The following is a 72089-nucleotide window of genomic DNA, read 5'->3' on the forward strand; positions in this document are numbered from 1 at the left end:
AATGGTGAAAAAAAACCAACACATCATATTCTGAAGAGTGAGCTGGCACCCTTTCAAAGGGGTGAACAACCTTCAAAAGAGATGATGTTGTGGATGGAAACTGAGTGCGTCTCACAGGACAGAACTAAAGAGTTCAACAGAGATTGATATGAAAAATTGATAGTCCTGTTAGATTTGATAGTTCTGTTAGCTGCTCCACACCGAATGCCCTGGATGGCAAGTAGAACCACAGAAAGTTAAGTGGTTTCTGTAACCTTAATTAGTTCTTCTAATGCAACTCCTTCTACCTCCAGGCAGGAGTGAGCCTGTACTCAGGAAGCAACTTGTACATGGGTTTGAGCTATACATTATTTAGTTAAGAATATTTTTCTCCTGAGAAAAATCTCTCCTCAAAATCACTGAGTAACATCAGATCAGTAGTGATAGAAGCAATAGCCATTGTTCCATTGAACTTAATGGCAAAATTCCCAGAAATTTTAATGAGACCAGGACTTGTCCATAGTGACTAAACTTGATTTTGACCTTCATCCAACTTTCAAACTGAACCTTGATGCCACTATTCTGTAGTTTTGTAAAATTTTGTAATTTTTCATAGTGTCTTCTCTCTGTACTTTTTTGTCCCTGACAGGACTGGAGACATAAGTGACATCATATCACAGGAAAGGACGTTTTCATAGAATATCCGTCCATTGCTGAAATAGCAATGTGAAATTTCATATGTGAAATCTCACAACAAAGCTTGTCATGAGAAGATCTGCAGCACACAGGCTCACAAGAATTGCATAAGCACCTGAATACAGTCACTTACCCAAACAAAACAAAACCACCAACCATCTCTATCAATGGGGAAACTTTTCAAAGCTGAAGGGCTAAGAGGAGGATTTTTATAGTGGAATTATTTGAGCAAAACTTTGAGTTCTGAGCTGCCAGAACAAGGGTTGCCCTGTTTTCACTCACCCTGATCTTCTTCTCAGCGGAGGTATTGGGGCTCTTTTCAAAACTTCTGGGTCTCATTCATTTAGTGTGAGATCTTGCCACATGAGTTACTAAAGGCTCCTTCTTGAATTACTGTCATCCTTCCCTGATGGAACCTGGTCTAATCCAACATTGCTTATCACGCTGATTTAGAGTTAAGCATATAGCTGGCCCTTGCATGTGTGTGCAAGAGTGGAGCAAGAAGATGAAAAAAGCCAGGGGCAAGCCACAATATGTGTAGTTTAATCATAGCTCCTTTTGCAATTCGGACCCATGTCAGGTGACCGGTGACAGGAAATAAAGATCAAGCTCTGTGACACTATCTGATTAAAATATGACCACATACATCATCGTTGCAACTACTGTATAAGTAGGGGCATAGCGAGCAGATCGAGGGACGTGATCATCCCCCTCCATTCAACACTGGTGGGGCCTCATCTGGAGTACTGTGTCCAGTTTTGGGCCTCACACTACAAGAAGGATGTGGATAAATTGGAAAGAGTCCAGCAAAGGGCAACAAAAATGATTAGGGGTCTGGAACACATGATTTATGAGGAGAGGCTGAGGGAACTGGGATTGTTTAGTCTGCAGAAGAGAAGAATGAGGGGGGATTTGATAGCTGCTTTCAACTACCTGAGAGGTGGTTCCAGAGCGGATGGTTCTAGACTATTCTCAGTGGTAGCGGATGACAGGACAAGGAGTAATGGTCTCAAGTTGCAGTGGGGGAGGTTTAGGTTGGATATTAGGAAAAACTTTTTCACTAGGAGGGTGGTGAAACACTGGAATGCGTTGCCTAGGGAGGTGGTGGAATCTCCTTCCTTAAAAGTTTTTAAGGTCAGGCTTGACAAAGCCCTGGCTGGGATGATTTAATTGGGGATTGGTTCTGCTTTTGAGCAGGGGGTTGGACTAGATGACCTCCTGAGGTCCCTTCCAACCCTGATATTCTATGATTCTATGATTCTATATATTTGCAACAAGTCTTGTGCAAAGGTTGTCGAGTGAGCTGTCTATGAAAAGGTTATGATTTGCTGGTTATGATTGTGCTATCTGTATGAATGTATCATTTTCATATGCGAAGTTATAAGTATTGTCCCTATACCTGGATTTCAAATGTTTGCTCCTGGAGTAACACCAATGAAGTAATTAGCCAGCACATCTTGGATGGACTATTCAAATTGAGTGGCCCATCAAAAGAACATTTAAACTAACAGTGGACTATGGGAGACTACACTTAATGAAATTTCCTGCTGTAACTAGACAAAATGTATGCCCATGTGACTCCAAACTCCATCTTGTTGCTGTAATTTTCCACAGTCAGAACAATGGCATGCCCTCCACATGGCAAAAACTATAAAAGGCCCTGGAAACACCTCCATTTTGTCTTCAGTCCTGCTTCTTAGCTCTGGAGGAACTTTGCTACAAACTGAAGCTCTGAACAATGGACTGAATGACCCATAGAAGCTGTGGATGTACTCCAGAGACTTGCCAGCAGTTTATTCCATCACTGCTACAAGCCTGAACCAAGAATGTTGCCATAACAGTATGTAATTGATTCCTTTAACCAATTTTAATTCTCACTTTTTTCTTTCTTTCTTTTTATAAATAAACGTTTAGATTTTAGATACTAAAGGATTGGCATCAGTGTGATTGTTGGGTAAGATCTAAGTTATATATTGACCTGGGTGTCAGGGCCAGCTCTAGGTTTTTTGCCGCCCCCAAGCAAAAAAATTCCCCCCCCCCCTCCAAGAGCTCAGGTGGGGCTGGGGCTTGCAGGCGATGCTGGAAGCGAAGGGAGTGATGTCACCTTCTCCCAGTGCCTGCAGGGGCTTTACCCCCTCCCCTGCCCGGCTGTGCAGAGAATCCCTGATATAAGGGGTGGCACAAGGCAGTGCAGCAGACAGTGCGCAGATGAGGCGGCGCAGTCCCCGCTCCCCGGCAGGCCTCGCCCTCTCCTCCCCAGGTAGCGGCTGGGCCCTGGCAGCTCAGCATCCTGGGGCTGGGGCTTCCCCTTCCCGCTGCAGCTGGGGGTGCGGCGCCCTCGCCCCATTTAAGTGGCGCAGCTCCGAGACCCCAACTTCCCCAGAAAAAAAAGGAGGGCTGGAATGCCATCCCTGAAAATGTGCAGCCCCAAGCACGTGCTTGCTTTTCTGGTGCCTAGAGCCGGTCCTGCTGGGTGTGTGGCTGATCCTTTGCAATCAGAAGAACCTATTATTTGATGAGACAGGTTGTAAAGAACCACTTATCTCTGAATCCAGTGTTTTTGATGGTGATATAAGAACTAGAATGCCTGAGGAAACTGCCTTTATGTTTTCTTCTTAGCCAGTGTGGTGAAACAGGAGTTTATTTTTGTGGCTCATTTGGTATCTTTTATAAAAGAATAATCACCAATTTTGGGCTGTGTTTACCCTATTTCTCAGCAGTTTGTCCTGAATTTGGCATTCTCAGTTATAACCCACTAAGGCCCAGCTACGAGCTCTTACTAGCACTCCTGTGTGTCACACCTTTATTACAGAAGGAGGGTGAAGCAGGTGACTCACAGGTATGAACTACTTGAAGTAGGCATAGAAGGGTGGGATGAACTGTGATCTGTGGGCAACCCAAAAGAATCTGCAGATATTAGCTGCTACCTTGTCACTTGACAACCCTACTGCTTGCAAAGGGTAAGATCTAGCCCTTAGTTTATTGTCATTATCAGCACGGCTATACCTCATTTATGATTTCCTTCATGCAAATGTAAGTCAAACTCCTGGTAAAAGATGAGCATATTGTTAAGTGCTCCATTGCTTTTTCCCCACTCTACCCTCTAATCTTCTTCCACAGGGATTGCTTTGGGCCACACTGTCACAAATTGTGGGAGACAAGGGATCCCAAGGTCACCGAGGTGTTTCCCAATTAACACTTCAGATTACAGTTGTGAGGCCTGAGCATCTCTGCTCTCCACTCAGCTGTCAGAATTGCTGGAAAAAAAAGACTGTCAAGGAGCAGCCTACAGAGAGTTGTCTGACCTTGGGTGTCATTGAAGACATAAATGCATGCAAAAGTCTTTAGAAAGAAAGAGACAGAATTATTTCTCAAACTGTGTTCGTGGCTGATACCAATTAATCAGAATTAGTGTTTTTTGGTGGGGTTTTGTGTGTGTGTGTGTGTGTATGTGTGTGTTGGGGGGGAGGGTTGGTTGGTTGTTGTTTTGTTGCTGTTGTTTTTAGCTGCAAGGGATAGAAGCTGGGCTCAAAGGACATAATAGAAGGTGTCATCTGTCAACAATACCACCACCACATGACAGTATGCAGCAAAGCTAGCAGCCACTTCCAATTCCTGGTGTGAGGTATGTGGAGTTTTAGTTTATCAGTGAAATAAACTCATTCCAGACAGTGTGGATAGTGTTTTGTGTTTAAAAAAGGGAATGCTAAGGTACCCTGAGTGGCAGTGAAATTCAATGTTAAAATGGACTGTGTTGGTGGGATGTCAGGACACCACAAATATGAGACCCATGTTTTGGTCATTTCATTTGTTTGCCAGTTGAGAAGATCAACAGTTAAAGGGAGACTGGGCAAAGCACTGAGAAATGCACAGGAAACAATTCTGTTCTTGCTGAAAGATGGACTAGAAGGTCCAATAATTTTCCGCCCCTCCATTTCTGTAATTCTGTATTCAGTAGTTCCATACCATTGTGTGCTTTGAATTATATCCTTGAAAGGCATGTGCTGAATCCTTTGTTTATATCAGAAGCCTTGCTGCAAGGCAGAGCCCACTGGAATACACACATGTTTGAGAGCCAGGGGTTCTGTTCCAACTCAATCACTAACTTGCTCTGTGACCTTGTGCAAGTCACTTTATTTCTGTGCTTTAGTTACACTATCACTGTCAGTAAAAATGGGTATCATAATGCTCACCCAGCTTTGTAAAGCATTCTGAGATTTATGGAAGAAAGAGAAGTGTGGCAGATGCATGCAATGTATTATTAAATGTCTGGAGCTCAGGCACATTACTCTCTGAGAATTTTGGTTCCTCAAATGTAACTCATAATATGACAGAAGAAGCCTTCAACTTGGTGTGGGTAGATGGATCAAGATAGGATGCATAGTCTATTTTTGCGGATGTTTTGTGTGTTTTTTTTTTCTTTTCCATTGTGGGTGGCTTTTTTTCTCTCCTTGTTCAGTTTGTAGAGGGAGGTGGGGGTAGTGTACTGTGATAGAAACAGAGCCCTGACTGCTCCCAGACTGCTGCGCTGGACATCACAACATGGGGAATAGATGGCCAGCCCTCTGTGGAGAAAGAGGTGGTTAGGGACTATTTAGAAAAGCTGCAGGTACACAAGTCCATGGGGCCGGACAAGTTGCATCCGAGAGTGCTAAAGGAATTGGCGGCTGTGATTGCAGAGCCATTGGCCATTATCTTTGAAAACTCATGGTGAACGGGGGAAGTCCCGGATGACTGGAAAAAGGCTAATGTAGTGCCAATCTTTAAAAAAGGGAAGAAGGAGGATCCTGGGAACTACAGGCCAGTCAGCCTCACCTCAGTCCCCGAAAAAATCATGGAGCAGGCCCTCAAAGAATCAATCCTGAAGCACTTACATGAGAGGAAAGTGATCAGGAACAGTCAGCATGGATTCACCAAGGGAAGGTCATGCCTGACTAATCTAATCGCCTTCTATGATGAGATTACTGGTTCTGTGGATGAAGGGAAAGCAGTGCATGTATTGTTTCTTGACTTTTGCAAAGCTTTTGACACGGTCTCCCACAGTATTCTTGTCAGCAAGTTAAGGAAGTATGGGCTGGATGAATGCACTATAAGGTGGGTAGAAAGCTGGCTAGATTGTCGGGCTCAATGGGTAGTGATCAATGGCTCCATGTCTAGTTGGCAGCCGGTGTCAAGTGGAGTGCCCCAGGGGTCGGTCCTGGGGCCGGTTTTGTTCAATATCTTCATAAATGATCTGGAGGATGATGTGGATTGCACTCTCAGCAAATTTGCGGATGATACTAAACTGGGAGGAGTGGTAGATAAGCTGGAGGGCAGGGATAGGATACAGAGGGACCTAGACAAATTGGAGGATTGGGCCAAAAGAAATCTGATGAGGTTCAATAAGGATAAGTGCAGGGTCCTGCACTTAGGAAAGAAGAACCCAATGCACAGCTACAGACTAGGGACCTAATGGCTAGGCAGCAGTTCTGCGGAAAAGGACCTAGGGGTGACAGTGGACGAGAAGCTGGATATGAGTCAGCAGTGTGCCCTTGTTGCCAAGAAGGCCAATGGCATTTTGGGATGTATAAGTAGGGGCATAGCGAGCAGATCGAGGGACGTGATCGTCCCCCTCTATTCGACATTGGTGAGGCCTCATCTGGAGTACTGTGTCCAGTTTTGGGCCCCACACTACAAGAAGGATGTGGATAAATTGGAGAGAGTCCAGCGAAGGGCAACAAAAATGATTAGGGGTCTGGAACACATGACTTATGAGGAGAGGCTGAGGGAACTGGGATTGTTTAGTCTGCAGAAGAGAAGAATGAGGGGGGATTTGATAGCTGCTTTCAATTACCTGAGAGGTGGTTCCAGAGAGGATGGTTCTAGAGTATTCTCAGTGGTAGAAGAGCACAGGACAAGAAGTAATGGTCTCAAGTTGCAGTGGGGGAGGTTTAGGTTGGATATTAAGAAAAACTTTTTCACTAGGAGGGTGGTGAAACACTGGAATGTGTTACCTAGGGAGGTGGTAGAATCTCCTTCCTTAGAAGTTTTTAAAGTCAGGTTTGACAAAGCCCTGGCTGGGATGATTTAATTGGGGATTGGTCCTGCTTTGAGCAGGGGGTTGGACTAGATGACCTCCTGAGGTCCCTTCCAATCCTGATATTCTATGATTCTATGAAGGAGGGAGGGCAAGAAAGAAGAGAAGAGCAGCTAGTTCTGTAAGAAGAGGGGAAGAGCCAATGGAGATACCCATAGTTCAGAGCCCCAGGAGGATACAAAATGACTTGCAGAAGATTGTAAGGGAGAATAAAGGACATGAGTTATGACAGTCAGAAAGAACAGAAGATAGGCTGGAGGATCACACCATCACTAGAAAAAGGCTGGTCTATGTGACTGGGGACTCCCTACTAAGAACAACAGATAGGCCTGGCACCAGAGCTGATCTGGAGAACATAAAGGTGTGCTGTCTGCCAGGAGCTAAGATATGGGATGTGGACTTGAGGCTGAAGAGGATCCTAATGGGAGCAGGAAATAATCCATTAATTGTCCTCCATGTGGGAACAAATGACACAGCTAGATTCTCACTGGAACATATCAAGGGAGACTATGCCAGGCTGGGGAAGATGCTTCAAGAAATGGACGTTCAGGTATCCCTAGAGGAGGAGAACAAAGGTGAGGCAAGATTATGATGATCAATAGATAGCTCAGGCAGTGGTGCTATAAGGGAGGCTTTAGGATGTTTGGCTACTGGGAGGAATTCATGGACAAAGGACAGTTCTCATGGGATGGACTCCACCTGAGTAGAGAGGGAAATAGACTTCTGGGAAGGAGGTTGGAACAACTCATTAAAAGAACTTTAAACTAGGAACTCAGATGAGACTGTTGGGAGAGGCTCATGTAATTGCCAAGCCTGATTTTAACACTGAGAGGGAGGAAATCAAATAAGAATGAATACAGCAATGGAGAATGGACATTAAGAGGAAGGATAATGCTGATACCATTCAGATAGGCAATGCCGGCAGTAGAATGACTTTACCGAATCAGGCGAGGAATATGAGCGAAGCCAATCAGCAATAGGTAAGATGTTTGTACATATATGCAAGGAGCCTGTGTAACAAAATGGAAGAACTAGAACTACTGGTGCAGGAAGTGAAACCAGATATTATAGGGATAACAGAAACATGGTGGAATAGTCGTCACGACTAGAGTACAGGTTCTGAAGGGTATGTGCTGTTCAGGAAAGACAGAAATAAAGGCAAAGGTGGTGGAGTAGCATAGTATATTAATTATGAGGTAGACTGTAATTATATTAGTAGTGATGGAATAGATAAAACGGAGTCTGTTTGATCCAAAATCACTTTGGGGAAGAAAGCTACTAGAGGTTCCCCTGATATAGTGCTTGAGGTGTGTTACAGACCACCAGGATCCAATCTGGATATGGATAGAGACCTCTGTCATTTTTTAATGAAATAAATACTACAGGGAATTGTGTGATTATGGGAGACTTTAACTTCCCAGATATAGATTGGAGGACAAGTGCTACTAATAAAAGTAGGCTCCAGACTTTCCTGGATGTGATAGCTGACAGATTTATTCACCAAATAGCTGCTGAATCAACAGGAGGTGATGCCATTTTAGATTTGGTATTGGTGAGCAGTGAAAACCTCATAAAAGAACTGGTTGTAGGGGGCAACCTTGGTTCAAGTGCTCATGAGCTAATTCAGTCAAAACTAAATGGAAGGATAAACAAAAACAGATCTGTGACTAGGGTCCTTGATTTCAAAAGAGCTAACTTAAAAAAAATTAAGGGAATTACTTAGGGACATGGACTGAACCAAAGAACTTGAGGATCTGAATGCGGAGGATACTTGGAATTACTTTAAGTCACAGTTGCAGAAATTATCTGAAGCCGGCATCCCAACCAAGGGGAAAAATATCATAGGGAAGGGTTGCAAACCAAGCTGGATGATCAAGCAACTCAACCAGGCAATGAAAGAAAGCAGAATGCTTATAAGCAATGGAAGCTGGGAGGGATCAGCAAGGAAAGCTACCTCCTGAAGGTCAGAAAGTGTAGGGATAAAGTGAGAACTGCCAAAAGCCAAGCAGAGTTGGACCTTGCGAAGAGAATTAAAACCAATAATAAAAGGTTCTATAGCCATATAAATAGGAAGAAAACAAGGAAAGAAGAAGACGGGACCTCTAAGCATTGAGAATTGGGTAGAGATTATGGATTATCTAGGCATGGCCCAACAACTAAACAAATACTTTGCCTCAGTTTTTAATGAGGCTAATGAAGATCTTTGGGGTAGTGGCAGGGTGGCTAATGGATCTGAAGGTAGAAATTACCACATCCGAGGTGGAAGTCAAACTCAAACAGTTTAATGGGACTAAATCAGCAGACCCGGATAATCGCCATCCTAGAATAATAAAGGATCTGGCACATGAAATTGCAAGCCCAATAGCAAGGATTTTTAATAAATTGGAAACTCAGGAGTTGTACCCTATGACTGGAGAATTGTTAATATAGTTCCTATTTTTAAGAATGGGAAAAAAGTGATATAGGAAGCTACAGGCTTGTTAATTTGACCTCAGTTGTATGCAAGGTCTTGGAACAAATTTTGAAAGAAAAAGAATTAAGGAAATAGATGTGTACAGTAATTGGGATAAAATACCACATGGTTTTACAAAAGGTATATCATGCCAGACCAACCTGATCTCCTCCTTTGAGAAGATAAATGGTTTTTTAGACAAAGGAAATGCAGTAGATCTAATCTACCTGGATTTCAGTAAAGCATTAGATACCGTCCCACATGGAATATTATTAGTTAAATTGGATAAGATGGGGATTAATATGAGAATTGAAAGGTAGATAAGGAATTGGTTAAAGGGGCGACTACATTGGGTCATACTGAAAGGTGAACTATCGGGTTGGAGGAAGATTACTAGTGGAGTTCCTCAGGGATCAGTTTTGGGACCAATCTTATTTAACATTTTTATTTACTGATCTTGGTTGGTTTAAACTAGTGTAAATGGTGAATTCTCTGTAACTTGAAGTCTTTAAACTATGATTCAAGGATTCCAGTAACTCAGTCAGAGGTAAGGGGTCTATTTCAGGACTGGGTGAGGTCAGACTAGATGATCACAATGGTCCCTTCTGACCTTAGACTCAGACTTTATTGAGAATTTTTTTTCTTTGATAGTTCTGTCAGGGGCTGTGTTGTCAGAGACAGATCACCAGGGGTTATAATCCTGAATCTGGCATTCACTCGTGGTGTGACCTTGGGGAACTCACACAACTTTGTGTCTCAGTTTAAACATAGAATCATACAGGTTAAATCACCCAGCACAACTCCCATTACAACTCACTGAAACCCCCAAATCATGTCATTTGTGTTACAAACTAATAACTCAGACCAGGATTGTCTAAAGATTCAATAAGGGTTCATATGAACATGGCATTGTTCATGGTTAGCAGAGAAATCATGTGAAATACCTGGTTTAAACTGAACAAATGTCTGCACGAATCTCTGGTAGTGAAACCACCATGTTTTGCACAGCTCTAGTAACTGAGCTACGGAACCTCACAGAGTTATTGTGAGGCTCAGCTTCTCAATGTATGTAGATTACTTTGTAATCCACAGATGGAAGGTGATGTATAAAGTGCAAAAGGTTAGCTGACCTGAAAATTAAACCTTCAGATGCTATGACAGGGCACAGGGTAATGTGACAATAGTGCATATGCTTTGAAAGTAGCAACATTTAAGACCTACCATGTTTACTGCCCATTGGCTGAGGTCAGATTGGACTTGGAATTTGTAGTATTCTTTGCGCAGCAATCTGCAGAGGTAAAATTTCAGTGCTACCAGTTTCATTAATCTCACAAGATTTTTAGCCATTAGATTCCTTTGTGTCATCTGCCTTTCTTTAACTTAGTATCTCATTGTTCAAGCTTCCAGGGAAAGACGGAAAGACCAAAGAGAAACTGTTTTCTTTTATGCTGCTCTACTTTTCTAGGTGAGTCTGAAGGTGTTATAATTTATCTTTATGTGGGTCTTATTACAGGTCTAACCAAAAGACCTGAAAGGTGGGGGGATGATACAAACCACATCTGGCTTCAGTTTGATGCTATTTATTAGAGCTGGTTGGAAATTTCCAACAGCACATTTTTCTGTTGGAAAATGCAGATTACTCAAAATTGAAATGTTCTGTGATAATGTGTCAATGCTGACAAAACTCCAGTGGAAATCAGGCAGGTTTCCATCTGAAACCTACCTGGTTTCCTGCCAGCTTGCTCACCCATATCCTCTGCAACTTGCCTGATGGCCTGACAGGCAGCTGACATCCTGGTAGCCGGCTCCTGGCTCCTCAGCAGTCTATGCTCCCAGGTGAGCTGCCTGGGAGTCCTGGATCCCAAGCTCCCAGGCTCACGGCTACCCAGTAAACTAGAGTCCCCAGTCTTCCAGGTCAGCTTGCCAGGAAGACTGTCCCAGAGTTTGAGCTCTCTGAGTTTCCAAGCACCTGGCTTCCCAGCAGTCCTAGGACTCCAGGCTTCCCAAAGTGCACAGATCCTTATCTGGCAGTCTGCCAAGGTTTGGAGCAGGTCAAAGGGCCTCAGAAATCTTTTTTTTTAAGGGGTGAATCAAATATTTTTACTTTTTCAAAACAAAATTTTGGAATTCCTGTTCCACAGGAAATGTCAACATTTTATTTTTCATTCTGTTTAGGAACTTTTTTTTTAAAATTGAATTGTTTCATAATGGGGATTCCAGCCAGATCCATTGTTTGTTCTTATTTAAAGGGTAAAGAAATGGTACAACATTCCAACTGTAGTGTTCACTTCCAATGGGGCTATACACTAACGACAACAATACTACCTAGAATGTAGTAAACGGAATGGTCCATTTCATCCCACTAACTTCTAAGCAAAGACTAGAACCTTGGTACCAAGTTCTCCGCCTTAACCAATAAAAAAGAGACAGCCTACTTTCATATTTAGGTACCTTTGATTTTTGGTTAATTCTAGTCCTGGAAATAGTTGCATGCCAGAATCTTTTGTGCCTCCAATAACATTCCAAACTATTTTACTGAGTATGTCCCTAAAACCTAGTCTGATTCTCAGAGCTAGGAGGCTGACATATTTAAAAATCTTTAGACAACATACCAATCTATTATTTTATATGGTTGTCTTATCACCTCATCATCTAGAGAAAAGTGATTTATGGCTCATATAACAGTTTGCTAGCTGACTCTGACTGTCCTAATTAGGTATCCTTCTGAAGTGTGTGTGTGTGTATATATACATATGTACACACACACACACATAAAGGGATTTCTGCAAACCATGATTGTTTTGGAATAGAGGCCTATCAGAGGATATGTAAATTTGGGTAAACTTAAAACAAAATAAGTGACATGGAATAAAAAGGATTTGTAACTTCAAACATGAAACTAGATAATAGTATTTATAAGCCTATACATTTTAAACGCTCCCAGCCTAATTTAAAAGCAGTTTAGTGATGCTGCTGAACGAGACGAGCATAAACAGAAGGTTCCTTTGATTATCAGAATGTTTGCTTCTGAAAATTAGAACACAGCCATTTATCAGAGGGTGTCTCAAGGCTATAATCAGTTAAAGATATTCAGGAATGGAGGTAATTTAGCATGCTGAATGTCAATCAAGCTGGGGCAAAACATAAAGCAATGTGCTTATGTAAATGTGAAATATGCATATGCTAAGGTAACATGTAGGAGCAAGTGATAATCGGGTACCTGATGTGTTACAGTCCTTTTAACACATAGTCATGTATGTGTGAACTCAAGGGATGCCCCTGCAAATTATGAAAATGAATATGTACTGTTAGTTTTAGCAAAACATGAATATGACTTCATGATGCCAATATCTTCAATGAGGCCAGAGATTACTAGCATTTCACAATAGTTTCAAATATTAAACAAAAAAGGGGAAAGAGGGCAAACGTTCTTCATGCAGCATCCTTCCTTCAGCCCTGCAGGTATTCCACAACAAAGTTAACATTGATTGAATCAAGATGAACTTTGATGTCTGTGATCTGTTCTGTGTAAACCTCCGTCTTCTAAGAAGGGATTTGGGTGAAGTGACAATAGGTGGAACCATGGCAGCATGACTCCATTGGAGCAAACAGGAAACTCTAGAGAACTGGGAAAGTTCTGATTTATTTTAATAAAAAAAGTGGGACTCAATTTTGCCTCCCTCCTTGTACTGTTACCTGTGGCTGTGAAGGGTTAATTTCTTTTTCGAAATAGGACAAGCAACGCAAGGGTGGGGAGGGGATGTCACATAAGCATGAATATATTATGGAAGACTATCAACCTATGAATTGAGCAATGGAATCACAGAATATTCAAAAAACAGTCTCAGCTTCATAACTGTTATGTGTATCTTGTGTTATATGGGATGGGGGGGTGGGGAAAAGGGGGACTGTAAGAACTAAAAATCACTGTACGAGCTTGGAGAGGGGGACCTAAATCAGTCGGGGATAATTAATGCAAATCCTTAGGCAGACAGACAAGTCTGGAGAGGAGCTTCACCGCCCGGGAGAAATTGCATATACTGATTTGACCTGATTAAAGAAGGCTACCCAAACAAAGAAGATGAGAACTATATAAAGTGTCAGCCTGATATTGAGGAGCAGTTAGTCTGACTTGATCCAAGAACTGATATGACAGTATGACCAAGAGGTGTAAAAGGAACTTTAAAGATCCGAGAACCACCACATCTACTAAGTGGTAGAGAGCTATTACCAGGTAAACTTGTGCACTAAGCTGTTTATTGTTTTATTAGTTTTCCTCTGTATTACTTTTGTTCTAAATAATACTTTGCTTTATGAAGCTGTTGGCTGATTAACCTTGTCATTGGTCCCTTAGGGAATAGAACTGCTGGTGCTGAACTAAACGACAATCACAGTGAATTGCAGCCTAAAATCCTGGTGTGAAGGGAGAAGAACTCTGAAAAAAGAACACAGAGAAAAGTGATGAGTAGAGGCCCACTACCTGAATGGGGGTACTCAAGGAGGCCACAAGGGAGTCAGAGGTGCCAACTGTGGCAGAAGCGGGAAGCCAGTTTGGAGACGTAGGTTCCCAGCAAGGGTGGTCCTGGCCGATGTTCATTTTCTTTAGGCTATAATTCCTACTGCATTTCACTGTGATCATCTCAGCAAATCTGAGTTTAATTTGGCAACTGCAATCCTGCTCTCTTAGGAGCAATGACAAGGTTAATAAGCCAGCCAGCCATATAAATCCCCAGGGGGTTTGCAGGTCCAAACTCCAGTCAATTCTGTGAAGGAAGTTAACCCAGGTCTCCATAACTGCTGAGTTTCTTCTTCTCTGTGATAACACTGACCAATAACAATATGTTTCTTTGTGACACAAGACTTGTTGAGAAAAATATATTTGGGAAGGGCATTCACTGAAAGTGCCCCCTTGTGGTCAGATATGGGACACAGTCTGTCATCTTTGCTGGCACCACTTGCTGACAGGCACTTCGACTCTGGTAGTCTGCCCCTCTCATGACTTGGCCCTCCATTCAAGTCAAACATTTATGTCCACCCCTTTGGGCATATATAAACAATCCAGAAACAGCATAGTGCTATTGGTTAGGTGCGGCCCTTCAACCCTCCCCTGGGTCGAAGTCTCAGGGTCTTGACTCTTGTCTTCAAAGTCTTCTTTCACCTAGCTTCCCCGTATCAGGGATAGGCTTTCTTCATCTCCTAGAGGTTGTTAAGGGAACCTAGGTCCACCATCTCCACTGGGTCCACTACCCAGCGGTAGGCACTAATACCCTGAACCAAGAAGTATGATACTGCTGCTTCCCTGGATAACTTCCTACCAGTCCCTTCTTTACCAAAAGATAAAGTAAAGCCATGCAGGTGAGGCAGGATGGGGCTGCTTAACCATTTCCTTACCGTTGCAGTGCTTGTATATCTTGTCACAGCACTGTTAATGTCTTATCCTTTCCATGGATCCTCGTTACAACAGTTGATGGAACAAGCTTGCCTTTTTCACTGCCCAGATAAGATATTATTTTAAAGTTCTGAAAAACTTGCATGCAAATTAATTGAAATATTAGCACTGGGCCCTTTAGGTTACTATACATAGGTTTTTCTTTATTCTGTATGAAGGATTCCTACTTCCACTGGGTTTCCTTTGGAAAGTAATGTATTGACAGAAAAGCTTTCCATTCACTTTTCTTATTATAAGGAGAACTATTAGAAACACAAGAGTCTTTGTAATAGATCAGTGATACTCAGCTGGTGGCCCGCAGGCCAAATGTGGTCCGCCCAGGCTTCCAGTGTGGCCCTCTGGCTCACCTTTGAAAAAAAGTGTTTAAAATTAAATTCAGGAAGTGATGCACTGCCTATAATTTCCCTATGACTTCCTTAGTAAGTAACTTACTGGAAGTGCTTAATTTGTAATGAAAGATGCCAGGGCTGAGCCTGCATCCCCTGCACCCCCTGTACAAATGCAACCCCTGGCACAAATTAAGCACTCCTGGGCAGCCAGAGAGCAGAGGCAGCCAGCTGCACAGAGGTAAGGGTTGCATGGTATGATGTATTGCTACCCCTACTTCTGCACTGCTGCTGGCTGGGAGCCCAGAGGTTATGAACTCCCAGAGGTTAGGGGTGCGGGGGTTCAGCCCCACCAAACCCCGGCACAAATTAAGCACTGCTTACTGGATCTTAAGTTCTTGCGATAGCATCAGCTATGACTGAGCTAGGACCCTGCCCATTTTTCATTAGTGATAGAAATGGAGCCAAAAGTGAACGTGAGCGGGAGCAAACATTGCAAAGTCAACAGAAAAACAGAGTATTTAACCCAAGCTGAACAGTGGATTTTCTTTTTATCATGCTACCTCTTTTAAACAAAAAACGCTTGTGGTTCACATACCACACCACTGTATCCATCTGTAAGATCATCAGTGTGAGGCACCACTTTGAATCAAAACACAGTAACTTCAATGTGGCCTATCCTCCTGGCAGTGTTGCAAAATGTGACAAAATTGAAAATTTGGAGTCTTCATGTTACACTTCAAATTTCATTGTCGTAACATCAGCGACTGTACAGGAAAAAGCAATGGATGCTTCTCTTCAGATGATGTTGATACCAGCTAAAAAAGGAAAAAGCCTTTCCTGAATGCCGAGCTTGTGAAGGAGTACATGTTAGAAATGCTGGAGGAGTTTTTGCTGGAGATAAAGATTACGTTGTGAACTGTGTGAAGCAAGTTCCCCTGTCTGATTCCATGGCAGTGTGAAGTTTGGAGATAATTTATGAGAATTGTTTGTCAGCACTGCACAAATACATGTCTCTTTCTATGGAGAAATCAAGTGATTAAAGTGACACTGCCCAGCTATCACTGTTTATAAGATTTTTAGGATGGTGAAATTTTCAAGAAAGAACTTTTATGCTTAATACAATTAGAAACCTATGCTACAGGACAGATCATTTTTGAAAAGGTAAAAGGCTTTTTTAAAAAAAATGGTTTAGATCTGCAGAATGTACCCTTACTTGTTAGAGACAGAGGTCCCTCCATGACAGGGAATGAGAAGTGTTTTGCTTCATTTTTGGCAGTGACATACCCTTAATTAAATACAGTTCACTGCACCATTCACTAGTCGGTCCTGTGCAGTAAGTTGTCTAGAGACTTGAAAAAAACCCACCAAATAGTATTGTGATGAGATTAGTGAACTACATAATTATCAACTTCTAGCTTGTAACATTGTCTTTTAAAAACTCTTTTACAAGATGAATACAGTGACCTGTTGCAGTACAATGACATTCACTGGTTAAGTAGGGGATGCGTGTTAAGAGAGGTTTTGTGAGGTTCAAAAAGAAACAAAATTTCTTTCAAATGACAAGACCAACAAGGCTTGTGAATTCCTGGAATTTATGAATGATGTCCCATCTACGTCACTGGTAGCTTTTCTGTGTGATATTACAGGTCACTTGAATTCCCTCAACTTGCAACTCCAAGGCTGTGCAAGCAGTGTCGGATCTGTTTGAAAATGTTTGTGCCTTTGAGGAATCTTGAAATCTTTCACACGGACTTAACAGGAAAGATATTGCACTTTCCCACATTGTGTGTTTTTGCTATGATGAAATTTAGATGAAAACAATGAAAGAATTTCTAAACAATCTGAAAATTTTAAAATGCAATTTGAGAATTTTCAAATTCCAAAGGATTTGCTTTTCTTTGTTTGTGATCCGTGTGTTGTCTCTGCCAATGGACCTTGCCCTTCTGAAGCAAAGAACATTTTTGATTCAATCGATGAAGGTGCCTTTCAATTAGACATTGTAAGAGTCCAGAGCTGAGATGTCTTGAAGACAGAATTCAGAGAAGTGTGACTTTGTGATTTCTGGATCCAGTATCCTGACCAATTTCCAAATACCCAGGATCTAGTCATCTATCTTGTAATGATGTTCAGATCAATGTACCTCTGCGAATTTGGTTTTTCTACCACGAACATTAAAAAACTCAACACTGCAATCACCTAACAGATGAGCATGTCCACCAGTGCGTACGCCTTGTCCTGACAAGGGGGTTGGACTAGATGACCTCCTGAGGTCCCTTCCAACCCTGATATTCTATGATTCTATGACTTCCTACAAACCACTCTTCACAAAGCTTGCCAGAGATCATTGGTCACCTCTCCCATTAGAGATTGCCACAAAAACAAGTTACAATGTTGATTTATAAACTTTGTTAAAAGATAGAAACACTAATACTTATGTTGTAATCAAGGTCTTTATTTACAGACTGAAATAAAGCTGCTGAAAGTTTTGTTTCTTTGTCACCTTTCTGTGCAAATAGCCTGCCTTTTGTCAAAAAGTTCTCAAATTGGCCCATGGGTAGACCTAATTAAGTATCACTGTAATAGGTGGTACATATTAAGGTTGTATTAACTGGTCTGGAAAGAACTAATGTTATTGACCACAACTTAATCTGAATCTAGGTCCAATCCCTTTCTTAGAATAGATACAGATTTTCTATATTTTGGATTATTATTTTTCATTTGTATGCATGTATGTACATCTTTATTCCATTAGAGGCTAAAAGTGCTAAGAGCTTTCATAGAGAAAAGTCCTACAGAATTTAATAGAAAGTGATGAACTTTCTATATAATTTTTGAACCACCCTATAGAATTTAACAAAGAATTGTATTCCTGATACTATATTTTTTATAATGGAGACCACTCTCTACAATATTGTAACAATTTTCAGAATAATATCTGTAGAATCTTGTAGTTCTGAATGCTATGATAAGGGCAAAAAAGGTATCTTGCTTCAAGGCATAAAAAGATCACTAAACTTTTATCTATGGGCAGTACTTCAAAATTGACCGTGAAGATTTCTGCCTCTTCAGAAGCATCAGAGATAAGCAATAATGGAGGTAAGACATTGTACTTGACCAACTGTCTAAAACTGATCCCATATAAAAAAATATCTTTTATGTTCCTATGTCAAACAACCAAGAGCTTTGTTTTTACTGCTTTCCCTCTAGATGGTACTTTATCAATCATTTAACTTCCGTAGACATGCTGAGCTGAAGAAGGAAGAGAAAGATCATTATATATAATTCTCCAGAAATACAAAGCAACCTATTCAGCAAAATAGTTTCAATAAAACAGCCTTAAATACACAGCTAATTTAGATTTGAACTGTTTAAACTGTGTAATCTTCTTTTGTACACCCAAACCTGATTATAACTGGATGTACAAACAATATTGAAACAATATTGAAAGACTCAAATTCTCACCAAGTGAAAGCACAAAAGCTACTCTGCATTATACATATTGCTTGGTTCAGATTCTCTTCTCTCTTGCTAGTTCCCTTAAAGACAATGAAAGTTGGAAGAATAAAGAGAAATGGAAACAAAGTAATGGAATGGGCTATTTTTTACTATAGTAAGTGCTACTTGTATTTTAATGTAGTGTATTCCCAATCTTCATGTAATAATGACTTTCAAAGTCTGAAATAACCTCAAACTATTCTATTGTTCCATAGCATTTTTTTAGGGCTTGTCTACACCACACCACAGATCAGTCTATGATGGTGCCAATTACAGAGTGCTCTAATATGGAGCACTCTAACTGCCTTGTGTAGACCCTGTTGGTATGAACTAAAAAAGATCTGGGTGATTTAGTCCTTTTTCAAACAGGATTGCATTGACATGCACTAGGTAGCAGTCATTTCACAAAGTATAGAAATATCATGTAATTTAGGTGACCAGTCACACTTAAAAATAACAAAATGAATATTCATAGTGCCCAATACAAGGATAATGTGCAGGCTGAGATTTGATGTACAATTATGACTAGTGAATAAATCTGGGGCTACTGAGCTCAGTTTGCTGATTGATTCTAAAGATAGTACAGAACTAAATTTGTCAGATAAATTGTTCATTGCAAACAGTTCACCTAGCAGTATCAGTAACTGCCATCTGTGCTGGCTGCTTCCTCTCTCAAAACATGTTATTTCAGTTACAGTGTCAGTTTCAGAAATGCATAATGAAGCTTCACTTCAGGACTCTCTCTGGTATATCCATAAGAGGTTACACTGGAATGGCATACTATAAAACCTATACATACAGTATGTTGTAGGTTATATGAAGGACTAGGATTCATACCCTCCAAATTTGCCTGCAGTACACATGGATATTTGCTGTTGTCACTTGTATGAAACAAGTTTTAACAATGAAACTGAGGCTACAAAAAGGTTAATGGTGCTAAAGACATAGTTTTAAATTCCAGCACTAATATTGTTTGTTTCATCATTTAGGGTCATAATGCAACTACACAACTTCCAGTTTTAATCTCGTCAGATTTTACAAGCTAAGCAGGGTTGGGCCTTGATGGCCTCTGGATGGGAGGCCCCCACAGAATATCTGCATACTTTGGGAAGCAGCAATGACAGCTCAGTAGGCATCATTCTTCCCACTCAGTATTGAAACAATGATAGGGGATGCATTGAAAAATGGGACCTAAAACCAAAGTTCTCACCGTATGTGCTCATTTAATATCTAATGGAACTTTTTCTAAGAGTCAGAGTTTTAACCTTGCCAAATCCAAGCCAAAATGCAACTTGGGTAATGACATTCTGCCTACCTACAAACTGTTCCTGTGGTTTCTAATGGATGTGACACTATTCTTTTCTGAACTGCTGTGTCATGTTTCTTTGTACTGTTAAATACCTGCTGTGGGTTTACCTTATAGGAAGTCATAATTTCAATGGGGCATGAGGTGATTTATGTACATAAGTAGGGCTTGAACTTGCAGCTTCAGAACTCAATGGGCTCAGGACCAGGAGTATAGTTTGTAACACACTTTAAGATCTTTTTGAGACAAAGTGTGATAGTATAAATGTAATTCATTATTATTTTGCTCATGGCCCTTTGAGAAGTATCATCAAAATTGTAGAGAGATTCCTACAAATATTACTTTTTCAAGATGACTTAGTTGAAGTTCAGTAGGTACCACTGGTTATCATGGAGCCATTGATTAACAAAGGACTCAGGACACATCTGAGAATCACAGAGCAATCATTTTAAATTTCACTTGTGGGGAAAGTCTTACAAAGTCCTTTTAAGAGATCAAAACAGGAAAAGCACTTAGAAATACACAGTGTGAACAAAGACTGTTGACCTCTAAGAAAGGAAAGTCATGCCTCACCATCTAGTTGTATTTCTTTGAGGATAAGCCTACCACAGGCGACAAAAGTGGGATGCAGTGGGCATCACATCCTCAGATATCCAGAAAGGATTTGACAAAGGTCCAGCTCAGAGGTTACTTTCTTTATTGTAAAGTTGCTCAAAAGCATGTGGGTTAGCTCCCTGTTAGTGTTGTCTCTCTGTTGAAAGGCAGTGGAGAGATGGAGGAGGAGCGGGTTGGGCAGCAGGGGCATCTGGCTATATTAAGTGCTGTGAAATGCCATACATTAATGTTTCACATGGCAACACCAGCTCTATTTATCTCTTTCACAGCCACTTTCCACAGTAACTACTGAATTATCTTCTGAAGTGTTGCTTTTCCATTGGAACATAAGTCTTTCTAAGTGATGCACATTGTACAGAACTTGAGGTGCATTTTGCTCTGAGTATGTTGGGAGGCATTTCAGCCATTAATTCCGAGTGTGACTGTGTACCATTGTCCAAAAGTTTGGGAAACATAAAAAGGTGTTTTTCACTATTACAGAATTTACATATAAGGCATAATGTTGCACAACTCAGCTGTAGGGTTTTGTGCACATTAGCACAATGTAAAATGCAATGAACAGGACAGGGAGCATAGAGGAACTTGATTTTGAATCACGGCCTGATCCAAAGCCCAATGAAGTAAAAGGAACAACTCTCATTGACTTAATAGATACCAAGAAGGGACCACTGATCATCCAGTCTGACCTCCTGGATAACTCAGGCAATAGAACTGTCCCCAAATGATTGCTAGAACATATCTTTTAGGAAAACATCTAATATTGGTTTCCACCACAACCCTCAGTAAATTGTTCCAATGATAATTAACCTCACTGTTAAAAAAAATATGCCTTATTTCTGATTTTTTCTAGCTTCAACTTCTAGACATTGGATCATGTTGTAGACTTTATCTGCTAGATTGAAGAGTCTTATCAAGTACTTGTTCCCCATGTAGGTATAAACTGTGATTGAGTCATTCCTTAACCTTCTCTTTTTAAAAATAAATAGATTGAGCTATTTGACACTAATCACTATAAAGCATGTTTTCGAATCCTTTTAATCATTCTCATGGCTCTTCTTTTAATCCTTTCCAATTTGTCAACATCCTTATTGAATTGCAGATGCCAGACCTGGACACAGTATTCCAGCAGCAGTCACACAAGTACGAAATACAGAGGTAAAATAACCTCTCCACTCCAACTCAAGATTTCCCTGTTTATGCGTCAAAGGATTGCATTCACCCTTTTGGAAACAGCATCGCACCAGGAGCTTATGTTTAGCTGATTGTCCTCCATGACCCCCATATGTTTTTCAGAGTCATTGCTTCCTATGATAGAGTCTCCCATCCCTGTATACAAGACCCATATCTTTTGTTCCTAGATGTATAATTTACATTTAGCTATATTAAAATGCATATTTTTAGCTTGCACCCAGTTTACCAAGTGATACAGCTTGCTCTGTATGAGTGACCTGTCCTCTTCATTATATATTGCTCCACCAATTTTGGGGGTCATCTTCAAAATTTATCAGTGCTTAATTTTAAGTTTTCTTCCAGGTCATTGATAAAAATGTTAAATAAAGTAGAGATAACAACTGATCTCTGTGGGGCGCCACTAGAAACATACTCACTCAGTGTTGATTCCTGGCTTACAATTACATTTTGAAACATATCAGTTAGCCAATTTTGAATCCATTTAATTGTGTACCTGTCTAGTTTAAACAAAGTATTGTGCACTTACAAGTCAAATACTTTACAGAAATCATCACTATTATTAATACTGTTACCTTTATCATCCAAACTTGTAATCTCATCAAAAGAAATATCAAGTTAGATCCTGTCAAACTATTTCCCATGAATCCATAATGATTTGCATTAATTATATTACCCTCCTTTATCAGCTGCTCTCTTCTCTTGCCTGGGATCGATGTTAGACTGCAGGCCTATAACTGGTCATCCTGTTTACCGTTTTTAAGTACTGGCACAACATTAGTTTTCTTCTAGTAAACTAGAACTTCAGGAGTGTGCTAAGACTCATGGAAAAAAACAACATTAATAGTCCAGCAAACTCCTCAGCCACTCTTAAGACTCTTGGATGCCAGTTACCTGGACCTGCTGATTTTAAAAGTGTCTAATGTTAATACCTGCTGTTTAACATCCTCCCATGATGGGAGACCTCAAAGGGTCTCAAGTGTAATTACTGCTGTGTGCCCAGTAAGTGATTGCTTCCTCATAGCATGAATAAGAAGGGGCCATTTAGTCAAGTTCCATATTAATCATAGAATCATAGAATATCAGGGTTGGAAGGGACCCCAGAAGGTCATCTAGTCCAACCCCCTGCTCAAAGCAGGACCAATTCCCAGTTAAATCATCCCAGCCAGGGCTTTGTCAAGCCTGACCTTAAAAACCTCTAAGGAAGGAGATTCTACCACCTCCCTAGGTAACGCATTCCAGTGTTTCACCACCCTCTTAGTGAAAAAGTTTTTCCTAATATCCAATCTAAACCTCCCCCACTGCAACTTGAGACCATTACTCCTCGTTCTGTCATCTGCTACCATTGAGAACAGTCTAGAGCCATCCTCTTTGGAACCCCCTTTCAGGTAGTTGAAAGCAGCTATCAAATCCCCCCTCATTCTTCTCTTCTGCAGGCTAAACAATCCCAGCTCCCTCAGCCTCTCCTCATAACTCATGTGTTCCAGTCCCCTAATCATTTTTGTTGCCCTTCGCTGGACTCTCTCCAATTTATCCACATCCTTCTTGAAGTGTGGGGCCCAAAACTGAACACAGTACTCCAGATGAGGCCTCACCAATGTCGAATAGAGGGGAACGATCACGTCCCTCGATCTGCTCGCTATGCCCCTACTTATACATCCCAAAATGCCATTGGCCTTCTTGGCAACAAGGGCACACTGCTGACTCATATCCAGCTTCTCGTCCACTGTCACCCCTAGGTCCTTTTCCGCAGAACTGCTGCCTAGCCATTCGGTCCCTAGTCTGTAGCTGTGCATTGGGTTCTTCCGTCCTAAGTGCAGGACCCTGCACTTATCCTTATTGAACCTCATCAGATTCCTTTTGGCCCCATCTTCCAATTGGTCTAGGTCCTTCTGTATCCTATCCCTCCCCTCCAGCGTATCTACCACTCCTCCCAGTTTAGTATCATCCGCAAATTTGCTGAGAGTGCAATCCACACCATCCTCCAGATCATTTATGAAGATATTGAATAAAACCGGCCCCAGGACCGACCCTTGGGGCACTCCACTTGATACCGGCTGCCAACTAGACATGGAGCCATTGATCACTACCCGTTGAGCCCGACAATCTAGCCAGCTTTCTACCCACCTTATAGTGCATTCATCCAGCCCATACTTCCTTAACTTGCTGACAAGAATACTATGGGAGACCGTGTCAAAAGCTTTGCTAAAGTCAAGAAACAATACATCCACTGCTTTCCCTTCATCCACAGAACCAGTAATCTCATCATAAAAGGCGATTAGATTAGTCAGGCATGACCTTCCCTTGGTGAATCCATGCTGGCTGTTCCTGATCACTTTCCTCTCATGCAAGTGCTTCAGGATTGATTCTTTGAGGACCTGCTCCATGATTTTTCCAGGGACTGAGGTGAGGCTGACTGGCCTGTAGTTCCCAGGATCTTCCTTCTTCCCTTTTTTAAAGATTGGCACTACATTAGCCTTTTTTCAGTCATCCGGGACTTCCCCGGTTTGCCACGAGTTTTCAAAGATAATGGCCAGTGGCTCTGCAATCACAGCCGCCAATTCCTTCAGCACTCTCGGATGCAACTCGTCCGGCCCCATGGACTTGTGCACGTCCAGCTTTTCTAAATAGTCCCTAACCGCCTCTATCTCCACAGAGGGCTGGCCATCTCTTCCGCATTTTGTGATGCCCAGCGCAGCAGTCTGGGAGCTGACCTTGTTAGTGAAAACAGAGGCAAAAAAAGCATTGAGTACATTAGCTTTTTCCACATCCTCTGTCACTAGGTTGCCTCCCTCATTCAGTAAGGGGCCCACACATTCCTTGGCTTTCTTCTTGTTGCCAACATACCTGAAGAAACCCTTCTTGTTACTCTTGACATCTCTGGCTAGCTGCAGCTCCAGGTGCGATTTGGCCCTCCTGATAACATTCCTACATGCCCGAGCAATATTTTTATACTCTTCCCTGGTCATATGTCCAACCTTCCACTTCTTGTAAGCTTCTTTTTTATGTTTAAGATCCGCTAGGATTTCACCATTAAGCCAAGCTGGTCGCCTGCCATATTTACTATTCTTTCGACTCATCGGGATGGTTTGTCCCTGTAACCTCAACAGGGATTCCTTGAAATACAGCCAGCTCTCCTGGACTCCTTTCCCCTTCAAGTTAGTCCCCCAGGGGATCCTGGCCATCTGTTCCCTGAGGGAGTCGAAGTCTGCTTTCCTGAAGTCCAGGGTCCGTATCCTGCTGCTTACCTTTCTTCCCTGCGTCAGGATCCTGAACTCAACCAACTCATGGTCACTGCCTCCCAGATTCCCATCCACTTTTGCTTCCCCCACTAATTCTACCCGGTTTGTGAGCAGCAGGTCAAGAAAAGCACCCCCCCCAGTTGGCTCCTCTAGCACTTGCGCCAGGAAATTGTCCCCTACGCTTTCCAAAAACTTCCTGGATTGTCTATGCACCGCTGTATTGCTCTCCCAGCAGATATCAGGAAAATTAAAGTCACCCATGAGAATCAGGGCATGCGATCTAGTAGCTTCCGTGAGCTGCCGGAAGAAAGCCTCATCCACCTCATCCCCCTGGTCCGGTGGTCTATAGCAGACTCCCACCACTACATCACTCTTGTTGCACACACTTCTAAACTTAATCCAGAGACACTCAGGTTTTTCTGCAGTTTCGTACCGGAGCTCTGAGCTTCTGCCTTCTCAAACATGCCCTTTCTTTACCCCCATTTTGCATATTTTCTATCTTGTGCTCTTGAGAGTAAAGGAGCAGGTACTCAGTGGCCTTGAGACTGAATACTGCTCAGTGAGGAGAACTACTTCTTAGTGTTTTTTTTTTAAACAATTAACAAAATCATCCAAAGCATAGGATTGGTGGTGATGGGGAACTTCAACTACCCAGACATCTGTTGGGAAAATAATAAATGATGGTACAGATTATTCAGCAAGTTCTTGGAATGTATTGGATACAAGTTTTTATTTCAGAAATTGGAGAACGCTACTACGGGAGAGGCTGTTCTAGATTTGATTTTGACAAACATGAAGGAACTGGTTGAGAATTTGATAGTGGAAGGTAGCTTAGGTGAAAGTGACCATGAAATGGTAGAGTTTATGATTCTAAAGAATTGTAGGAGGGAAAACAGCAACAATAAAAAATAATGCATTTCAAGAAGGCAGACTTTAGCAAACTCAGGGATCTAGTAGGTAAGAGTCCATGGGAAGCAAGTCTAAGGGGAAAAATAGTTCAAGAGAGTTCTCTGTTTTTCAAAGAGAAATTATTAAAGGTACAAGAGCAAACTATCCCACTGCATAGGAAAGATAGGAAGTATGGCAAGAGACCACCCGGGCTTAACCAGGTGAAACCCAATTTCAATGATCTTAAATTTAATATAAACAAATAACAAGTTTGTAGGGACAAAATTAGAAAGGCCAAGGCACAAAATGAGTTTAAACTAGCTAGAGAAATTAAGTATATCAGGGGAACATTCTACAAATACATTAGAAGTAAGAGGAAGAACAGCAATAGGGTAGTCCCATTACTCAATGGGTGGGGGTGGGTGGGTGGGGGACGACAATAACAAAATGTGGAAACTGCAGAAGTACTAAATGGCCTTTTTGTTTCAGCTTTCACCAAAAAGGTTAGTAGCAACTGGATGTCTAACATAATGAATGCCAGTGAAAATAAACTAGGATCAGAGGCTAAAATAAGGAAAGAAGAAGTTAAAAATTACTGAGACAAATTAGATGTCTTCAGGTCACCAGGGCCTCATGAAATGCATCCTAGAATACTCAAGGAGCTGACTGAGGAAATATCTGAGCCATTAGTGATTATCTCTGAAAAGTCATGGAAGATGGGAGAGATTCCAGAGGGCTGGAAAAGGGCAAATATAATGCCAATTTATAAAAAGGGAAATCAGGAGAACCCGGGAAATTGCAGACCACACAGCTTAACTTCAGTACTTGGAAAGATAATGGAGCAAAAATTAAGCAATCAATTTGCGAACACCTAGAAGATAATAAGGTGATAAGTAACAGACAACATGGATTTGTCAAGAACAAATCATGTCAAATCAAGCTAATAGCTTTCTTTGACACAGTAACAAGCCTTGTGGATGGGGGGAGGGGTAGATGTGGTATATCTTGGCTTTACTAAGGCTTTTGATACTGTCTCACATGACCTTCTCATAAATAAACTAGGGAAATACAACCTAGAAGGAGCTACTATAAGATAGGTGCATAACTGGTTGGAAAACGATTCCCAGAGAGTAGTTATCAGTGGTTCACAGTCAAGAGCATATTAAGTGGGGTTCCTTAGGGATCAGTTATGCTTCAGGTTCTGTTCAAGGCCATCAACAATAATTTAGATAATGTCATGGAAAGTGCACTTATAAAGTTTGCAGATGATACCCAGCTGAGAGGGGTTGTCAATGTTTTGGAGGATAGGATTAAAATTCAAAATGATCTGGACAAACTGGAGAAATAGTCTGAAGTAAATAGGATGAAATTCAGTAAGGACAAATGCAAAGGAAGGAACAATCAGTTGCACACATACAAAATGGGAAATGACTGCTTAGGAAGGAGTACTGCAGGAAGGAGTCTGGGGGTCATAGTGCATCACAAGCTAAATATGAGTCAACAGTGTAACACCGTTGCAAGAAAAGCAAACATCATTCTGTGATGTATTAACAGGAGAGTTATAAGCAAGACATGAGAAGTAATTCTTCTGCTCTACTCCACACTGATTAGGCCTAAACTGGAGTATTGTGTCCAGTTCTGGACACTACATTTCAGGAAAGATATGGACAAAGTGGAGAAAGATCAGAGAAGAGCAAGAAAAATTATTAAAGGTTTAGAAAACATGACCTATGATCTTGAAAAAACTGGGTTTGTTTAGTCTGGAGAAGAAAAGACTGAGGAAGGAACATGATAACAGTTTTCAAGTACAGAAAAGGTTGTTACAAGGAGGAGGGAGAAAAATTGTTCTCCTTAACCTCTGAGGATAGGGCAAGAATCAATGAACTTAAATTGCAGCAAGGGCAGTTTAGGTTGGACATTAGAAAAAACTTCCCAACTGTCAGGGTGGTTAAGCACTGAAATAAATTGCTTAGGGAGGCTGTAGAATCTGCATCATTGGAGATTTTGAAGAGCAGGTTAAACAAACACCTGCCGGGGATGGTCTAGATAATACTTAGTCCTACCATGATTGCAAGGGTCTGGATTAGATAACCTCTCAAAGTCCCTTGCAGTCCTACAATTCTATGATTTACTCATCCTGACAGTAGCCTCAGCTCACACTTGAACCAATGGGCAATACTCAAACTCCTTGCAACGGGCACAAGGACCTGAATGACTAAGACCACAAGTGCTTTTATATTTATTGATGTACACTCAAAAATAAACTAAGAGACCATCACCTCATATGAGTGAGTCATTTCAAGTAGCCCACCAAATAACTGTCAGATGAGATTAATGACCCTTCTGGTGCTATTGACCTGGCCCAAATTTAAGCAAGTAATATTAAGATGAAGGGCCCTCTATTCTATTATTAACTCCCTGAGCTATCTATCCCTTTGCTTATTTCAATTTTACTGCTGTCAGACAGTTACTATCACATTGAGACAAATTCTACTAGACCCCTCCATTCAGTGTGTGACAAACCAAACTCTACACCAACATAAAGTATATATTTTAGCTTTCTTACCAAAAGGATCATCTGCAATATTCATTTTGACAGGGCAGTTCCTTCACCTCACCTGTGAACTTACTGCCTAACTACAGCCATTTTTTTTTAATATCATCAATTGTATGACTTCTTAAAGGCTATCCAAAAGCCCTGGGTTAAAGTTGGTGACAACAATTATTTAGTGCTGAAAAGCCTCGGAGAGCCGTGAAATCAATAGAAGCAAGGCCATGTCTACACTACCACTTATGACAGCAAAACTTATGTCGCTCGGGGGAGGGGGGGTTCACACCCCTAAGCGACATAAGTTTCACCGACACAAGCGGCAGTTGGCAAGCGCAATGTTAGTGGGAGTGTTTCTCCTGACAATGTAGCTACTGCTGCTTGTTCAGGTGGTTTTATTATGTTGATGGGAGAGCTCCCGCCTGTCAGCATAGAGAGACCACACAAGCGATTTTACAGTGGCGCAACTGCATTGGTACAGCAGTGCCACTGTAAGCTTGCTAGTGTAGACACAGTCTTAGAAACTCACACAAGGCAAATGATGCGCATCACTGTTGACAGAAAGGTATAAACATGTCTTGTGAGCATTTTGAATGAAATGTGCCTCTATCTCTAACAACTTTCAGAGTAACAGCCGTGTTAGTCTGTATTCGCAAAAAGAAAAGGAGGACTTCTGGCGCCTTAGAGACTAACCAATTAATTTAAGCATAAGCTTTCGTGAGCTACAGCTCACTTCATCGGATGCATACTGTGGAAATTGTAGAAGATCTTTTTATACATACAAAGCATGAAAAAATGGGTGTTTACCACTACAAAAGGTTTTCTCTCCCCCCACCCCACTCTCCTGCTGGTAATAGCTTATCTAAAGTGATCACTCTCCTTACAATGTGTATGATAATCAAGGTGGGCCATTTCCAGCACAAATCCAGGGTTTAACAAGAACATCTGGGAGGGGGGTAGGAAAAAACAAAGGGAAATAGGTTACCTTGCATAATGACTTAGCCACTCCCAGTCTCTATTCAAACCTAAGTTAATTGTATCCAATTTGCAAATGAATTCCAATTCAACAGTCTCTTGCTGGAGTCTGGTTTTGAAGTTTTTTTGTTGTAATATCGCAACTTTCATGTCTGTAATCGCGTGACCAGAAATTGAAGTGTTCTCCGACTGGTTTATGAATGTTATAATTCTTGACATCTGATTTGTGTCCATTTATTCTTTTACGTAGAGACTGTCCAGTTTGACCAATGTACATGGCAGAGGCTCATTGCTGGCACATGATGGCATATATCACATTGGTGGATGTGCAGGTGAACAAGCCTCTAATAGTGTGGCTGATGTTATTAGGCCCTGTGACGGTGTCCCCTGAATAGATATGTGGGCACTCATTTTTTCATGCTTTGTGTGTATAAAAAGATCTTCTATACTTTCCACAATATGCATGCGATGAAGTGAGCTGTAGCTCACGAAAGCTTATGCTCAAATAAATTGGTTAGTCTCTAAGGTACCACAAGTACTCCTTTTCTTTTTATCTCTAACAGCATGCATAGGTGTTTAGTCTGTTCCACCATCTTACATGGTCACTTCTGGAAAATGTTAGATGGGCAATGACAAATCTGAAAACTACTTTGAAATTCAATTAATATAATGAGACTTTAAAATATTTTTAAAAGTTATACTCCCTTCCCCCTTCCCTTAGAAAGTAATATCCCTTAAGGAGATTCAGCAAAAGTCACAGAATTGGTTTATATTCAGGGCACTTTGAAGAAACCAAGTAAGTACTTGATTTTCCTTCAGCCTATTTGCACAAGTATTATGTGTGATTAAAACACAAGTTTAAATAGATTTAGGCCTTATATTGAGGTAACCACACTTTCATAGATTATGGAGGTGGTTAAAAGAGTTCTCACACACTTTAGCCTATACTCAAGGACAGGACAACACCTGGAAGTATGGAATGACACTGTTGTGCTATATTATACTGGGAGTACTATTTCTGATGTGAGTATGTCTGGGGCCCTTTTTATAAATGGAAACAAACGAATAGAATAGCTAATAACACCCACTGCTTAAATGGCCCTGTCACCAGCACTATTAACACATACATTACAGGTGTTTAGAGCTGATCCTGCAGATACCTAAGCACATGCTTAACATTAAGCACAAGGAGTTCCACTGAAGAATCAAGGCCTTAACATTGTTAGATCTTCAGGCAGGTTCTGCAGAAACAGAAGATAAAAAAAGGCAACCCCTAGCCTATTGAGGATTAACATAAAACAACTGCCCCACAAACCTTTGAAAGATATTCCTGTTTTAGATATTTTCTTATAAAAGGACATTGAAGTTGCCCAGCATTGGTTTTTAAATTAATTGCTATAGAAATCAGAGCTAATGCTAAAATATAGTCAGAATTCAGCAGAATTAGGTTTTATGATTTAGCCTTTGCATCAACTAAATAGCTACTGTTCATTAATGGTCTGTTGTTGGGTTTACTCTTTTTCAAATTAAAAATTATATAACTTCCCACCCCACTTTCTACCCCATGTAAGCCAGCTGGATCTATCAAACCTGGGCTAAATATAGACAAGATTAATCTGTGACTGTACAACATTTTGCAAAAATTTGCATACTAAGGTGATTACCCTCCTTCTGATAAACTAAATGATTTTTTTCCTAATGAATATACATGTTATTACTGAGCCTTCTCAAAAAGCTGTTCTTAACAGTATGGATCCAGCATGCCTCTGCAAGTCCCCAGAATGACTGCTGTTGGAAGAGAGGAAATACAATGTCTTTCACCGTATTCTAGAGCTGAATTAATAACATGGAAATATTTCCATGAACATTTCTTCAAACTTTAAATGCTAGGTCACTTTCTGACACCATTATTCTTACTAATTAGCACCTTATTCCATGAGTGGATCTACTGACTTCAACATTACCAGTCATGGAATAAGGTATTATTAATCATGAGTAAGGGCAATATTTTGACATCCTTTCATTCAACATCTTCCGCAAATATTTGAGTCCTAAAACTTGACTAGTGCAAATACTAAAGAAAGCAATTTTAAGTCGAAACAAATTTTGAATTTTATATGCAATTTTCAACATTGTACTCAACGATTCCTGCCATTTTGCTTAGTTACATAGATCTCATGGTTTCGTTTCTTTTCCCCAACTGGATGACTTTAATCCCAACACTGTGAGAATTACAGTTCATGAGTTTCCACAAAGGTACTGTTCACAAGCAATCTATGATGAAAATTAATTTGATGTAGAAGTTTGTAAATCACTTTGAACAATGAATACATTTGAGAATTCTGCAAACTTCAGGGAAGATTCACAAATAGGAAAAAAAAAAGAAGAAGCAAAACCCATCAGATGAATGATTCATTGCAAATTATTCACTCAAGTAAATTGCCAAAAGAAAAAAAAGGATGATGTACAATAACAAATAACTTCATACTGTCTATAATAAAGCACCCAATGTGACAAAATAGTCCTAGTTACATTTGAAAATTCCAGACTTACCCAAAATCATTAGTCCCCATCCCAAATCTCTGTGATTCAGGCAATAAACTGAGTAGAACGGTGCTCAAAACTTAAAAAAAAAAAAAAAAACCTAAAAAAAAAAAATCAAGCAATAAACCTTCAGCTGTATGTGTATATATCTGAAGGTGTATTGCTTGTTTATAAATATATACACATACACACACACAGAGAGATATATATCAGAGTCAGTATTAAATGGCAGCCTCACATGAGAATTGAGCCAACTTCTGCTATATTGGTGTGAACCTAACAGAACCCAGTTACCATTGACTTCATTGGAACTAATCTGAATTTACACCAAAATAAACAACATAAAAATCTAGTCCATCTCTTTTAAACTGTCATCTTATAAAATTCCATCTCCTAAAATACATTGTGATAGTATTTTTAAGTGGTTACTATTAATCAGAAGAGACATATTTGAAAAAAACTAAATGTGGTTGATAGCAATACAAAAATATTAGGCCTGATTCTCATCTTGGAGCAATCCCACCATTGTAGCTCTCATGATTTGTATGGAATTAAGTTTGATTTACTTCAGTGAGAGATTAGAACCAGGCCTCTTGTTACGAATAAATTTGATAGCATAAGAAATTTGGAAATTTCACTGAGTGTTTTATCATGTCCTCCGCGTGGTTTAATTTAAACTCATAGTTGCTGTCCAGGATTTATATATTTTCCCACATATTTCTTTTGCAAGCTCTAGGATGATTATACATGGCATGATATACACAGTCAGTCAGGGCTACTGGTGCTGTGCTGTGTAATTTAGAATATTTTCAGGGCACCAAGATAATCCCCCCTTACAGTACTTCATCAATGGGTTTTGGATAGCAATAAAAGTAAAGCATTAATACTCATGTAGTTTTCATTATTAAATTCTGATCATCAAATTTTAATAGGAGTTATACCTGGATGAATTTTAAATAGATTATCCTGCGAAGGAACTGACCCACTGAAAGATGGTCTGTGTCTCCTAAATTTAATTATCTATTTACTTCTTCTGCTGATGTATCTATTATACTAAGTAAACAACAATAATAAAATAATAATTAGTAATAATGTATATATTATGTATAATGTGTTATTGGAGGTGATGTTCTTTACAAACAAAGTATGAAGACAAGGTCCCTGCTTTGAAAAGTTTACAGTTTAAAATACAGATTCTCCTCTTATACACACAAGTTTTACATTTGTTGAACTCCATTGACTTTAGTGGAGTTTTTCCTGATTTATACTGGTGTAAGGGAAGGGAGAATTAGGCCTTAAGGAGTCTGATCCTGTACTCAAAGTGCCCCAAGACCTCCCATTGAAGTCAGTGGGACTTTACACAGCATAAGGAATTGGCATCACCCTGTAAATTGAAGCCTGTTCAATTGAAGCAGGATTAAGCCCTCCATAATATAACCTAGTGACAATATCATTGGACTATGAGCCAAGGAAGAGAACTGTGGCAAAAGCAGCCTCGTAGCAAAGAGCACAAAGGATAACATTTTCAAAAGCACTGAAGTGAATTTGCAGCTTAAGTTCCATTTCCAAAAATGGATTTAGAAGTCCAAGTCCCATTAGACTTACACTCTTATATGGTCCCTTAGAAGTCAATGGGAGTTTTGCCTTTGATTTCAGTGGGAGCAAGATTGAGCACAAAGTTTACAGATTAAATAAGCAGGATCTTTAGCTGGTGTAAATCAAATCACGCCACTGATATCAAGGTAATAATGCTAATTTATACCCACTACAAATCTGGACCCGTACAACGAAAGTTAGGTTAAACAAGAAATCTTTTGGGTATTCAGCCAGATTGAACATCTACAGCTTCTGAGATTTGTCCATTACTAATGTAGTTAAACTGTGCTCATATACATGATATTTTGCATATTTATTTTATCTTTCATCAGAAACCTGGATAATGCTAAAATCCTTACTGTTTATAATCATGGATCATCATGCATTAATTGAGAAAAGAGTTCGATTGCTTATATGAACATGAGGAACCAAATTCATTCATCCTAGCCTACTGGAGAAATTTCCTCCAGGGCAGATTGGAAGAGGCCCTGGAGGTTTTTTGCCTTCTTCTGTAGCATGGGGCATGGGTCACTTGCTGGAAGATTCTCTGCTCCTTGAAGTCTTTAAACCACGATTTGAGGACTTCAATGGCTCAGACATAGGTGAGAGGTTTTTCACAGGAGTGGGTGGGTGAGATTCTGTGGCCTGCATTGTGCAGGAGGTCGGACTAGATAATCATAATGGTCCCTTCTGACCTTAATATCTATGAATCTACTGTAACACCACTGATATCAGTGAAGTTACATGGGGATGAATGTAGCCCAAATTGTCTGCAGATAGAAGGGAATCAAGCTTCTCAGATTGTTTAGATATCATGAGCCAAATTCATCTGTACACTTGGGGCAGTTTTACACAGAGCCAGTGACACAAATGAGGTATACATCTTCCTTAATTGTCCAGTTCAATTTACCAGTGAATTTGGCATTGTACATTATGTGGCTAAATGTATGGAGAGAGTTGTAAGTTGAACTGACAGTTTGCTGGTTTGTGTTTCTGTCCAAAGTTGCCCAGAAGAGATTACTTTAGGCAGAGTGAATTTTGCTTGAGATTTCTCACCATTGATATCATAAACTCTCTCTGATTGCCCAGTGGCAATATGGGCAATAATAATCTGTATGTTGTGAGGTTCAACTATTGTTTGTAAAATGTTTTAAAGGAAGAGTAGCACAACACTACAACTCCATTTCATATTGGCCCATAATATTATCAGATGCAAGGTGCAAATTTAGTACAAAGTAGAATAAAAATAATAAATCTTGAAATTCTTCTTAAATTCTGTTTGCTTTTTGTGCTACTTTATCTGGGTGCACATTATGATTCCTATATAAATTAGGTAAAAGGTATTAGAAAAGCAAGCAAACGAAACCTCTTTTCCAGTGGAAATAATGGTGCAAATAATGGTGAGCAGTTGAGTGTATGAGGCACCAACCCCTCTGTGCTGAAATACATTTTAGCTGTTTTCTCAGTTAGCTCGACAGTACTTTCCTGGCTGATAGTGGTTGTGTCTCTCTTTATCAGTAACTCTCACACCAATGAACTCTTCAATTCTCACCATGTGGTGCCATGTATGAAGAGGAATCACAGCACAAAATGATCCCTTGGAGAGATTTTTTTTTAAAGCCGTGGACTGTGATGACAATTCTATATCTATAAGCCATGTGCCCCAAAGTGTTCTTTGCTAAATTATGGGACTGATCCAAAAATCATTTAAATCAAACAGGAGTCTTTCAATTTACTGAAGTGTGCTTTGCATCAAGTCCTAAAAGCTTGAGGAGTCTGGGACCAATAGTCTCTTTAGAGATTCTTATTTAGAAAGCAATTATCTGTACCTAACCCTTATAAAAATACTTCAGTATTCAACAGTAGTGGCTCTAGCTGTATAGTAACTATTGTATATACTCTAATGGACTGTGTTATATGAGGCATAAATCTGACACTATAAAAGGAACCTCATCAGGCACACAACATAATCTGATGGCTTTAAAGTACAAAAAGAGCTGAAAATGAGGAATGCAAAGGATTTGTATGACAAGAAGAAACTATCTGGCCGATTAGCACTATATATCAGATTCTAGATTAGCAAACTGGTACTGGGGTTATTTTTCCCCCCTCTAATATTTTTACACTTTTGCTAGAATACTTGAATTGAAAATGAAAAACTGAGATTATGGAGGGAGTGCAGTCTATTCATAAAAGCAGGAGAATGGTAGGAGTCAGGATGCCTGGGTTTCATTCCTAGCTCTGCTACTGCCTTGATGTGTGACCTTTTACATATCACTTAAGTAAACTGAGATACAGAGAGGTTAACACTAGAAGTATGGAGACTGGAAAAGAAGGCATATTTAAAGCTATGTGTTACCTACAGGAAGCTTTCAGACACATGTAGGAACATATATATTGTAACAAATATGTGAAGCACTATTGAAACACTAGCAGAGGTGGCTAGCCAGAATTACTGGTACCAGTGATGCCAACTGATTATTTATATCTTAAAAAAAACCCTTACAAATTGTGCAGATACTGTAACTAATCTACATAGCCACATATTCCTATCCCTATTACCCACTGCTCTCCCTCCCTTACTCTCTGCATCTGCTTGTTATACCTACTTCTTGTGTCTTCTCTTAACTTAGACTGTAAATTCTTGGGGGCCGAGACTGTCTTGTTGTGCATTTGTAGAATGCATGCCACAGTGGGGCCCTGATCTGACCACAACATTGGAGCAGTATTATATTCAATACAAGGCACAACAACAATTGCTAGAACAGGAGTCAGAGTGACAGATTTTTAAAGCTATTTAGGCATTTAAAGATGCAGACAGGAACCAGAGGATTTTCAAAAGCACCAACAAGACTGATTTCAAAGGAAACTAACTCCAGTGGGAATCAGCTGCCTAGGCATTTTGAAAATCCCACTAAGAGTTTATCTGTATCTTTAGATGCCTAAATACCTTTGAAAATCTGGCCTGTAAGTCCCGTTTACACAGCAAGCAAAAACCTGCAGAAGCAAGTCTCAGAACCTGGGTCTACAGACTTGGGCTTGCCAAATTTGCACAAAACTAAAAATAGCAATGTAGATGTTCTGGGGCTCTGAAGCAGAGGGAGGTAGGCTCCAGTGAAAGATCTATTTTTATCATAGTGTGAGCCCTGAAAACCCAAATCTATAGCCCTGGGCTCCGAGACTCGCTGCCGCAGGTTCTGTAGCTGTACTGTGTTGGTGGTCTTGAACTTTATTCCCTGCTGTACTTTGGCGCACTATCAGTGGAATAAGCAGTTTAATAGAATGTTTGTAAATCACTTCAAGGTGAAAGGTACTATATAAATGCAAAGCTCTCCTCTTCCTCCAAGAGTCATAGTTACTCTAGCTAGCTTTCCCTAATTGATTTCCCAAGAAGGTACTCCAAAGTCAGGGGCTTCCTGGTGTTTTACAGACATTTGAATTACAAATAGTATTAAATATATTTTAGTGCCTGTTGGCTATGCACATTTTTGTGTCAAACCTTGCAGAACGGTCTGTGGCCATTGTCCAAGAGTGTTATATGACTCAGGTGCAGACAGATATGCCAGCTTCCTTATTTTTCTCCCTCTCAGCATCCATCCTGATCTGTTAACCAGATCAGAGAGAATAAGAGTAGCCTGAGCCAAGGATATCCTCACACCACACTGATTTCCTTTCATTTGCAAATAGAAGCCTGAGACAGAAGCAGACAGAAGATATGAAGTAGACTCAGTGGCAGGATAGTAAAGCCATCTGAAATATTTTTTTACTCTTCAGATGTTGATTTTTTGGGTTCTCTACAGGTTTCCAGATGCTAGGTAGTTGTTGGGGGAAATTGTTCTTTGACACAGCTGTTTCTTACAATTATAAGGCCACTGTGGTGGGAAGACCCATCCTGTGTGTTCCTTAAGTCCCATTCTCTTCCTTACTGCCACTCTATTAGTGAACTGAGCTGCACTATTTGTTGTCACTATATTGTGTGGTTGGCAGGTAAGCCACCTTCTGTGGACAATTAATTAATAGCTTTGTAAAGGGGAGCACTTACCATCAGTGGTGCCTAGTGGTCAGGCAGGGGCACAGCAGGTTGTTTCCCTCCCTGAAATTCCCCTTTTCAGTTATAGTTCCATCTTGTGTGATCTCTCCCTTCTTCTGCAGCTCAGAACCCCCGCCCCCAGCTACAAATAAAGTTCCTGACTTTCACAATCAGTCACCAGTGTCTCCTTTGCAGGCTTTATTAGGTCTATATTACCAGGTCTCAGGCAACCAGAACTCCTGAGATGTGCTTCCCCAGAGCTCAGAGCAGAGGTCTGCTCCTTTCCACAGCCCACCTCCCCTGAGTGGCTCTGCTTCACTTTTTAAACTCCACCTCCAGCTTGTGTAGAGTTTGCATGTGTGGCCATCTGGGCACAGAGCTGCTTCCTAACTCCGGTGTGGGGGTTGTATATCCAATCATAGGCTTCAGTGAAGTTATTCTGGTTTTAGATCATGTGGCTGAAAGGAGAATTCAGTCTAGTATGTCAATAGTATATTTCAGGTACAGAACTCATTTACAATTATTGTATTGCAAGGTCAGCTACAAGTGACATGCAGCCATTGAACTGGTTTATTGGCCATGCTGTGCCTTGGGCTATTGAAACTGATCTGTACTGTAACTGTTTGCCAGTTATGTGTCCCTACCGGCTGTTATGAACCCTCCTTGCAGTGTCTCTTCTGATGGCTAGATCCAAAGTCACCACATATTTGGGGAAATAAATTTGGTAAATTAACCACAAGCTGCTGCTGGCTAAGTCAAAGAGCTCATTGGTTTAATCACTCCATACTAAGGGGTTCGCTCACCATTGGAAACCCCCTTGCAGCTGGATCTGGGGATTAGCTCCACTCAGGTCGGACACCACCCTCCTCCTCCTGATGACTTGTTCACCCACATCCATCCTGGCTCTCCAGGACATACAATGCTCCCTCTTCATGACTCAGCTCTCTGGCCCAGTCATTATAAAACTCTTCAGGTGGGGCTTTGATATGCTGGAAGCGGTTAGCTGTCCGCACACCATTCCAGAAAGTCTTCTACTCTAAGGCCAGGTCCTATGACACTTCCCCAGTGGCTGATAGGGAAACCCAGGCCTACTCATTACTCTAGGTTCCAGTATGTTTAGCATCTCCGGTCTGCTTGCTAACAATCCCTGTCACTATTTCCCTGCTCTATCCTCTACATCCTGGGCTTACTAGCTCAACTCCCTCAGGAAGTAACTATAGACTACTCTTTTCTTTGATTCCTTGACAGATTGTGTAGCCTCAAACACATCACCCTTCTTCCAGAGAGGGACTGCTTCCTCTTCTCTTCTTAGCTTGCTGGCTTTATCCAAGCTCAGCCTGTCCCTGCCCAGCTGGCCTTCATCATCAATTAGTGCTTGTCCTTCAAGCCTAAAATTCCACCCAGGAGCAACCTACCTAGTTAATTGACTTAATTTAACCTGCTCTGCCTTTTGTGGGGTCGACACCCCATTACACCCCACCTCACATAGAGGACTGGATGGATCCAATCAGACTAATCTAATGGATGACAATTACATCACAGAGAAAAGCAGAAAGATTCAAAACATCCCCTTACACATAAGCTCTGAAAATAATAATTACAACGGTTCTTATATTCTCTCCTCACAACTCTGACATCACAGTCACCTGTTACTTACCCTTCTTCCTTTCATTCTATCTCCTGCTGCTTTTGAAGTTATATTTATAAAAATCTTCATAGTGAGGTATGACATTAGCTTGTCTCATGCACATACAAATTAAAAGCTTTATTACTTCAGATGTACAATATTTTTGCTTATGCTGTGCTGTTAATGTATCTGCATTACCTGCTGCATGTCACCATAGATCACTAGTAATTTGTTCTATATTAAAACTGGAAAAATACAATTGTGGTTAAATAACACTTGCAGAAATTAGGTTGACACGGGTAATTGTGGAGAAGGCCTTTTTACTGTCAGTGCATTTTGGATAATGGGATGTAATTGGGGATAGATGTATTACGAGGTTCAAAATCAATCAAGAGTTTTTGATGGTATCATAAGTGGAGAGCGCAAAGCTTGAGTAGTTTGTAATAGCATCAAAAACCCATCTGAAGATATAATGAACTACTGGCAGTGAATCCCTCATGTGGTCAGCATACTCTGCTGCACGCCTCCTGATACAGGGGAACAGGAAAGGAGTAAGAACCCACTGAGGAATCTGAACTGAAAATGAAAGTTAGGCCCTAACATGAATGAGCATTGTGAACCATGTTAAAAATAAATAGAACACTTAGCCAACAAATAGAAGAATAAAATAACAATAAAATATTTATATACTACCTCACATCACAAGAGAATAGATAGAGCAGGTATTTTTGTACATGAAAACAACATTTAGAGATAATTTATTACATCATTTTATCAATGCTGGGCCTGATTTGTTTCTCACTTATGTAAATATTGCACTGGCACTTATTTTGATGGACTTACTCCAGATTTACTAAGCTAAATGAGAGATGAATCAGGCTTATTAACCCTAATTTTGTGGAAATGGTTGTTAGATCTTTTGTTACTCATTTGTAAGGCTAGTTTTCTGATAAACAACGAACCCAGAACTGATGTTCCAGTTGACCTAACCTTTGACTTAATCTCTTATGACCTGTGTTGACAGGTTTCTATACTTTGAAGATTTTGTCCTGTAGAAAGAAAGAAAGACTTGAGTAAGTCAAGAACAACAACAATCAGAAAAGGAGTACTTGTGGCACCGTAGAGACTAACCAGTTTATTTGAGCATAAGCTTTCATAAGCTACAGCTCTGAAACAACAATCAGATCCTTCTTCTCCCTGCTCCCATCCTGGGAACACGTGTTCACCACACTTTTCAGAGAAATCAGAATCATACCAGATTCTGGAGATCAACCCATGGAGACTCAAAGTAACTGTATGTATGCACTTTCTTCTTCCATTTATATAAGAACCCAAAAGCCATTTTTAAGACTTTAAGTATTATGAAGCACGATAAAAGGAGAAAACAAAGGTAACAGCTTTTATCTGTAGGGTTTTTGCTGTAAAGTTGGGGTTTTGAAAGTCAAGGTTACAAGCAATTCAGTTAGCATTAGAAAATGCAGCTTTTATTAAGACATGCTTGTTCATATTAGAGCATATCATATAGAGTTCCATGCACATTAGGTTAAGGAAACGCATGTACTTATGGGTAAATGAATTATCAGAAGATATTAAACTTTTGTTTTATGAGATAAACATTGCTAACTACAATCATTTAAAGGAATGGACTTAAAATTATTTTCAGCAACGTTGTAAACAATGTCTAATTCCTTCCAATGCAAAGGTCCAGTTTAGGAAAAAAAGTATTAATTCTCAGCAAAACTTATGCAGAAAAGCTTCTAAAAAGCCCTTGCAAAACACTAATAAAATAATAGCACAGTGCTGGAACCAGAGCTCAATACTAAGCTAAAGCCATGGGGCTCCTGAGGCCTAGTCCTAGGAGATACTCCCTTCAGTCCACTTCTCTTCCAAAAGCAATGAAACACTGGTCTGACAATCCTACTCAGAACTTATTTTTTTTTGTCCAAGATCTCATTGGACCTCAGTCAAGTTTCCATCTTCTTTACACTCTCTGCAATTAGTGCTCATGGAATTTAAGAGACAGAAAAGTGATCTGGCTTTGTTTCTCTTAGATCTCTAAGGACTCTGTGGTTTATAGAGGCAGGCAGCCATTTTGTATTCAGGGTAGCACAAACTATTCCAAAGAAAACACACACACTATTTTACTTTTGTTCTTACATGTTGTTTCCTTTAATCTAAAATAACAACCATTTTAGATTGAAAGTACACTTTCTAATCTTTGTATCTTGCCACATGATTTATTCAATACACTTTCTAACCAATTTTGCAGGCCCAGGAATGCTGGGTAGTCCAGGTAAGATTTGGATAAACAAGCAAACTTTTAGCTTCATATCCAAAGTAATTTAATTTCTCTAAGGTTCACCCACCCCTGTTTATTAGAAAATGGTTTGGCACTTGGAGGTGCAGTATTTTTTGAAAACAATGACATACCTTCTTATCTGTTGAATTTCAGCATCCTTTGTGATTGTACCTTCAATCCCTTCTCTTCAAACATGTGGGTTTTTTCATCATCACACCCTATTTCATCACTTGATGCTTGACATAAAACATTTTCTGGTGGACCATGTCTCAAAGTCCATCATCTCACTGCCTCCACTTCTAAATACCTGCTCTTTAACCCCTGCTGCAAATTGATCCCTTACAAGCCTCTCTGATCCCCAAACCATGCCAAATTATTTTGAGGCTTTAAAGTGGATTTAAGGACTCAGGATTAAATTGAAGTGCCAGCTAAAAAAAAAAAAAGAATAAATAAAGTGAAAATTTAAAACCATAGATGAAGCTATGTCAAACTCTTTCTTCTTTTCACGCATAATTCTTGCACTAAAGTCTCAATCAAGTCTAAACAGCATTAGACATACTTTTCCTTTTTTTGCCACTGTGTTTAAAAGAAAAGAGCTAACAAACAAACAAACAAAAAAGATCCAAGCATTTGCTTTCTGATAGTCAATCTCACTTTCTACAGCTCACAGACACAGCTGGAAAATTACTTTCTTGCTGCAATTTTTCTCTGTAATATCTATTTTTAAAATGCCCTCTCTTTCCCCCAATTACTTGAAAGGTTGGGGTTTGGAGGAGGAATGGGCTAATGAAAAACAGGAAAAAACAATCCATCTGAAATAAAAGAATGTGAAGTGCAATAAAACCCATAGAAACCTGAGGAGAATCCCACTCATACGCTTCCTGACAATTTCATTTTTGATGATTCTCTAAATAGGAGGAAGAGAATATTTGTATTTTAAGCAAACCCCTGCATTTAAACTTCTAAGATGCTAAATGTCATTTTAGTTGGAAAGACTTCATGGGAGTCTTTGGTGCATAAAATGGACTCATAACTGTATGTATAAAACACCTCTATATAGAGAAAATCATTTTAGAGTAATCTCAGTGAAAGATGATAACACCAAAATAAACTGATCTGAGATTATGTATACATTGTGCAGTTAAAAAGTCCTACTGGTCAGAAAGAGATTACTATTTTCACCAGTATGATCCACTTTAGATATAGGGATATCTCTCAAAGGAGTAGAATCCTTCCCAATGGAAGAAAGGGGTTGTCATAAATATAAAGGGAAGGGTAAACCCCTTTGAAATCCCTCCTGGCCAGGGGAAAGCTCCTCTCACCTGTAAAGGGTTAAGAAGCTAAAGGTAACCTCGCTGGCACCTGACCAAAATGACCAATGAGGAGACAAGATACTTTCAAAAGCTGGGAGGAGGGAGAGAAACAAAGGGTCTGTGTGTCTGTCTTATACTGGTTTCTGCAGGGGATAGACCAGGAATGGAGTCTTAGAACTTTTAGTAAGTAATCTAGCTAGGTATGTGTTAGATTATGATTTCTTTAACTGGCTGAGAAAAGAATTGTGCTGAATAGAATAACTATTTCTGTGTATCTTTTTTGTAACTTAAGGTTTTGCCTAGAGGGGTTCTCTATGTTTTTGAATCTAATTACCCTGTAAGATATCTACCATCTTGATTTTACAGGGGGGATTTCTTTATTTCTATTTACTTCTATTTTTATTAAAAGTCTTCTTGTAAGAAACTGAATGCTTTTTCATTGTTCTTAGATCGAAGGGTTTGGGTCTGTGGTCACCTATGCAAATTGGTGAGGCTTTTTATCCAACATTTCCCAGGAAAGGGGGGGTGCAAGTGTTGGGAGGATTGTTCATTGTTCTTAAGATCCAAGGGTCTGGGTCTGTAGTCACCTAGGCAAATTGGTGAGGCTTTTTACCAAACCTTGTCCAGGAAGTGGGGTGCAAGGTTTTGGGAAGTATTTTGGGGGGAAGGATGCGTCCAAACAGCTCTTCCCCAGTAACCAGTATTAGTTTGGTGGTGGTAGCGGCCAATCCAAGGACGACGGGTGGAATATTTTGTACCTTGGGGAAGTTTTGACCTAAGCTGGTAAAGATAAGCTTAGGAGGTTTTTCATGCAGGTCCCCACATCTGTACCCTAGAGTTCAGAGTGGGAGAGGAACCTTGACAGGGGTTTTTTTTAGGTGTGATCACTGTATATGGAAGGCTATATTTCCCTTTCATTTACAAGAGCTAGAGCTTCCCCAATCCTGGGTCTGGTTTGGTCTCAAGGTGGAAATGAGAGCAGATTCGAGACTGCTTTAAATTGTATGGTTGGTAATAGACCATTATGCACCAAAGGTTGGCTGGAAATAGCAGCATCATGGCCAGATCCCCATTTCTCAACTGTGCCTCCTTGGACAGAGAGGTGAAATGAATTGTCCAAGGGTACACAGTCTGTGGCAGAGCTGGGAATAGAATTCAGGGTATCCTAATCCTATACTCAGAATACTAACCTACTCCTGGCCCAATTTCTTGACTGTCATCAAAAATCTTGTGTCATCTTGCAAAAATCCACATTTTTAAAATGTACTCAGTGAAAATAATACTAAACACTCACTATCACAGTGTCCGGGTATCAAAGGGCCTTGTAACATAGTTAGGGAAATATATGTACCTCTCTGGGTTGAAAATATAAAGAGACTCATTAATTGTAATGAAAACATGGCTTCTTCCATGAGCTTATGCCAAATGGAGCTCTTATACTTAGAAAAGAAAGCACAGGGTCAAAAATAGGACAAAGTGACAAAGGATAGAACTATTTTATATTCTGAGATACTGAAACTAACCTTGATAGGTAAATGCCCTGCTCTAGATGTGAAGTTCATCACTAATTGATTACTAAGGAGACTCTGTGGGCCAGATAACTGGAACACTGTTTGCCGACGTTCTCAAAGGAAAGGAATAAAGGCCTCAGTGACAGTGATGATAAAAGTTGTAGATTGCAGGCGGTTTCAGTAGCCATTCCACTTGAGCTTCATGAAGACTCTATTCCAATTCAACAAACACAACACCAATTTAAAAGCCTGCACCAAAAATTATCCAATATTTAGAGTCATACTGTAAACAGGTAATGAACTCTTAGAGATCTTTGATGAGCTCCTACTAGCTTTAGTAGCTGAAGCAACCTAGTGAGATGGCTAGCAAAAACTGCAATTTATAGCAGTCATTAGACCAGAGCAAATAATCCATAATGAATTATTTCTTCAAGGCATTTAGCTTCTTTTCTCTGATCATTAATTGTTCACACAGAGATTGTGATTATTTAAAATTGATTGACTATTCAAAATTATTTGCCAAATATTTTCTATGGATAATCCCTTATCTGTAATTTGTTCCAAGCAATTCATTCTAAATACTTGACATTCAAAATTCCAAGCTCTTTTGATTGGACATATCTATAAATTTGTGTTACCTGATTGAATGAATATAATATAGCCCCCCGAATCAGGCTCCCTGTGTGAATATTCACAATTTATATATTCAAAATTCACTTCCTATAACTATTCTTCACTACTGGCTTATGACATGCTGCTTCAGCAAAACTGCAGCTAGCTTCTTTGCTATTATACTGATGAAAGTGAACACATATGGTATGGACACAGTTGAAGTAAGATCATTTTAAAATGTGAACAAAAAGTGGTGGATATTTTTTGGAGGTAGTCAGTGATGGACAACAGTTCAAAACTCTACAAGAGAAAGAGTTTCTCACCTGCAGAAGTCATGTACACATCTATCGAACACAGACTGGAAAATTACTTTGAGAATACATGGGGGGACTAATTAAGAGATTCATGATGGAATATAGTCTTCATTTTTTAGGTCATTGACTCTCAGGTCTTGTTTGGAAATGATCATAAGTAACTCTCTTTTCCCTTTTGGATGCTAACCTTGTCACTGTTATCTCAGCATTAAACTATTAAAATGTGCTTTACATGCTCTACACTTTAAAACTATTCGGAGACTGAAGCTGGTGTAGAATGCTTATTGAACAGACCATCTCATGGGATCATATGGCAATCATGCTCTGGAATCTGCACTAGCTGCTTATTGATCTCTGGGAGGAGTTCAAGGCATTGGTTATATGACCTATAAAGCCTTACTTGGCTTGGGATTGGCCTACCTGAGAGACGCATCTCTTCCTGTGCTTTACTGCCATAGTTGCAGTCAGCAGGGGCACCTGAGCTGGGGGGTCCCCCACATTATAAAGAGAGTAAGCAGCTGGCAGGATGGTCTCTGTGAGTTACACACCTGCAGCTGGCCTGGGCCAGCTGTCTTGGGCTTGTGGGCTGTGAGATTGTAAAATTGCAGTGTAGACATTCAAGCCTGGGACCCTGAGAGGGTGGGGATTGACCCAAAGCCCGAGTTCCAGCCCAAGCCTGAATGGTTATACCGCAATTTTACAGCCCAATAGCCTGAACTCTGCAAGCCCAAGTCAGCTGTCCCAGGCAAGCTGTAGGTGTTTAACAGATGTGTAGCCATACGCTAGGACTCTAGAACTTTTACCTTCCCCACCTCCTGTCAGTCTGAAATAGCCTGAATTTGGTGACCTTCTGGGCATGCTGTGAGAAACACCTGTTTGATTGGACGGGACTGAGGGTTTACTTTGTACAATGATGAAGGGGTGGAATGAGATTCTGTAGGCGTCTAGCTGGATGAGTTCCTCTTGGAATTATTATTTAAGTGGTGTGGGATTTCATTGTATTGTAAAATTAGGAAAGCTATTATGGTGCCTAGAGCCTGAGATAAGCATCTTTGTATACAATTAATTAATTTCCTATAACAAGCATTCACAACCCGAACACAACCCCCTCAGTTGCATTAACTGACACCCTTGTTGGCAATTCAAGAAGAGACACCAAAAATTAAATGGAATCATAGACTGGGTCCTTTCCTCCTTCCAACCCCCTTCCCCATGAGATTATTCAGCCATGTTAGGATGGAGGCATAGTGGTAGGACAATGTGAGAAAACCATACATTGCTGCAACCAATACCGTATCTGTTCTCTGAATAAAACAAGGACTGTAGTCTCCATGGCTCTCAATGTAGCACTTTTGGAAAAGAAACATATGTTTTTAAAAGAAACATACTGAGTTTCCCAGATGACTTACAACTTTACTAACCATCACACATCCTTCATGCTTTATTTATGCTTCATTCAATACAACTAGTGAAAAATGTTTCTGGAAAGTTTAACTTGAACTTACTTAATTCAATTAAGAATCCATTATAAAAAGACATAAGATAATCATGGCTGTTGTACAAAGAGTTTAGTCATTCCCTCAAGTAGCCCCTGTCTCTTACACACCTACATTCAGAATAATCTGAAAAATCCACTTCTGGTTTGGGTGGGTACCTAATATGTTTCGTTATGAGTTTTGCCGTTAGATGAACTAAAAAATTCAAAACAAAACTATGCAGAAAAAAACAAGTTTTGTTCTGTGTCTAAACCATAGTTGTGAAATTTTTGTATGGACCTTCAAACACAATCCTAATGAACCTCTAGGATTTGAGATCTGATGTTTTTGCAAACTTCAGCACCTGTTTACAAGAGTTTGGAAATCACAGGTCTGAATTTGTTCACACAGCTGGGAAGCCAGAGTCCGTCCTTCCTTCCCTCCAGTTAGCATTCCCTTGCTTCCCATCAACAGCTGCCCCATTCCCCTCAAGGAGCCCTTTCACGTAGCATCCCAACAGCAGGAGAGGCATCCAAAGGCTTGCTTGTTGGGTGTCTGTGGCTTGCTAGTCAGAAAGAGAGATTTTCAATCAGTGATCTGTAACACATGGTGAATACTTGATAACACTCTCTGTCTCCACTGAGTGGCAGCATTGAATGTTTTTTATTGTGTGGTGTTTTCATTGTGTTTTGTTCATGAAAAATATTACTTACAAATTCATTTTTTGTGGAGATGGAAGCTCTTTAGGAAGGATTTTCATTGCCTGAGTTGCCTACTGTGGTTCTGGCAGTGTTGAAAGAACTTTTGGCCAACACCTGCAAGTTGGATCAATGTCCTTTCATGGTTCATAAAATCTAATGGTGAGAACATGAGTTGCTAATTAGAGAGGAATTCCAGTTTATCTCTGAAGGGTAGTTGGGAACATCTCCTTCACAGTGGCATCCTGCTCTCAGTCTCACCCAGTTATAGTGATGTAAAGTTATTGGGTCTGATTCTGATCTCCCAAAAACAGTTTTACAATGGTGTAACTTTGTGACGTCACTGGACCTGCTGCTGATTTATAGCATTCTAAGTGAGAGGAAAATCAGGCCCAAAGATGCTACAGTATAATGTAATGTCCCTTTTGGAGCAATGAAGTGCCTATAATGTAATGCAACCTGTTTTGTGAATGGTAAGATATGTTTTAATGCCCTATTACTAGAGCTGGGGACAGATCAGACCACTTTGAGATTTAGGGGTAGTTTGGCTCTGGATCTAAATATGAATATACAGTTTTGTTGCCTGTTCATATTTCCATAATGAGCTGAAACAAAACCCTAGATATGAACAACACAACATTACAGGGGTGTTTAGATACAAATCTGGATCTCAACTGTGCACCTCTAGCCTATCTCTATTTATAATAAATCACAGATCTCTAATTCATGTCCTCCCCCCTCCTTTTACCCCACACTTTCACCTTCATATTTTTGCTCCTAATTAATACTGTTACATCACATCTCCACCACCTTCCACAATATTATGTCAATGTCACCGACTGTCCTTATGCTGTTTTGCTGCTTTTAGATTAATTTATTAAGCCATCTGTGTAGTTTTTATACTCTATGTATTTCTGCATTGTACGATACTGCAATAAAACAAAGCCTTTCAATCTGAAATGTTAGTTTAATTTGTGAAAGATAGAATGATTTGTCTGCAAATTCTAACTAACTTGATGCAAACATAAATGGTGCTATGCAGGTCATCTTTTGATCCACACAAAAGAGAGTAATCCTCATTTCATTATCCTTATTTATGCTTTTATTCTGTATTTTGTTATTTTATGACCTATTTTACTTGTTCCCTCTATCATTCAAATACTACTGGAAAATTATTTACACTAAAAAGAATAGCCAAATGGCCTTTTTTGATATGGTGCTATTTATTTTGAGTATTGGTTGCTAGAAAAGCAAGGCCTATGTGTCTCTGCTGGACATTATCATCTATTTGTATGTCTCATTTTTATATCACCTCTTTCTAAATGGACCCTAAAGCACTTTACAGAATATTGCTAACCAAATGGATAAATATGCACACACAAACACACAACCTAAAGTGAAATCTCTGGGTGGAAACACTTCCAGTCCAACTGCTGAACATGTTAGAATGCAAAGAATATAGAGGCCAGTAACAGAACTGATCGGAAAGGATAGCAATTATTTATGCCTAAGAGATGGCATGTCTGATAAGATATGCTATTGACCTGGACACTTCAGAATTATTATGCCCTTTTCAGGTCTAAAATACAGTCTAAGTAACAAGCACCTACATCTGCAATAATTCAGTCAGTTAACCACATGGAATGATTGGTGGTATTATCACAATCTTATAAAGATTTTGGTAGAATATTACATAGCATTTGTTTCTGATTTCATTTTGGTATAAATCAGGAGGAATTAACTGAAGTCAAATGAAGTTACACAGTTGTGTAAAAGCGCTATAGAAGATAGCAGTATTTGGCTCATAGTCTGCATATTATATGTAGCACACCAAATGTGAGTACCTGGACTAAAAGGATTCTGATACCTGCTGTGAAATGTGGTCACTAGCTCTGATAGTTGGGCCACTATGTTGCCGTTTGTGTTGTTACAACATATGGGTCTGATTCTAATTTCATTTATACCATGGTAAATCATAAGTAAATTCACTGAAGTTATCTGAGTTACATTAGTGTTCAACGGTTGTTAATGAGAGGAGAATCAGACCCAATATATTTAGTTACATTCCATTAGGTGATAAGAAACCTTTTGCTTGTAATAGTTGTATATATTGCAATTCACTCTTTCACCACCTTACACTGTTGTAGTGATCCAGCAACTACATTGCTGAGGAAAACATGGATGTTTGAAATATTGAGATGTAAAATAAAAGCTGCATTGTTTTTAATTCTAATCCTTTTATTTGGATTTTAACTAGAGAGGTTTAGATATATACAGTTACAAGGCTGGAGTACCTCCTGTCTGAGTCTTCATTCCAAGCACATAAAACTGAAAATTCTTAGCAAGAATAAATGAAAGATAAATTTGACTTTTTGAAGCTGAGTCACTTGCTAGCATCAAACCCAGGTTGAAATGTCCTCTCAGTAATTCCTGCCTTTTTTCACCAAAACTCCTTTTACAGGACCTAATCTCTCATTCAGCTGAATCTATTTAAGAAAGTTCAATGACTTTTTCTTGTTTTGGTTTTGAAATGCAGAGTGCTATTGTGTGATCTTTCAAATCAGTATCGTTGAGTTAAATTCTGCACCTCTCCCCATGCCCCCTTGCCTGTATATTTCCTTCCTGTTTTCTTTGTTGCAAATTTAATAGATGCAAATAAAATTCAGCACTTCAGAAAAAAAATCTTTGCCTCAAGCCCTTTTGAAATATGCAGCACCTCAAGGTTTTGGAATCTTTGTTCATTTCCAGGTGAATTTATATTTGCCTTTTGTTAACATTAGAAATGGCTGGTCTCACTTTCCCCCGAAAGGGAACAAATAGTTCCAGAGAAAAAGAACCTGGAGGACGCAATACCTGAAATAAAAGGACATGACCCTCACATAAATAAATTTCATCTAAAAATGTAATTAAGGGACTTTAATGAGATAAAGCTCAAATTAATTGCTTTCCTGTTATTCCTAATATCCTTGAGGGATCTAGTTTGGTGTTAATGACGTACTGTAGGGGATTATTTACTCTAGTGTTCTTTTTTGTTTTGTTTTGTTGTTGTTTGCTGCCTCGCTTTTTTTCTTTTCAGATTTTTTTTTAGAACTCATCTCATTTTATATGTTCTTTTTGTCACAGATCCCTTGACACATTCAAACATCATCCGTTGTCCAAATTTTTATTTTGGTACTGCCTTTCCGCTTCCTCACTTCATGACTCCTGCACTAGTAGCTGCAACACCTTCCTCCTACATTTCTGCAGATGATCCTGCATAGAGTGCACCACAAGCAATGCAGCTCAGATTCTATTCCGGAAGTCAAAACACATAACTACTGTGGTCCAGCTGAGTCCTGCGTATCCCAAAGACAGTTCTATGCAAAGCTGCCCACAGTAGAATACATTTCTTCTCTCAGGCTACATCTTTCTTAAAAAAAAGACTTTATTTGCCAGCATGTTCAATTATTTATCAAGGAACAGATTCAAAATTTATTTTTTTTACTATTAGAAACATTTAATTAGAATCATAGAATCTATCAGGGTTGGAAGGGACCTCAGGAGGTCATCTAGTCCAACCCCCTGCTCAAAGCAGGACCAATCCCCAACTAAATCATCCCAGCCAGAGCTTTGTCAAGCCTGACCTTAAATACCTCTCAGGAAGGAGATTCCACCACCTCCCTAGGTAACCCATTCCAGTGTTTCACCACCCTCCTAGCGAAAAAGTTTTTCCTAATATCCAACCTAAACCTCCCCCACTGCAACTTGAGACCACTATTCCTTGTTCTGGCATCTGGTACCACTTAGAACAGTCTAGATACATCCTCTTTGGAACCCCCTTTCAAGTAGTTGAAAGCAGCTATCAAATCCCCCCTCATTCTTCTCTTCTGCAGACTAAATAATCCCAGTTCCCTCAGCTTCTCCTCATAAATCATGTGCTTCAGCCCCCTAGTCATTTTTGTTGCCCTCCGCTGTACTCTTTCCAATTTTTCCACATCCTTCTTATAATGTGGGGCCCAAAACTGGACACAGTACTCCAGATGAGGCCTCACCAATGCCGAATAGAGGGGAATGATCACATCCTTCGATCTGCTGGCAATGCTCCTACTTATACAGCCCAAAATGTTGTTAGCCTTCTTGGCAACAAGGGCACACTTTTGACTCATAACCAGCTTCTCATCCACTGTAACCCATAGGTCCTTTTCTGCCTAGTCTGTAGCAGTGCATGGGATTCTTCTGTCCTAAATGCAGTACTCTGCACTTGTCATTGTTGAATCTCATCAGATTTCTTTTGGCCCAATCCTCTAATTTGTCATGGCCCCTTTCTATCCTATCCCTACCCTCCAGTGTATTTACCACTCCTCCCAGTTTAGTGTCATCTGCAAACTTGCTGAGGGTGCAATCCACGCCATCCTCCAGATTATTAATGAAGATATTGGACAAAACCGGCCCCAGGACAGACCCCTGGGGCACTCCGCTTGATACCGGCTGCCAACTAGACATGGAGCCATTGATCACTACCTGTTGAGACCAATAACCTATAACTCTTTGAATATTAGAACACAGCTATGAGGCTGACAATAAGAAATACGATGGTGCTCCAAGAAAGAAGTGCATGTTCCATGTCTTAACTATCAGTCTGACATACAGGAATATACACACCAGTATTCAGACATGCTCAGGCAATGAGAGCAAAAAATAAATTATATAAACCAGAAGCCTTTTTTACCTATTTAAAATATGCAAACTTTTTGTGTGGAGAGAGTATAATGATCACAAGAAATTATTGTATATATTCTTCGTGTAGTGACTAGTGCAAGGGAGTGTAATACAGAACTTGGATTTTGTTGTTATTTAGCTGCCTTTATTTACTGCCCGGATCTTTAAATCTCTAAGGTCCCTATTATCCTGAGAAAGAAGGCCATTTTTGTGTTCAGTTTAGTGCAGTCTTTAGCAGAAGAGAGACACACTCTGCTTGAATTTTGTTTTATTTTGTTCTCCCAATCTTAAATAGTCATTTTACTGAAAGAACCTATTAAACTCAGTATTCTTGGGAAAAAACATGACAGCTTCCATTCCTGACCCACTGTGTGATATTCAGAAAATCACTGCATCAATCTGTACCTCAGTTTCCCCATGAACAGAAGTCATATAATAATGATTACCTCAAAGGGGAGTTTGGAGGCGTAGTTAATTACTGTTTGTAAAACATTTTTAGATCCTCAGATGAAAGCAATTACTGTATAAATGCAAAATATTACTAATTATTTCATTATTGAAAAATTACACAATTATCTGTCATATTTCAAATATAATTGGGCCTATTACTATTTTAAGGTTCTCTTTCAATTTGTACAGAGCATAACATTTCACATCTGAGAGAGAAAAATGCTGTCCTATTTTACTTATTTCTTACATGAACAAGCCAGTGGAGTTTATTGAATAAAAAACGTTATGGCCCAAATCCCCAAAGGTTTTTAGGCTGCTAACTACTATCGGAGAAAAAGAACTAAATGTTTTGTTTGACCACAAATTATTTCCTTTTCAGCTTTTCAGTTTGCAAAAAAATTCCCCAAAGTTTCATTTTGGGTCAACCCGAAATGATTTATTTTAAAAATTTTCAGTACCGCCAGTGAACCAAGAAATTACCCATTCTCACAACCCTAGTCAGAAGTGAACCAACTCTTGCAGATTCACTTTGAGATATTAGTCTGTTAAACTCAAACTCAACACTCTTCACCCACCCTCCTCATATCACAGGAACCATTCTTTACCCCCTTACCTCATTCTTTACCCCTTTCCTTCAGTAAACTGTAGGAACCCCTCACTTCATATCTCAGATGTCCTCAGGAGGATCCTAGAGGTCTCCTCATGCTCTACATCTTTCCTCCTTGGACCTGGGTCTTCTCTGCCACTATATGAGATCTTGGATCAGGTCTGTCCCAGTTTAAAGGCCTTAGAAGAGCTACTGCAATGGGCAATAATAATAAAAAGTGAGTAGAGAGTGCCAGTCCTCCATCTGCACAACAGGTATTGTATATGTGCTTTGCCCAGTATTATAATTCTATAATAAAATAGTTCCTAGATTAAGGTCCTGATTGTGATTGGGATCTCTAGGTACTACAATAATATAAATATTAATCTGCTGTGTTTCTATTGGCTAAAATTTGCAGGGAATACTCAAAGGCACACTAATATTTTAGCAGTTCCAGGACTTCCCTAAGGACCACACTAAGAACTATGGGGTTTCTCTCAGCCTCAGCTTAATAGAGCCTTCTTGGTAACAGAAGGATTGCTTCCTCACTCCCACGGCATTATTTGAAGAGGAGGAAACATCTTTCCTCTAAAGAACTATTAGAAGATGAGAAGGCAGCAGCACATACTGGGCGATCTCTGAAGAATATGGTGGGGATCATGAGGAAGGAAGCATTCATCTGAGGATGAGGAGATGGCTACCCAATGTATAACTATTAACAATATGCACTGGACGATGACAAGGCCACTCGCATTCCCGATGACAACTGAGGTAAGAAAATTGGCATGAGGCTCACTGAATAGGTGGAAAGATTCTCTTTGGGAATGAGAGGAGAGAGAGATTCACAACATCCTGTGCCCATGTTTACTGAACTTTCCTGAATATAGGCCAAAGTTTGAAACTGCTTTAACAGAACCACAAACCTGAGTCTCACTTATATTTACTTTGAGGTTCAGTTAAGATATTTTGTATTGCTCTGGTTTGGAGCATGGTTTAAGATGACATTTGCTCTCTATCACTGACAAATCTCCTACTGATTCTAAGCTGTTATCTTTTGCTCTCAGTAAAGCAATATCCATCCTGTAACCCATGATCCTGCTTATTAGGTTTTACAGAGTATACGCACGTGCATGCGCACACACACACAGTTATTGGAACATTAGGAAGTTAAAGACAAACTAATTAAGGGGAACAGATGGAGCAACTGACCTCTGATATGCTGATAGTTAAAGATCTTTCAGAAATGTTAACAGTGCTGCATTTTCTTTTATAAATGTCACCTGGGGGAATAACAAGACGGCAGGAAGACCAGCAGAAGGGGTGGGGGTGGGGGAGCTAATGCACTCTTCCATTTTACTAATATTCTACTACCACTGCTAACCTAGTATGATAGTATATGGTGATAGGAGATGCTGGTAGTTTATATCTGAACAGAATATCTGTAGCCCATCCTCAAATAAAGCATGCCTATTCATAAATATCATAGCTCTAAATGCCACAGAGGAGTCATTGGGTAAACAGAACATGATAGGTGAGATATTCCAAAAGGGTAAGCATTAGCTTTTTGTGACATTTTATGCTCTTTTGGAAAACCATAATAATAACAACTATATTATGTATATCTATTTTCCCAGAGGACTGCCACCTTGATTTGATTTAATTTTGCTGACATTTTCCTCATCAAATTATAATCAAAAATAAATGTATTCATATGAAAGCTTGGTTAAGATGAGAAAGGAAGCTGGATAGAGTCATCCTATGGGAAAACAAGCATAAGAGCACTTGTGTGAGGAGCTTCTCTGTATATAGTGCTATGTATAGAACTGGATGGAACATTTGTAATTAAACCTGAAACACCAAGTTTTGCAAAGTTTTCAGTGTACCCAGGCTGATTGATGATCTGGGCTGCGGGTCATGGAAAAATTGTCATGGGAGGGGGGGCATCCTTTTGTTCTGTGTTTGTATCGAGCCTAGCACAATGGGGTCCTGGGCCATGACAGGTCTCCTAGGTGCTACTGTAGAAATAACGAGTATTACTTTTTTCTTTTAATAGGGGCTTCTTCAGACTTAAAATTGAAAGTAAAATTTGGGAAAAAGGTGAAAAGTCCTCAGGAAATATCATTGGAAAAATTCATTTCCCTGGCGTTTCACACAGACTCACAGGGGTTGTAGGCTGATAAATGGCTGGGCTGGGTTTGCTGGGAGTTTACCTCGAAGGATATCAGGGATTCTTCTCCAGACCAACCATGGTGTGGCTTTATGTCAGGCTGTGTCACTGGTCAATCCTTTGGCTCTAAGGAGCCTTCTGATTGGCTCTGTCTCTGTTTGGCCCTCAGATGTTCTCCATCATTAAGAGATACACGGATGCCATGGACAATAACTGGGCAAGTTTTTATACTGCTGTCTCCCACTAGCTCAGATGAGACTTTTCTATATCCCAGTGATCTCCAGCTACTCTAATGCAGCTTGAAGTGCTTCTACATGCAACTGGACTGGCAGTTCCTCTCTTTTATACCACCTCCCACCCTGTCATTCACGCTTCACTGTACTGTGTAACTTGGCCTTTAAAAAGGGACCTGAGTTAGCTGAATGAAGAGAGGTAAGTATAACATCTGCTCCAGATATATCACTACATAAAAATATCTAAATATAAAATATTGTAATGTATAAAAGAATTTAACTTTAGTAGTGCACAAATGCCTCACATCTTTTTAGCTTTTATTATGGAAGGTCATGTTGATCTACTACCGAAGATGCCATTACAGATTTTACTACTTCCTTGCATTAAGACCGAAGCACTACTTCAAATTACTTTCCTAACTGGATTTGGTATCTCATAAATTCCAAAGACAGGTACCAGAGAAAATTTTCTAAAGCATAAGCTCAAGTGTCATTGATAATGAAATTATTTCCTTCTAAGTTCTTGCTTATAAAGCTGACTTAGAAAAGTAAAACAAACAAACAAACAAAAACCCCAAAGTCAATCAAACAACAACAAAATCCCACACATACACACAACAAAAAAAACCCCACATAACTGTTTTATGTCTCATGTTATTTCTCTTTCTAGATTTAAAAAAAAAATACTTGACGTGGTTATTTTCAGTCTGCATGTTAGTATTTTTAAACACATTATACATGGTCTAAGCTTTATTTATTAGGACCCTCAGAGTCTGGGCTCCAGCTCACACCTGAACATCTACACCTCAGTTAAACAGTCCCATAGTCCAAGCCCCACAAGCCCGAGTCAACTGACACCGGCCAGCCACAGGTGTTTAATTTCAGTATAAACACATCCTATGACTTTATGTGCCCTGCAATCCATTTACATCTTTATCCCTTTTACTTGTATATATCCACTTAGATGTGTCTAATAGAACTTGCCAAAGTGACCTAAACATAAAACAGATGCATAAATGCCTGTTGGTATTAAATACCTAAGGGCTCATATGTGGTGAAAATTTTCTGGAAAATTTGACATGAAAATGTTCACAATATGACTTTCTTTCAAAAGTCAATGAACTAGATTTTCTTTGTGGGACAGCATAAACCTGTGAAAATTCAAAATTTGCATTTCAAACTTTAAAGCCACCTTTCAGCATAGGATTGATGGATATTCATTCAGATACAACAAAAACTAAAAAGTGACAAAGTTTCAAACATAATCGGTTCCTTTTTTCATTTGTAACAAATTGTGAGAAATTCAGATTTTGAGTTGTTTCAATTTGCATTACAAATATTTCATACTCCTCTAGGCAGAGCCATCATCATCATTTTAAGAAGCAAGGCTATATTAACCACAACTGAAACTGGGTATTGAACTTAATATTGCATTTAACTGAGCCATTAAATTAAAGGACTTGAAGCTAAAATAGTAGAACTAACTTATTGTCATTAGTTGCAGTCTTTCATCAGTGTCCAAAGACTCCAGTCACAATCGGTACTCCATTGCACTACGTTCTAGCCAATCATAGAAAAGTAGGACTAGAGGGGACCTCAAGAGACCATCAAGTCCAGCCCCCTGCACTGAGGCAAAACGTAGTAAATCTCTGCCCTGGAGAGCTTATGCTGTGTGTATATATATTATCTCTCTCTCTCTCTCTCTCTAATAGATTTTGCACTTTGGAAAAAAAATCATACCTATCCTGTAAGAAAGATGGGTCATATCCATCCCTGGTGTAAATCCACTGATGCGAATGGAATTACACCAGGAATAAAACTGGTCACATGAAAAAGGGAAGGAAAATTTCATAAAGTTGGGAACATACATTTCAATTTCATAGTGAAAATTTAGCAGAATTAAATTCACCATTTTTTTCCCTCCAAAGTTACCCAGAAGAAAAGATGTTGAAAATATTTGTGAAACTATAAATCTAACTGATGTGAGCTAAAGCTGCAGCTAGGGAGAATAAACTGAAAAGTTGGACAGTTACTCATCTTACATCTCTGTAATGGAAAAGATGCAAATTGATTCTACAATCACAACTAATCACATGTTAAACCATATGAAATGATACAATAGGACAGTAAGATTGAAACTAGAATAAGAATAACTGAAGATTAATTGGTGCGAATTTAGGTAAATGTACTAGGACAGAAAATGAATATTGAACAATGTAAAATTAACCTTAAAGATATAACTTAACCTAAATGCATTTAAGCTGATTTAATAATGATGGTAATTAAATCTAAAGTGATGGGAGCTGAACCTACAAGGAGAATTAAATTGTGACTACTACAAAATAATTCTATAAAACGAGGAGACTGACCCACAGTAATGTAGGCTAAACCTAAAGAGTGGCAATTTGAATGCCAAATGACATAAAACAACACAACCTGGTAGGTATTTGCACTAAAACAGGAAAATGTGAACAATGAATAATATGCAGTCAGTGGATAAGTATGAAAATTGAGTGTAGGAAGAGAGGAGCTAAACCCACATTCTAAAACAATATCAGTTTGATCCAGACCCATGGAATTTGAATTAATAACAAGATAGATGTGTGGAAAATGAAGAGAACAAAAACAGTGTTGGTAACTGAATCCAAGACAAAAGGAAATAAACTAAAATGATGGTGGCTGATTATACAGATATGGGTGTAGCATCAAATTATATGAATAGATTTAGAGATGATGGAAAATGAACTCAGTGATTGAATTGGAGTCAAAGACAATATGAAACAATGTTGCAGTATCATAAGTGAATTAAGGATGATGTGCTCTGAGCTCATGAGGACGGATGTGGAGTGAAATGTGTAATGAACCGATAACATGGGGAGATATATCTAAAATGGTTTTAATTGATCCCGCATGGATGTAACTGAACATAAAGCACATGAACTAAAGTTATCATTCTGAGGATTAAACCTAGTAAGAGACCTAAATCAAAAAGAGAAGAAATTATTCTGAAACAATAAGAACTGACTCTAATTACACTGAGACTTCAACAACAGGAAATTAATTTGAGGGCTATAATCCAAACCGGCAGTTTTCTTTTTGAATGCAAAATATGGTGAAGTAAGCCCCTAACAACGGGGAAAACCACCTAGAATGACATGATCAGACTACACAGTGCTATATTGGGTTTTATTTAAAAACAAGGTGAACTGAGTAAACTGTTACTTATCCCAGAGTTTAATGATGTAGTCATTTTAGTTTTCTGTAAAATAAAACAAAATGATGACACAATCTCACAGATGGAATTTATGGGTTTATGCACTGAAAAAGTAGAGAGCACCATATATCTGAATTCTGAGGCCAGTTCTCCCTATAGCAGATAGACGTAACTCCCAATCAATAAGAACTGAAGGAAAAAATTAGGACAGATGAACTTAGGCAGAGCACAACTAAGAATGTTTTGCAAAAACCCCTCTGAAGTGGAACCACTGAGTTTCATATCTGTATTAACTCTATGTGGAACTCCCAATTCACTTGCTTTATTCCAAGTCCACATGTGGAACTCCTCAGCTGCAAAGTTTGGACCAATATCTTAATTTCCCCTAAGTTTAGGGAGTTTAGATCTGGGACTTTGATTTGGGCCTAACTCTAATATTGATGGGTTTGTATGTGGTACAATGACACAATATGCCTCTATACTCTATTCCAGTCATTTTCAATCTTTTTTCATTTGAGGACCACTACAAAGTTTCAAATGGATATGTGAAACCTTTTGGAAATCTTATACATAGTCTGCAGACCCTCAGGGATCCATGGACCACAGGTTGAAAATCACTGCTATAGTATAAAAAAGGCCAGATAAATTGGGAATTGAAGCTGAGCTTTCATATTAGTGGATTAAGTAACATCTAATATTGGCAAGTAGACAATAATTCTTTAACACTTGCAAAAGAGTTCTGATAAAATAATTACTATGCAAATCTTCACCCATAACTTGTACCAAACATGGAACTACTTTGAGATTTGAAAGTTAGATATTTCAGTTGAAATCTTGGCTCTACTGAAGTCAATAGGAATTTTACCATTGGTTCCAACAGGGCTAGAATTTCACCCTTCTTTTTCAGTGTGTTAACTAACAAAAATATAGGAACACCAAATATTCTTAGGGCTGCTGTATTTCTGACCCTACCAAAACAAGGAGATATTGGAGAGGTCTAAAAGAAGTCTGGTTTCAGAGTAGCAGCCGTGTTAGTCTGTATCCGCAAAAAGAACAGGAATACTAACAAATTTATTAGAGCATAAGCTTTTGTGGGCTACAGCCCACTTCATCGGATGCATAGAATAGAACATATAATAAGAAGATATATATATATATATATATATATATATATATATATATATATAAAGTTGGAAGTTGCCTCTCACAGTTTGTATGGCAACTTCCAACTTATCTGTATGTATGTATATATATCTTCTTACTATATGTTCCATTCTATGTTCCAATCCAAGCCTTGATTATCACTACAAAAGTTTTTTTTCTCCTGCTGATAATAGCTCATCTTAACTAATTAGCCTCTCACAATATGTATGACAACTTCCAACTTATCTGTATGTGTGTGTGTGTGTATGTATATAATCTTCTTACTATATGTTCCATTCTATGCATCCAATGCAGTGGGCTGTAGCCCATGAAAGCTTATGCTCTAATAAATTTGTTAGCCTCTAAGGTGCCACAAGTACTCCTAAAAAGAAAAGGAATACTTGTGGCACCTTAGAGACTAGCAAATTTATTTGAGCATAAGCTTTCTTGAGCTACAGCTCACTTCATCGAAAGCTTATGCTCAAATAAATTTGCTAGTCTCTAAGGTGCCACAAGTATTCCTTTTCTTTTTGTGGATACAGACTAACCTGGCTGCTACTCTGAAACAAATACTCCTGTTCTTTTTAAAAGAAGTCTGTTCTCTCATATATATATATCAGCTTGATTTCCAGAAGAAAGAAGTCGGGATAAGCAAGAACAAAATTGTACATGATTATTCTATCCAAACTGATCATTTTAAGGTTCATCCATCACCAGTTGCTGGCATAATAATTTTACACTAAAACCTTTTTTGACATAGTAGAAAGACTCCATATATGGGTATTTATATCTGAGGAACTATATAGGTTACTGATGGCCAATTAGAAGAACTTGTCCAGCAATCCCAGGTGTGTGTGTGTGCATGTGTGTGTAGATATGGGTTGTATGGATTATCTATTTCAGTTTTATCAGAAGTAATTTAGATTAAATAATGATTGCTACAGCACGAAATGATATGGGGCAAACTCATCAGGATGATTGATGTCAAGAGCTTCATATTTCCCATGCAATATAAATCTTAAAGATGCCTGCCGTCATTGTAAGACAAATGTTCTGCTTCGCATCACAATGTAAGATCTGATTCTCATTCCTTTTTTCTGACACTCTAAAGTAATGGAATATATGTCAATATAACAGAATCTTTCTACTGTAATATAAGTAGGCTTCGTGCACTCACTGTAAGAGAAGAAGGTTTTCTACTGTAATGTGAAAGGAGTTTCTCAATGAAAGAGAGTGAAGTCTGTAGAACCTATTACTGTTTAATTTGTGGAGATTTCACACACACACACACAGCCAAGGTTTCGGGTGTATGATGATTTGGGGACTCTGTGCAATTTATTAATTCTGGTTGATGCTATGGAGTTGTTCTCATGAATTGTTGTATTTTCGAATACCTCCATGTGTACGTACACTCCACTTTTGCTGACAAAGGGTGTACCACATCCTTCCCAGACCAGGTACAATGGTGAGTTGTTCGAACTCAGTGACTGCCTATTCCGGTGGAAGCACCTTGGGACAATGGGTTAGCTCAGGCCCAGGCAAACCAATTTCAATATATTTCTCTGTAGAGGGCTTGTGAAAGGGAGAGAGTGGAAAATTCCCAAAAAGGACAGAGACAGAGGTGACAAAGCAGAAGATTAAAAAGGACTTGTAGGGGGAAGATTTTCACACCTACACAGGAAGCTTTGGACAGGAAAGAGGAACAGACAGGCATGCTTTGGTAGCAGGGTGGGCCTGGTTTAGCTTGAGGGTTAACCAAAGTCAAAGCCTTGATTCTGTGTTCAGTTATGAGCAAGTGTTCACTTTAGGACACCCACAATCCAAGCAGGCCCTGGAATAGTTCAAGAGGGAGCCTTTGACTTTTAGAGTCACATCCTCCCTCCCAGCCACCCTCCACTGCTCTGGGGAGGTATTATGCTGCGCTGCACTGATTATAGACTCAAACAGTAACTAGCGAAAAAAATCTTATCCAACATGTGAATTTGGCCTAACTCTAATCTTCAGCTTGTAAAACACAGCTTCAGGCTTTTTTCATGGGACTTTAGTTATTTCTTGCTTCTTGTCAGGTTAGACATACCATGTTAATCCCTTTTCTTGTGTTATTTTGGTACATCAGCTTCCAGGCAGAAACAGGAAGTGTGTAGATACACCCAAACGAAAAATGTTGTGGGGAAGCAAGTTATTCAAACACTGTAAAGTTGGTTTTGAATTTGGTTCTTGTTCTGAGTGCCAGTTCGGGTCAGTTTTTATTTTGGCTACAGTGGTTGTCTCATCACTGGTTTTGTATTGAACAAAGCAGGAGAGAAATTTCCCTTACTTGTACACATATATTATATTTTTCTGCCTACAAATGTAAGAACACTGGAAACAGAGAGGTATTTCTGCAAAGATAATAATGACTGTTTCCCGTACAAGCAAACCCAACTGATAATCTAATTTAAATAGGTTGTGCAGTTATCACTTAGATTTTTCCAGCTGCCAATTACCTTTTCTTTGTGCCTCATGTACGAACTATAGAGGGCAGTCTGTAGCAGTAAGGTCTGTATCAAAAAAGCCTGTCTATTCCCCACATCAGTAATCTTCGGAACTATTTGCTTATGAATGCTATTCTATTTCTTCATTCCCTGTGATGCAGCCAAGCAGAAATGTCAAATTTAAGCTGCAGACGTGAGCAGAGAAAGCCTCACAGAAGTCATTCATATGTTGTTGTTTTTTTTTTACCCCCTTCTTTCCTTGCTCCTTAACGTTTTACCCACAGATGACTCAAGGTAGGAGGTGTGTATTTGTTGAAACTACCAGAAAATCAGCAATTGGGATTAGGAGGAGAACTTTTTTTCCAATGTTGCTTACTGCATGAAATCAAGGGGCAAATTTTAGAGTAAAGGGGTCTGTTTGTTAGTGCCCTGATTTACCACATTCTGGCAAGCCTCACAGAGATATTTCTTTTGTGCAATAATAGACTCCGTTTCCTTATCTATAACAACAGAAGTGATTTGATTTTTTTTGTAAACTGATGGTTGAAAAAAAGCTATCTAGAGCAGTGACTGGGCAAAACTGCCTTGGGGATATGTCAAGTGCCTCTCTTTAAATCAATTGCCAAAGTCACTGTTATTAATCATAATAATTCATGTATTTCACTTATATATTCCCTTTCATCCAAAGCTTACAAACTGTTTTACATAGAATCATTAACTAAATCTTACTGTGTCCCTGGGAGGCAGCTAAACATACCTCAAGCTGACTGAAAAATGTTGAATATTTTCCATGATTTTTTTTGAAGAAGAAGACATCACATTTTCATCTTTTCCAGATTTAGCCAAAATCTTTTCAGCTTTTAAAAACAAACAACAGAAAAAATGGGTTTAAAAAACTGTGGGTTTTTTCAGGTTTCAGTAGTTTTCAGTTTTTAGTTTTTCAATAAATAGCATAAAATTAAAAACAAAACAAAAAACCTCCTTGTAAACGTCCAAATAAGTACTTAGAACAGACAAAGAAAATTTCCTTTTTGGACCTCATGCCTCCCTCTCCATTTTTTTGAGTGTTAGGTTTTCTTGAAAGTGAAAATTTCTTACCCTAAAATACATCTTTTCATCTCTGGGAAAATCAACAAGAAAGCATAGTAGGGAAAGAGTTACCATGGTATGGCACACAATACACTATTTCAGGTAGAGCAAAGAGACAGGTAGCATATGTGTGGCTTAGAAATTGTAATTTGCTTTAGAAGATTCCGGCTTCTCTTCCAAATAAGCACTGGTGAATGTTGAGATGCTACAGAAGTATTGGCGAGTAAATGGGCCAAAGGGACTATTTTATTAGTGTATTTATAAGAACAATATTATATGCCTAAAGAACCTTGATTATGCAACAGATGAAATCTCATCCAGATTTAATCAAACACATCACATATGCTCAACATTAATTGCCACTAAAAACATAGAAAAGATTTTGCATACAAATAATGCTCAGTTTGTTAGAGACGTTGACAAAAGCCAATAAATTGTTATTTGAAACTACAGTGAAAACTAAGCAAACAAAGTCAGGCAAAGTGATAATGAATGGGAGACTGCAGAAACAAGTCAGAAATTCCCAGCTTTATACTGGTTTCAGAGTAACAGCCGTGTTAGTCTGCTTTTGCAAAAAGAAAAGGAGTACTTGTGGCACCTTAGAGACTAACCAATTTATTTGAGCATAAGCTTTCGTGAGCTACAGCTCACTTCATCGGATGCATACCGTGGAAACTGCAGTAGACATTATATACACACAGAGACCATGAAACAATACCCCCTCCCACCCCACTGTCCTGCTGGTAATAGCTTATCTAAAGTGATCATCAAGTTGGGCCATTTCCAGCACAAATCCAGGTTCTCTCACCCTCTGCCCCCCCCCCCCACAAACTCACTCTCCTGCTGGTAATAGCCCATCCAAAGTGACCACTCTCTTCACAATGTGTATGATAATCAAGGTGGGTCATTTCCAGCACAAATCCAGGTTCTCTCACTCCCTCACCCCCCTCCAAAAACCACACACACAAACTCACTCTCCTGCTGGTAATAGCTTATCAAAAGTGACCACTCTCCCTAAAATGTGCATGATAATCAAGGTGGGCCATTTCCAGCACAAATCCAGGTTTTCTCACCCCCCCACCCCCATACACACACAAACTCACTCTCCTGCTGGTAATAGCTTATCTAAAGTGATCATTAAGTATTACCAGCAGGAGAGTGAGTTTGTGTGTGTGGGGGGGGGGGGGGGGGGGAGGGTGAGAAAACCTGGATTTGTGCTGGAAATGGCCCAACTTGATGATCACTTTAGATAAGCTATTACCAGCAGGACAGTGGGGTGGGAGGGGGTATTGTTTCATGGTCTCTGTGTGTATATAATGTCTACTGCAGTTTCCATGGTATGCATCCGATGAAATGAGCTGTAGCTCACGAAAGCTCATGCTCAGATAGATTGGTTAGTCTCTAAGGTGCCACAAGTACTCCTTTTCTTTTTGCAGCTTTATACTGTAGGTATGCACCAAGCACTTGGTTTATTCTATTTTATTTTAATTAATTAATTAATTATTGGCGATTGGTGGTGACTCTGTTGTGTTACTTATAATGAAAATATTAGAACTCAGTGTTAATTAAAGAAGCTACCAGCTTTCTTCAACACACTCACTCTGAGAGGCTAGCTATATAAAAACTCATAAGACTGTTCAAAGTATACATGTAATTTTCCAGGTCTCATGCATAACCCCAGATAGATTATTTAAGGATTCTCTCTGCTTTGCCTTGACTTGTGCTGGCTCTGATTCAGGAAAGCACTTAGATGCATACGTAAGTCCATCTTTGTTTAGCATGGCACCTAAGCATGTGCTTAGTTTTCAGCATGTGTTTAAGCTCTATTGATTTCTAAGTTAAGCACATGCTTTAGTGTCATCCTGAACTGGGGATGGACTTAAATGGTCTCTATGGTTTATGTATCCCAGTGAATTAGAGCTATAAGTGCTCTCCTTGGAGCATGCTCTATATATACACCTTTGCTACAACATGGTTTTGCCAAAAACACCCAGACACAGGTCCATGTATTATTAAACAGCAAGCCCATATTGATTCATTAGGAGGTGTTAAATATGTATCTTGGTGTATAATTCTGATTTTGAAAATACATGTCATTTATTCAGTAGCGGCTATGGTCTGCAGTGATTTTTCTCTGGTTATGCAGCTCCCAGCTGACTATTGTATAAAAGGTGGCTGAATATTGCAGCAACTGAGAAAGAAAGAGTAGGGGAAGGAAAGTCAGGAGTCTGCAGTCAGCGGACCGGGATCTAGCCAATTTCTTCCTTCTGCTGCTGTACAGTGAAGAAAAACTGACAGCGGGTTTAAAATTTAAAGTAAGACAAGAGATTGAATGGCTCTAGGTCAGTGATCAAATGAATCTGCTGACTGCTTAGTGACTGACATCATATGAAATGGGTCAGAAGGCTGAGCGATTGATAACATTTTGCAATTCCCATTGATTTCAGAAGGAATTTTAGGTGGCTCGCAGATGCTCAGCACCTGTAGGGATGTGGCTTTATAAATAAAAAAAAGAAACACTTTACCTTGTACTGAAATAGTGTCACCTTGGAGGTGGCAAGTAGCAACTGTTTTAACAATGCACAGATGTGCCACATATCAGGTTACGGTGAAGAATATTATATGCAACTTAGGATGCAAAGGAAATTTTATGTAGATAGTACAGAATCTTCATATCAGAATGTAGTGAGGAAACTTGGATTAACATCTCTATACTTTGTAAAAAGTACCATGGTATCTTTAGGGCCACATTTTCCTATTCCGGCTTCTGCTAATGTGAAAAGGCAATAAAATTTACAAATCATAGAATCATAGAATATCAGGGTTGGAAGGGACCTCAGGAGGTCATCTAGTCCAACCCCCTGCTCAAAGCAGGACCAATCCCCAATTAAATCATCCCAGCCAGGGCTTTGTCAAGCCTGACCTTAAAAACTTCTAAAGAAGGAGATTCTACCACCTCCCTAGGTAACGCATTCCAGTATTTCACCACCCTCCTAATGAAAAAGTTTTTCTTAATATCCAACCTAAACCTCCACCACTGCAACTTGAGACCATTACTCCTTGTCCTGTCCTCTTCTACCACTGAGAATAGTTTAGAACCATCCTCTCTGGAATCACCTCTCAGGTAGTTGAAAGCAGCTATCAAATCCCCCCTCATTCTTCTCTTCCGCAGACTAAACAATCCCAGTTCCCTCAGCCTCTCCTCATAAGTCATGTGTTCCAGACCCCTAATCATTTTTGTTGCCCTTCGCTGGACTCTCTCCAATTTATCCACATCCTTCTTGTAGTGTGAGGCCCAAAACTGGACACAGTACTCCAGATGAGGCCTCACCAATGTCGAATAGAGGAGGACAATCACGTCCCTCGATCTGCTCGCTATGCCCCTACTTATACATCCCAAAATGCCATTGGCCTTCTTGGCAACAAGGGCACACTGCTGACTCATATCCAGCTTCTCGTCCACTGTCACCCCTAGGTCCTTTTCCGCAGAACTGCTGCCTAGCCATTCGGTCCCTAGTCTGTAGCTGTGCATTGGGTTCTTCGGTCCTAAGTGCAGGACCCTGCACTTATCCTTGTTGAACCTCATCAGATTTCTTTTAGCCCAATCCTCCAATTTGTCTAGGTCCCTCTGTATCCTATCCCTGCCCTCCAGCGTATCTACCACTCCTCCCAGTTTAGTATCATCCACAAATTTGCTGAGTGCGCAATCCACACCATCCTCCAGATCATTTATGAAGATATTGAACAAAACCGGCCCCAGGACCGACCCCTGGGGCACTCCACTTGACACCAGCTGCCAACTAGACATGGAGCCATTGATCACTACCCGTTGAGCCCGACAATCTAGCCAACTTTCTACCCACCTTATAGTGCATTCATCCAGCCCATACTCCTTTAACTTGCTGACAAGATAGTGTTAATATCTTGTAAATATAATGCTCATTTATTCAAAGGCATTTTTAACAGGAAAATTCTACCACCTCTGCATGCAAATGAGAGGGCTCCAGAATGTGCATGCAGATGTTTGTTCACACAAAGTTACATGCACACAAGTGGGCATTAAACTAAGTGGGTTCTCAGTTTAATGTTTCATCCAAAGAACAAACCCTCTAACAGCACAGGCTAGGTCAGTACGAACAGAATACAACCTTTGAATCACCAGCACCAATTCTGGTAGCATCTTGGTGGTCTCCCATCATATTAATGATCCGTCTTGATCCTGCTTAGCCTATGAGAGCTGACAAGATTGCAACAAATGGCAGTTGCAAATGATAGTTATTTTGACACTTAAAAATCTATGTGTCTGGACATATTATGGTCTTCCAATCCATAATATATTTGCTGAGGAAATATACTTTAAATCTGCCTTGATTTCTGAATGTAAGCAGGGAGGTAGTTACTGAGGAGAAATCATGGGGTAGTTATGCATCTATCTAGCCATGAATGAGAGCCCCAGCAATCCAGATAGTATATTGCATAGTTAATCCTCACACTAACGGCTTCCTTTGTGTTTTAGCTACAATGGCCACTTTGGAAGGCAGCACTGAAACTGGCCCAGCTGCTATTTGGAGAAGCTTTGGAAAAGCTCAGTCTTCATTTGATCATTCAAGATCTAAAAATATTACTCAAAGAGAGAACTTCTTTGTCAGCGCAGCTTCCACTGATGCTGCTCATAGATGGTAGAGTTTAAAAATGGATGAACAAATATAGAAATAATCAGAGCCTGCCCAAACCAGCATATTCAAGTGAAAATAGAATCACAGAATCTAGAAATAGAAAGGGTATACTAGGTTATGTCCTCTATTTCCCTGCCAATGCAAGATTGTCCCCATCTATTAGTGTTTTGTCCAGTCTAGCTATAAATGTACCAAACTATGGCACATTTACCACTTCTCTTGAGAGATTACACTAAGAGATCTTACTTTCAACTGAAATTTCCCTGTCTTAACTTTATCTTATTTTCCCTACTTGTTCTTCTTTATATTAATACAAAAATTCCTCTGACTTTTTTGAGTTTATAGCCTTCAGATTTTTGTAGAGTGTTATCACATACTTATTGGCCACTGCTTAGTCAAGCTATGACCATTTAACTCTTTTTATCTTTCTTCATAAATCAGTCCCTTCTGCCCCATAGCCACTTTTGTAGATCCTTTCCGAAATCCTTTCAATTCACTGTTGTAATTCTGGTACATAATGGACCAATTCATCCTTGTTTTAACTTCAGTGGAGCTACAAGGACAATGAATCTGGCCCAATGTTCCAGTCATGTAAAGAAGGACCATTACCTTCTGGTCACATGACATGAAACTGCTACCTTTATAGCCCAAGATTGCATTGATCCCTTTCGTTACCATACTGCGTTGCAGACTCCTGTCTAATTTGTTTACATTATTGATTCTCAGGTTCCTCTCTCCCACACGGTATCTGTATTTTGGATGAAATCTGATGTTCTCATTCCACTGTGTTTTCATTATGACTCTTGAGTTTCATTAATGGGGCCTATCTAGTCCGTATGCACCAGGCCTCATTAATGGGGAAGTAAACATTACGGGTCTGATTCTTTTCCATTGGCAGAAATCAGCTGCTGTCACCATCCAGAAAATGGGTGGGGACAGCTAGAAAGGGGAAAGGGCAGGGCATTTAGGAGATACGCTGATTTGGTGCATCTCCCAGGAAACCTTGGACAGTAGAGCCCCATCAATGTTTTAAAAAGTTCGCTATGGCAGAAACAATATGGGACGTCAGTGAATCCATCCAGGGCTGCCACTGCCTACATGGGTATTGAGGGTACAAATTGGACATCCATGGTAGTAAATCAACCCCAGTGACTTCAGCCATTGGATAGGATCCTCCTCTAACTGGTTGTCTGTCAGCTCTAGATTCTGGCTGCTCATTGTCCAGAGTGACATTTTTTTCTCCCTGTTTCAGTAGAAAAAAGATGCATGTGGGTTTCCCATTTCTGCTTGTTTCCTGTAAATAAAGTGTACAGAAGTTACCAGCATACAGTTCTTGTGTTTGTATGTTGCAGGGATCTTTAGGAGCATTCTCTTACTCATAACAATGCAAAAGTGTCGTAGGATGCAGAAATTGCAGAGAAATAACATTATGAATTGTATTTTTATTCCAAAGGTAAATGACACTTATTATAGTGTGGCTATGAACATAAAAGTGACTGTTAGAATTAGCATTTACTGGATGACAGCTTTCAGAGTGGCAGCCGTGTTAGTCTGTATCAGCAAAAACCATGAGGAGTCCTTGTGGTACCTTAGAGACTAACACATTTATTTGGGCATAAGCTTCTGTGGGCTAGAACCCACTTCATCAGATGCTTATACCCACATTTACTGGATATATCTGTTCCCTTGGTATTTTCAAATCAGGATTATTTTATGGACAACACCTCATTAACTCCTGTAACTCTTGCAGAACCAATACAGCTATGGGAGAGTAAGAGGGATTCTATTCTATAGTGGCCTCACATAAAAGAAAAACCAGGACACACCAGTAATGAATACAAAGAGGATTCTTACTTAAGGCTGCTGGATCGAGACAGATACTGGAGTTCCCTCTAAATTAATTGTACACAGCCTGTGCCGCCTACTGGTACCACACAGGGTCTCCCTAAATGATGGCTTGAATCAAGCAGTGCTGGAAGGGACTGAAGATTGCACTACACATTCTGCCACATGTGCCTTCCCAAAATGATCAGCTATCTTCTGACAGTAGAAACTTTATCACTGGGGAGGGTGATACAGATGTGAAGCATAAAGAACATATCTCAATATTTAGATCACAAAGAAAGTTGGCAGAACTGGTCATGGGGAAAATCCTCTTTAAAACTCATAAACTGAATCAATTTGACCTGGTAGTTCCCAAAAGAAAAAAAAATAATAGAGTTTCATGATGTCCCTTCCAAAGTCATTTTACACCCTGTATTTACACTCCAAGAAGAAAACATCTTAACTTTTTGGCAGCCTGATATGAGACACACACAAAACTGGTATATGGAATTATGCCTGAATACTGGGAGTTCAAGTAGGAACCCTGATTTCACACGTGATGGATAGTCAGGCTAAATAAAGACCTTCAAAATAAACTATTTGTCATATTAGATTGGACCATACAGTATATTGTTCTCACTCCTGCAGTGGCCAACACCTGATGTTTCAGTAAAGGGTGAAACCTGCCCACAATGTAACAAGCATTTTTTGCCTGGCAGACTTTAAATTCCTTACATCTGAAGCATGAGATGTGATTACTTTTCCTGTTATCTTAGCAAGTACAGCTACAAATATTGTTAATGTTAATAAATTTATCCAGCTCTTGGTAGTCCAAGCAGTTTCAATACACTCATGAAGGAAATTCTGATTAAATGAAAGTAAACTCCTAAGTAGTTACCAAAATAAATGTACCAGTGATTAACTTTGTTATAGTTTACATAAAAGTCCCAAACTGGCAAGCAATGCACCAGCTAGTGAAGGAGAATTTACTGAGAGATTTTCCACAAAATATTGGTCGAATTCATTCCTCTTTCCTGCTGACTGACTTTGTCATATCCTGAGGCCATCCACTGAGGCATCCGCAGAGGAGATGAAAGGCTGCCTAAAATCTCAGTAAGTAAGAACCACAAGCATTCAGAAAGAGCCAACTTTAAATCTGTCAAAGCCCTCTGGCACTCAGGAGTCCATTCTACAGGTTGAAATTTAATATTTAACAATCAATTCGGACATACTTCTAAAATGCTTTTCTTTCTGAGTCCCAGGAGCTAGTTGCACAAACTCTGCCAGCTGAGCTTCAAATGATGTGCTTATAGACTTTGAAATGGGACAGAGATGGATCCGATACAGTACTTGTGGCTGAACTGGTTTGTTCCTGGCTGAACTCCAGAGCTTTTCTCAAAAAGCCAGTAAAATAGCTCACCTCATTAGAATTCACTGTAAAATGTATTGTCATGAATGACATTTCCAAGAAAACAGAAGTGGCTTGTCCTAGCAAGTTCCAAACTTTGGTATTAGTTAAGATTTTAATGAATTTTAACCATGCTCAGAGATTTTTTTTTAATCTATTCTATTTCAAAGATGCCATTTATCTGGGAATATAAGCACAGGTCTAGATCAGAGTAGGCAATTTCTATTTCTAGATGCAAAATAAATTAATGGCTGTTCAACTCTGAGGAGTGTAAACAACCTCATCCTGTTTTAAAGGCATCTTTGGTGCCCACCCAAGAAGACAGGCACTGAAATACTTATTGTAAAATTATACTACAAGGTTCTACGGACTCTTTCAAATCCAACATTTCAAAGACAGTCAGACCTTCAGCAATGTTATATTTGTTTGTTAAAGCCAATCCCTTCCCTTTAAATTCTATAATTTGGGGACAGTGTAGGTCAGGGGATCCACCATAAAGTATTAAACTGTTCAACACTATGCTGGTGATTCACATCTACAGACTGAAAATTGAGGCCACCGTAAGATTAAATAGGCATAAAGACTAAATTGCCCTTTCATTGCTAAAAGTGCCCCTCTAGGTCAGGATGAATGTGAACATTGACTGGGAAGAAGCTTTCACTGCTGCCATGTACCTCTTCTGTTAGTAAACGCAGGAGGACTTCATTACCTAGAGATAACAATGTGGCATTTTTCACAAGAATGTTAAGGAAGAGGTGCAGTGGTTAGGGTATTTGCCTGGTACTCAGGAGACCTGGACTCAGTTCCCTTCACTGTCACAGTCTTCCTGTGGAGTTGCCTAAGCTAGACAGTAGGAAATGCCAAGGAGAG

The sequence above is a fragment of the Lepidochelys kempii genome, chromosome 6, assembly GCF_965140265.1.
Source record: "Lepidochelys kempii isolate rLepKem1 chromosome 6, rLepKem1.hap2, whole genome shotgun sequence".
NCBI lineage: Eukaryota > Metazoa > Chordata > Testudines > Cheloniidae > Lepidochelys > Lepidochelys kempii.